The sequence below is a fragment of the Vicia villosa genome, linkage group LG5, assembly GCF_029867415.1.
Source record: "Vicia villosa cultivar HV-30 ecotype Madison, WI linkage group LG5, Vvil1.0, whole genome shotgun sequence".
Classification (NCBI taxonomy): domain Eukaryota; kingdom Viridiplantae; phylum Streptophyta; class Magnoliopsida; order Fabales; family Fabaceae; genus Vicia; species Vicia villosa.
Genome location: NC_081184.1, coordinates 157,000,623 through 157,065,627, shown reverse-complemented (window position 1 = coordinate 157,065,627; position 65,005 = coordinate 157,000,623). Strand labels below are relative to the sequence as shown.

The window sequence follows — 65,005 nt, the reverse complement described above, 5'->3', positions numbered from 1 at the left end:
AACATCTTTCATGCTCAAATAAAGAGCACCAGCAATTCGGTCCATTTTCGGTTTCTCAGGTACACATACAAAAGGAATCCTGTGTTGAACCTTAATCTTGAGGATATCAGCATATTCTTCAAGGGTTGGTGCCAGTTGGTAATCAGGAAAGGTGAAACACCGTAACTCAGGATCGTAGAACTGGAGAAGTGTGTATAGAGTCCATTCATCAACCCGAGAAGTTAACATGTGTAGGATATGACCATATGTTTTCCTGAACTCATCCAAGTTTTGCCCAGTAACTGAGGTACTCAAACGAATCAGAGGCGTTATATCCTCACGGAAGAAACTGCAGGTGAAGGTGCGCCTAGTAACCTCTTTGGTAACTGTCACGTTGTTAGCCATTTCAAGTGAAGAAGATAATAACCTTGGATACCCTGAAAAAAATGGCATGCACATGAGAAATAATAATACTTCTTTTCTTTCTTTTTCTCTTTTTTTTTTTTTTTTTTTTTTTTTTTACATATCTTTTCTTTTCTTTTCTTTTTCTTCTTTTTTTTTTGAAAGGTAAACATGCCATGATGTAAATGATGCAATGGAGATTTCCCCACATAGGAGAAGTGTGTGTAGCCTCTGGATGAGATCGGACGTTGCAGGATCAAAGGTCCGGCATAGGCACAGTGAAACCATAAGAACACAAGTCACCAACAGAACGGTCACCAACGGTACCTGTCATGTATATCCCACCCCACTCACAGGTGTAGTCTAGGTCAGGGTAGGTCAATGGCTTCCAGCGTTATCAGTTCTCCTGAAACACCATCATTGTCGCAAATACATGCCAACAACGGTATCTCATTTGAACCTCGACTGGTCGTGGGTCTCATGATCGCAATCAACAGAACCTGACATTCTGTTGGCGTCATGACTATCCACTCTATCCTAGGTATCCTATGTGTCACTCTGGCCTGGGTATTGGGCCTTTTACCTCATAAAACATCCCACCCAACCTGCAAAACAGAACAGAAGACCCCAAGGAACACAGAATATAATCCATATGCATGATGTGCAAACAGAAATAAACATGATATGCAAGCAGAAAAGTAAACATGCAAACATATATACAAGGTATAGACATAAAAACAAATAAACACCCAGTAAATAAACAAACAAACGCAGGCTAGGATCGACTCACTAAGGATGGACCAGCAACAGGTCTAGCAACATCCCCAGCAGAGTCGCCAGCTGTCGCACGCTCGCGAAAAATGAACAGAGTCGCCACCAATATATTTATCCCATAAGGGAAAGGAATATCAGACAACCTGGCAAAGGATAAGAACGAGGTCTTGCGACCAGAGAATCAAGGTACGGGAGTCGGTTACGCAAGGGGAAGGTATTAGCACCCCTCGCGCCCATCGTACTCGATGGTATCCACCTATGTTTGTTTCTATCTAAAGGGTGTATAACTATGTCTATATCTAAATGCAAAATGAATGCAAAATGTAGGGAAAATAAAGAATTGTACTCGCACGGGCCCTACCCCGCTGCCTACGTATCATTTTCAGGAATCAGAGTTACCGTAGCTCGGCTAAAGATTTTCTGTTTGTTTTTGTGTTTTTTAGTTGGGCGGCGTTAACGCTCGCGCTCTTGCATAAGGGATCGCCTAGGATGCAATGGAGCGGAGATAACTTGCCCTTAAGAAAAGAGGGAAGAGAGAGAGAGAGAATTGGTTTGTATCTTTTAGGGTAGATGAGTGATGAACAGTACCCAATACCGGGCCACTCACCACTTACTCTACTTTGCTTTAGTCTGAGCCATTGTTAGATGTTTTAAGTGTTTTTGGTTGTGTATTTTTTAAGGGGGATTTGTTTGCGATTCGAATCACATAAAATGTATAATGATCGAGAAGCAGATTAGGGAATGAATCCCACTCACTTCCATCCCATTATGTAATGTTTGAGAAACAGATTAGAGAATGAATCTCACTCATTTCTCTCCCATTAATTAATGTTTGAGAAACAGATTAGGGAATGAATCCCACTCATTTCTCTCCCATTAGGTAGTGACCGAGAAAAAGATTAGGGAATAAATCCCACTCGTTTCTATGCCACTAAGTGAGTGAGAAACAGATTAGGGAATGGATCCCACTCATTTCTCTATCACTTTCTTAATATGATTCGCATCTTCCTTTTATTAATGTTTTAAATGTTGAAAAGAAAAAAGAATGAAATAGGGAACTAATCCTAAATTCTAATCTAAGTTGTCTACACAAGTCTAAATCCTAATGGTCCTAAGGTCGAGGATAACTAACCTATCTCGATTCCTCTTAACAAAGGAGGAAGAGTCTAAGGGAACATGGCAAGCAGTAGCAAGATGTAATCAAAATCAAAGTAAGAAATGAGAGGCTAAGCATGGAAACAAGAGAAAGAAGCTCCAAGTCAGTAGCAAAACAAGGGATTGAATGTCCCAAATCAAATGCAAAAGCATCACGGTACCCTACAAAAACATCCACAAGAAGTCGTCAAAGCATCGCATGCATCGTTACTCACCAATTAGCGGACAAACATCAATTAATCAAAGCAAAAGCAAGTGAACACATGGTCTAATCTTGAAGTCAGTATCAAACTTATTCATTTAGTTCTAATATCCTATGTTAATCTATATTAGTCAATTAGCATGAAGCGATACAAAACTCTAACCAAAACTAGACAGCACTAGGTTAATACTAGCTAAACGGTTTCAAATTGTGAATGAAGTTAGGAACGTGCAATCAAATGGTACAAGTCAGTAGCAAATAGCCTATACTAGATGCCTAAACAACCACAAAGTCATGCCAAGAAGTTCCACACAAAACTACGGGTCATTTGTACAAGTTACGGTGCAATCGTCAACCAAAAACAAGGTATTTACATGTGAGAAAGAAAAATCAAGTAAAATAAGAAAACATGAGTTAAAATTTTCAATTCCAGGTCTTAGAACCTCTAAACATCCCTAATCATATGTACAAAAAGGAACCAACATTATTGCATGAATGTATTTTAATTCGAGAGCACAAACGTCACAAACATCTATTAAAAACGCATGTTAATCGAGTCAAACAACACTAACCAAATACCAATCAAAACAAAGAATTAGGAATTCATTTTTTATACACATTATCATGGATTAGTCTATAGTAACCATACAAAAAATGGTGATTAAATTCTAATCCTAAGGTACTAAGCGAAATCACTTTACGAAATCTATCAAAACCGAAAGAAACATGAACATACCAAAGTAAATGATTTATTAAAAATAACAACTAATTTCTAAAAATATACAAAAAGATATCACAATTATGTACACACATAAAGCTATCTAAAACATTTTTTATTTATTTTTTATTGCATGGAAAAAGATTTATTGAGCGAAAATTGGAGAAACAAAGCAATTGAAAACAAAACTAAAAATCTGTCAGCCAGGGGTGCATTAGCAAAAAGGATTTGAACTGAATTCAGTGTTATTGGCGCATTTGGGGCCCAACGAAAGGGGGTGCAAAAAACGGAGATGCTGAGGCCCAGTTCCATCAAGTCCATTCCTCATTATTCTCATTTTATTGCAATATCATGCAGCATGTTGTTTATTTTTTATCATATGGTTCTTGCATTAAAACGTGACATAACATGCAGCACACCACACCTCAATTGGTCATAAGTAATTTAAAGTCATAAAAGACAAAAGCAAAGTCTTAAACCAATCACAGCACCCCACATCACTTGCCAATGATATTAATGAGACAAAAATGGAACAACAGGCCAATAGTAACGCGCCACGTAAGCCGATCAGGGTTAAAATGCATGGGAACTAAGTGGCGGCCGGAGATGACTTTCAGTCGTCTTCTCCGGCGAAAACCCTACCGGAGCTTAGCGAAAAAATGCAGAAAATCACGTGGCCGGCACCAATCGACTTGTTTTCGCGCGCTGATTACAGATATGCTATTAGTTTCCCTCGATTCAGCCTCTAACTCACTAATCAAACACGGATCTAAAAGCCTTAGCGTAACCACAATCACCAGGATGCTGCTGTTCTACGTTCATAATCTTTCACGGATTTCAAACAACGATAGTCCTAAGAAAAACTGAACTCAGATCAAGAACATAGAGTATATGAGAGGACATTACCAACGCTACATGACTTATTGCGTATCACTAGCATGCTGAGGCATTCGAGGTACTTACTTGTTCAAATCTTGCGTTTGAGGCAGAAGAGAATCCTACGACTGCGAGCTTCCTTTGATGACGATGCGTATGCGTGAGTTAGATCCTTCAACGTGAGTCTTCAACCGAGAAATAAACTCGGTTTGGTTGAAGATCCAGAACTTGCGAATGATGATGATGATGCCGGAGTTAAACAAAGAATTGAAGCCGAGACGGTGATGGTGAATTCTTGGATCTGAAGCGTGGGAGGTGTGACAACGGTGGTGGTGTAGGTTGACGAAGATCAATGAAGGTAGTTACGGTGGTTGAGATGATCGGAAGATGGTTGGTGGTGTTGATGGTGGTTGAAGAAGTTTGTTGTGGTGTTTGGCGGTGGAGAGAAGAATGATGAGAGGGAGAGAACCGTGAGAGTGAAGAGAATGGGGGAGTGGAGTATGAAAGAAAAAATGAGTCTGTGTTGTGTGAATTGTGAAGGGTTTTGATACTTATATGCTGGTGTATATGGTTTATGGTGAGGATGAGTGTAGTGTATTATTTTCACAACTTAATGCACAAGTTTCATGTTTGTAGTAAGCTTTCAACATGCTTTCTCATTTCCAGATTCGTGCATGGCTAAATGAGGCAACCATTCTCTTCATGCATGCTACTGGCTTTAAGTATGATGCCTCAGGCTAGCTACCATGACCAGGGAGTCCACTTTGCGCACACATATCTATAACTTTATGTGATAATTTGTCTCGTTTTTTTGGATCAATATGGAAAGGACATGGAGGAGAATAGAATCATATCACTACTGCATTTCATGGACCCTCGTGCTTCTCTATAATCACCTTCAAAGTTGGCACGCCACGTGCTTGATTAATTGCTCGCGTGTGCCCTGGATTCATGCCCAGCCAGATGCATAACTTGGGCCGGTGTGAACATGTGACTTTGGAGCTTTGTAAATGATTCATCCTTTGTCCAAATGGCTTGATTCTTGTAGCAATGTGTAGAGGACATGGCAAAGAATAGGAGCATACCAAGTTTTAACTCATAACATCTTTGTAGGGCTCAATAATTGGCTTGACATTTGGCATACCGAGTGCTTGATGAAATGCTTGGGCATGACTTGGCTCATGACTTGCATGGTGGCCTAGATCAAATGAATTTTCAGCAACTTCAAACCTCAATAACTCTTCATACAAGCTTCAAATGAAAAAGTGTTCAACTACAAAGTTGTTCTCCTCCATGAGAGGAACAACTTTGATGTTGGACATTTCTCCAAAAAATGTCATTTGCCACGTGTAATTCAGTGCTGAAGTGGACTGTTCATCAAGCTTTTAAGAGCCAAAAATTTTCTAAGTACAAAAACTTTCCTTTTTTGATTATTTTGCTATTTTTGGCAACTTTTTGTCGAACTCCCGATTTTATCCCTTCTTCGACTTTTCTTGATTAATTCTCCCCCAAAAGTCGATATTTGAATAATTTTCCGATTTTGGCCCAAAAGTCAACCGTCCCGATTTTTCCGGCTATTGATGAAATTCCCGATTAAATCTCTTCCACTCACATCTAGTCAAACAAACACGTCCACACAGTCAGTATGAGAAGTTTTCCACACATAGAAGCCACTTCTGATCAGATGTTAACCAGAAGGTCAACTGGTTGACTTCGGTCAAAGAAACCCTGATTTAAAGAACCAGATGATTTGCAAGCTTGTACCCTCTAACCAATGCCCTGATTTGAAGCAGAGAGACACCCCAATCCAGGAGGACTTCAATGAACATAGGGCCACATGATTATACCTCTGTTTTCTCATTCTTTGATCAAACTTCTTTGCAATGGGGCTTTTTCTTGCTAGCCCTTGAATAACACCTATGATATGAATGCATGGATATGGATTATGACCTAAGTGATGTATGTACATGAATGCAAAGCCTAAGCCAGTTAGAAGTAAAGGGGTAGGACAAATTTGGGGTATGACACCTTTGAGTGACTTCCTGGGGATTTTTAGGGTTTCCCAAATGTGATCCCTGATTTCAGTCCCTGATAGTTCAAAACCCTAATCTGATGATTTGAAATTTCACTGTTGATCAATCTTGGTGTAGGAGATGTCTTGAGTCAATAGATTAGGTCAAAATGATGTACTTGGGGTATTGAGGTCATGTCCCAAGTCATTAGGTCAAATCCTGAGCAAAAGCCAGGAGTATACTGTCTTCAGTCAAAACCCTAATCTGGTTGATTTAGAGCTTTTGAGCTTGTTGAAATGAAACTTTGAGGACCAAATGTTGATTGTTGATGAAGATGGTTCTTTTGAGATGAAGGGAAAACAAAACCCTAATTGTTACTTGTACTGATGAGTGATTTCTTGTTTAAACCCTGCTGAGTCACAAATAGCAAACACAAACTATGCAATTTGTTAGAGATGCAAATGATGCATATGCAAATGATATGAGGTGGTATCTTAGGTCAAAAATTGGGTTATGACAATCGTTTTCATAGTTCCGTGAGGTTTCAGCGCAAAAAAACACCATATTCGGAATCAGGGGACATTTTTAAGGTAATCTGGGCGTTTCTTTTGATCCGTTAACGCGTTTCCTTTGAGTTTCACAGTGTGCAGGTTCAGCTACAAAATTTCCAGCAAATTTCGTGACTAGTTCGAGGCAAGATCGTAGCTAATTTAATGAAGATGATGATGAATAGTGCTCTGGACACTGGACCACATGCGCGCCGTCTCCATTGGCTGGTCAAAACGTTTACTCCCTCTCTCCACTTCTCATTGGTTAGTCAAACAAGTCAAATTTCTCTCTCATTCTTATTGGTCGGTGTGTTGGATACGTGGGGCCCGATCTGAATCTTTTGACTTTTTCAAATTACGTTTGAATTTTTATATTTAACCATGCTTAATCATTATTCATATGACTCATTAACGTAGCTTGATTGGCAAATGGAGAAAGGTTGCAGATTTGATGACCTGGGTTCGAATCCGACCCAGGGTGTTTTATTTTTAACTAAACTTGTTTGCAGATCCAGCGCTATCACCTCAGGAAGGATCACGGTGCACCACTAGTTGCTAATCGTTGATTTCTCATCAGAACCAGATCCAAGGTCCAGGAAACGAGCTCTATGATACACTCTCAGGAACTCAGTGTATTTGATTCCAGCGCCTCTTTTTTCAATTCTCTCTATTTTATTTTGTTTCTTTGGGTTTTTTAACTGACCTTTTTATTTTCCCATTAAGTTTGTTTCTTAATCAACTACCAACACATAATTAACCTACTAATTTAGAATTAGATTTTTTTAATATATCAAATTAATTTTCACAATTATTTTAATTAATTATTTTAATCATAAAAACAACAAGAATAGTTTTTTTCTTTGTTTAGATTTTTTGGTTAAAAATAATTAGACGTAGGTTTAGTTAATTAATTCTTGCTTTGTATATATTTAACTTAATTAGATATTTAATTCATTAGGGGATTAATTTCGAATTTGGTTGATTTCGAATTTAATAATTAATTTATGTTTCACTTAAATCTTATTAACCTTAATTTTTTCCAATTCCAAATTTCTTCCGATTCTCTTCTCATCTCAAAAACTCTTGAATGTCGCATGATCGTTTAAATTCCGCCTTTGATTTAATTATTTGTTTATTATTTATTTAAATTCTAGAGGTTGTATAGGTTGTAAATTATCTTTTATGTAATAGTTTTAATTAGGACTTTAATTTTTCGCACTCCCCCGATTTTGGTTATGTATCTCCCTAATCCCGAAGCCTTGTAATAGAGTAGGATTTAATTTCCGCACTTTATCTTTTTTGCATGATATTAACTGCATGGTTAGTAAATAGGGAGTGATAACAAGTAATTGAACTTAGTTCACTAATCCAAGATTAAATATATCTGAATTAATCACATGATTGCTACACACACTCACCTCTAAGGTAACATCCTCTTATGCTGCCTTCTCGATAAAATAGTCAAGTCCCTCCGAATATTGGGGTACCTTCGCTTGCTGCCTTCGATTCAAAATCACCACGTCCCTCCGATAAAAGATCACGGTCCATTCGAGTTGCCTACGATAAATATGATCTCGTCCCTCGATAAAATGGTGATAGTCCCTTCGAATGCTAAGGTATCCTTACTGTTGCCTTAATGACTATTATATCCTTCCCCGAGACTACCTGCCCTTTTTATGGTAGGGACAGTCTTGTGGCGAACGATTATTCTCGATGACCCGCACATCCAATTGAAAGACTTCCTGCCCTCTCATGGTATGGATAGACCCTTTCGCCCGAAAGACTTAAAGAACATGAAAGACAAACTTAGGGTAGGTAGTTCTCAATTGCTTGCTCACATTTAAACTTTCAAAAATGCTTTTCACACCTCTTTTTCAAATACTTTCAAACAAGGCTACGCTTATTTACAAGCTAAAGTCCTTAACAAAGTTTTATTATTCACACACTGTTTTTCAAACAAACGATTCAAACAAAGTGAGCTAAGCAATTAAGAGCCCATGGATAACCATGGATGCAAAGGGTGCCTTACACCTTCTCTTTGTATAACCTACCCCCCGAACTCAAAGTCTTTTCAAAGGTCTTTCCTGTTCTTTTAGCCTTTCCAATTGGATAAAATAAAAGTCGGTGGCGACTCTTGTTTAACCGCGACATTTTGAATAAAGTCAGTTCACCGTATTACACCTGCACAACATGGAATGGTGCAACTTAACTGGAAACGACTGTATCACATATACCAGAAACTCCTTCATTGAGAGTTGTTAGATAAAGAGAATGACGTGCTTTCTTTATCTTGCTAGAAGATTTTAAAAGGTATTGGAGTGAGGCTGTACAAATATCTAACATAGTAAAATCTTTGATGAAATATGAAAGGATTAGACGTATTTAACCCTAATTTAATTTAAATCAGATGTCAATTTAATATAGATTTGTACAAACTATTAAATACCCCTACTAGTAACTAGTAGTCTGCTACATCAACAAATACTAGACCACACTCTTTAATTGATTAAGGTTTAAATAAATCTCACTAAATTATATATGTCATGCACATACATAGTTAAACTCATTTTAATTTTAATCAATTACAGGTGTGCCGATGGCATAATTATTTACTAGTTGTATTAGAAAAAGTTGATGGTGCAAATAGCCACCTAACATTTTATAACACACCGCTTCTTTATACGATTTGGCCCAACCAAAAAAACCCTAGAATAGGCGCAGCGCATTGCGAAATTCGCGTTCCTTCCGTTACTACTAACCCTAGACACAAACCTTATATATACTCTCACACTTCCCTCACTTCTCATCAGCCAGCAGCCTTCCTCGGTACCAACGCCTGAGCAGCCTTCCTGGTATAGTTTCTTCAATTTTGTAATCATGTTTGTTGAATTTGTTTTTTTTAAGGATGTGATGATAATATTGTCGCCCCAGTCTTAATTTGCACTATAGGTGTAACATGGTGACTGACTCTTTATCTGATCCTGATATTTCATCTTCAATTTATTTATTCCCAAATTGCTTTTAATAATTTTCGATTTTCACTTTGAATCATTGATTTTATGGGATATGAGGATAAAACCTTTTAATGTGACATCCAGTCTTACTGTGACACATACATGGTGATAGATCGACTATCTGATCCCAAAATATGAAAATATATATTTTTTATTTTTAATTCTTTATTTTTGAATTTGTTTATGAATTGCAAGAAGAAATGATGATATTTATCCAACGGTTCTGTTATAGATGATGAAACAAACATGCACTACCATCTGATCTCTTGCAATTCATTTTAATTTATTAATTTAATAATTATTGTATTATTTGGTTAATTTTTTGTTAATTGCCTATGGTATCTGATGTCCAGAATATAGACATATGTCTTGTAGCTGAACATTTCGTTTTTACGGGCATATACTAAACTCTTACAGGACAAGCGACACAGGGGTGTTCGGGTTTTCCGAAATACAAGCCTACTGTTACTAATTTCCTGTTTACATTTCTATTAGTCAAATGTTTAATTTGTATTTTATGTTTCTGCAATCCATGATGCAAAAATTTCCGAATAATTATGATTTCTGTGATTAATTAAAGAAAAATCACCATCTTTCGGCTGAGATTGCATTTCAATTCATTCTTTCATGTCTAACTTGTAATGAATACGATATCTTCATATTTGTAACCAAATTTTGTTTAGTGCCTTGAATCTAATGTCTTTTTATTTCTCTAGCAAATTTTGTTATTTTTCACAGGAAATTTATGTAAAGTGATGTTGTGGATTCTCGATTTTGGATGATGTCAAGAATAGTTTTTGATTTCAAGTTGATAATAGTCTCCAAATTTTATGAAGATTTCGGTTCCTTTTGTTGGCACATGTAAATCATATTATGTAAATTGTAATTTCTTGATACATGATTTAATTATTTGTTTGTATATGTTCTAAATCTATACAAACAATAAATTGATATGTAAATTCTTTTTATTATGTTAATATTTGTGTTTATAAAAATTCATAATGAGTTGTGAGATATTGATTTTTTTTAAATAACCATGTATTAGGAGGAGGAGCCATCTAATATGGCTTCTTTTTGTATATTTTTTTCTATAAATGCACCAAGGTGCCATTTGAAATAGCTTATTGCAGAAAAGCTGCACGTAGGAGCCAAAATGTGCCTCCCTTTACATGTAATAATTTTGCTTCTACCTTTATAAGTAAAAACATTACAAGATTGTGAGTTTGTGATTTTACACCATAATAACTTTCCACCATAATCCAACTAGAAATATAAATAAATTATAAGTGTAAAAATTAAAAAAAGTTTTCGTCCAAATATATTATTCTAACAAACTTCTTAATTTATTTAATTCAGATATTATAATACTGGGGCATATAAATAATCTCCTACTTGGCCCCGTTTTTTTAGTTTTGATAATTTTGTTATTGATTTACACTTTTTTACCTTACATTATTAAGTTTATTAAAATTATTATTTAATTATTTTTAAAAATACAATTAAAATTAAAAATGATTTAGCATTATAATAATTTAGTTAATTGATAAAAATGAGATTTTTTTTTTAAAATAATCATGTATTAAAGGAGATGTAAAGAGAGAAAACGAGATAGGCATCAAGAAAGGGAATAAGCCATATGAGATGTAAAGGAGATGTAAAGAATATTTGTGATACACTATAGTAATTATTAAATAGAAGATATATATTTTAAAAAATGCAATTTATGTGAGTGAGGTAGGTTGCCATGCTTACTTAAAAAAAAGTTTTTTTTTTTAAAATGTTTAAATGTGTTTGTTTTTTTCCGTTGTATTTGATTATTTTTTAATATAATTTACTATATTTTAGAATAGAATTTAGCTCGGTATGTTATAACTTTTTAGTCTAAATATAATAGTAGCCCTTAAGCAATTTTACATTCAATTCATTTATAAAATCTGTTTATGGCTGCAAAACCAGAACGTCTACTTTACTCTAGTGAAAGAAAGCAACAAAAAATTGCATCAGCTAATGGTTGCCAACATTTGGTGATTCGTTGATAGCCAATTTCTCAGATGACTATTTTGCACCTGCTATTGGTACATGAAATTAGGGGTGCTCAAAACCAAACCAACCCAATAGAAAACCGCAAACCAAACCAAACCAAACCGAAACCGCAAAAAACCGCATTTAGTTCGGATTAGTTTGGGTCATATTTTAATAAAACCGCACGGTTCGGTTCGGTTTGCGGTTTGTATTTTGTAAACCGAACCAAACCGAATCAAACCGCATTATGTTACAACCTAACTTTTACTTAACTCACATCCAACCCAAACTTATATGTATTATACCTTAGCCTTATGATTAAGAACAATTTTCTCGTCCTTACACATATGATTTTAGTCCCGATCTTTTCAAATCTCTAATAGTATTATCACGCCTTCTTTGCCACATACATCTTCCCTCTTTTTCTATAATCTCTACTCTCTTATATTCTTTCTTTTTTACCTTCTTATTTTTATGCAAATGTTCCCTATTTCAGATTCATTTTAATCGCACATCTTCTTCTCTAATCTCTCAACTCTTTTGTTTTTTCTTTTTCATTTCTAATAATTTTTATATTGTTTTATAATATTATTTTATGTTTATTATTTAACTTTTGTCTAATTTAACTTTTACATATTAAATAGAAAGTTGTTGTCAAAACATGACGAGTTTTGTTGTTATTTGATAGTGTATGAATGTCTAAATACAAAGTTATGTTGTCATCTATATGTATGTATTGTTCAATAAAATATTTGTAAAAAACCGAACCAACCGAACCGAACCAAACCGCATTAGTTTGGTTTGGTTCGGATTTTTTTTAAAAGCCAACCGAACCAAACCAAACCGCACGATTTTTTCTCTTGCGGTTCGGATGATTTTTTTCGTCAAAACCGCCCAAACCGCACCGCGATCACCCCTACATGAAATGATGTAATTTTGGCAGTTGTTCAATCCTTTTTGCATTGCAATTGTCAAAGACTATATTCTAACTGCAGTAAAACTCAAATTAGAGGCAATTTCGGTATAAAGTAGTTATATATTGAGCGAAACCTAATGACTGATAACAAGGTGGTGTATCTCTATCCAATTTATTTTCTAATAATGCATAGCTGTGCCTCTAATATAAACTTAACCTCAATATAAGTATTAATAACAGCTCTTTTCTTTGTTAAATGTTTAGGTCAATTTCTGTTTCTACATGAACACAAACTGATGAGCATCAAATTAGCGATGCCTTTTAATTTGTATGATCAATTAAACAGATATAGGTTAAGGTCTTGACAAGCTGTGTTAGCAATGCAAGAAAATGACAGAAATGTTGTAAACTAAATACATAAATAAATGGTGTTAGATACCTGCGGCATACAGAAATGATGCAAAAAATACATAAATAGACGGTGTTAGACACTTCCTTGTGGCATACAAATTAGTTCAAAGTAGAAATGATGTATAAGATCAGTTATTCTTATACAGTGATGTAAACTAAATAAAAATTGCCGGTGTTAGATTTGTTTTGAGGAGTGACGGATGGGATGGGGAATGGGAAAAGCAGTTTACGAGGAAGTGCATAACTTAAGAAAAAGAGAGAGCGATTCTATGATATGCTGTATACAAAATCATGATAATCAACACAAGAAATAAATCATCAATCAATACAATAAAAGAACAAGCAAGTACAACTGTGAGCTTAAATGTAACCTCTTTCTGTGAATCTGAAACTGAATCCAGAACAAAGATCTGATTGTACAACGAATACGTTTCAAAATAAGCAGTTCCAACCTGATCAACATGTATTAACTCCATCTTTGCAATCACTAGTTAAATTATAGAATGTTTCGACCCGAGTCTTTCCACGGTAAAAGACTTCCGTATCTACCGCAACTCTCATGTACCCATCAAACTCAACAGGCTTTCCATTGTTGAGAAGACTGGTTTCATTGTACCATTCACTCGAATTCCCCCACAGTTCCTTATAATCATCAAGCAAATGGACTTTGAAACTCGATCTCAACTTATCAAAGTAATTATAATACGGCTCATTAGTAGCAACATACAAATTCCTCCAAGGCTGAACCATCCCTTTGAGCTTGTCAAGAAGAATATCCGGCGAAGTATCGGAATCCAAATGAGGCCATAGCTCCTTATTTTGAGCTTTCTCCCCGCGAACCACATGAACTGCATCGAAATCCCAGTCCATTCTTCCACTAATCTCGGTAACAATGTTCATCAACCTCTTAGATTTCCACAAAGCATGCCAAGGTCTCTGAATATACTTCGCAGCTTGACCTTCACAAACCCTATACCAATAATTCTCAGGCTCAGGCGAATCGAATTGCCTCCAAATGACAGTGCTCTTATCTTTCTGAAGCTGCATAGGAGTAACCTTATGAGTAACAACTTTCCTAACAGGAACCTTCCTTTTCTTAAGATGAGTCTTATCCCATCTCTTCCAATCTCTCAAAAACTCACCTTCTTCCACAATAGAAGCAACCTCCTTCAAATGCTCGAAATCAAAGTAATACCTAAAATCCTTCCCTTCCTCATCTTTATTACTAGGGTTATACATTGAACCTAAACAAACACTCAAATCCATAACAAAAGTTCTATTCAAAAACATAGCTTCCCCCAAACCACACAAGAAACTCCACATATAATGATTCATCCCCTTGCAATAATCACCACCGCGCGAATAATACAAATACTTACCACTCCTGAAATTACTCTCCGATCCCAACGTCGGAATCGTGTCATTAATCTCATCATCTCTCGTCGAAATTGGCGGTGTCATTTTCCCCTTACTACCTCCTGTTCTTGACCGGAGCACCGGATTTCGACGCGCGTTAACGCCAGAATGAAATCGGCCAGCGTGAATAACCTTATAGTGACAGTCATCAGTTACAGTAATCTTAAATCTCCGAAAATCACGGTACTTCCGCCATGATTTCTCTCTCTTGTTACGGAAGCGCCAGGATACATCGCACTCGCCGGGAACTGTTCCGTTTACAGGAGTTCGATACTCGAAGAATGAGATTGATTTGAAAGCGCGGAGGTTGAATCTCTGGATAGTGATAAGAACTCTCGGATCGGAACAGTTTACGGTTTCAGGGAGGTCTTCACAGGTAATCGAGGAGTTAGCGATTTTCTCCTCGGATTTCTCGATTATAGCTTCGGTGACGGCGGGGGTGGAATTAGCGGCGACGGCGGAGGAGGGAAGAGGGAGAGGCGAGTCCTGAGGGGAAAGAGCGATGTCTTCGCCGGTTTTGATGACGGAGGTGTCGATTTGGAAGGTGGAGTTTTGGGTTTGGGTGAAGAGGTTTGTGAGAGCTGGGGAAGATTGGAGCCATGGATCGGGTGGTTGGTATGTGATGGCGATGACGGTGAAGATGAGAACGGAGAAGACGAAGATTGAGAAACAGAGGTTGCTTATGAGTTTGATTACGTTTTGGGCTATGGGTTCGGTTCTGGTGGTGGTTGTGGTTGAGTTTGAGTTAGAGTTAGAATCTTTCATTTTTTTGGGGTTAGTTTTGAGATCTGAAATTGGTAATGTAATGCGTGTGAGTGGAGAAAGAGCGTGGTTGGAGATTAGAGAGGTTAGTGTGGTGGTGAATGGTGATAGTGACGGTGGATCTGATGCTGAGTTTGGTGAGCAGCTGTATTCACTGAAGGTGTCATTTGGCTTACTTGGGTTTACTGTCGCGGCTCGCGACTTCCCAGTTGTAAGAAAAGCAGAGGAAGCCTTCACTTTTACTTCATCATCATCTTCACTTCGCCATTTTCTTTCTTTTTAAAAAACTAGCGGGATACCCGTGCGTTCGCACGGGTACTGGTGTGGTATGCTCATTTATTTTAGATTATTTATTTTGTATAAAAAATTATATGAAAAAAGAAAGATTGATACACGTACTTGTTCCCAAAATATAATAAAAATAAAATGAAATATTTTTAAAACATTATTTTTGATTTAAAATTATTGTCAAAAATATTTAAACCAATAATAAAGTTGTTTTATTACTATTTAATATTAGACGTACACCCGTGCGGTGCACTGATAAATTTTATAAATTATAATTTTATCTGGTAATTTAAAATATATTATTATAAATATTTGAGATTAAAATATTAATTGTGAATTTACAATATTAAAAAAATAAAATATGTAGAAAAAGAATTTCAAACCCTTCTAATAGAGTCGAATATGAAATATATAATAAAAAAAATTAATATTTTATATGTTAGGTATCTATTATTTTTATATGTAATAACAAATATATAAATTAAATTTGTAGAATTTATATAAGCTGCCATCATTTTGCATATAAATTATTTTTATTTAAAAAATAGAAGAATTTAATAGATATAAAAATATATTAAAAAAATTAAGAATAACAATAATCAAACTGAAGTTCAAACATAATGTGAAACCAAACAAAATTATCCATCTTACGATTTCTAAATGTCACGAGGACTACGTACGCATCAGAAAATAAACCAAACAAAAAATAACCAGAGGCTGATTATGCTTTTTTATAGGAAGCCAAATGTGAAAAACTAATAAAAGGGTTTTTCCTTCCTTTTGAAATTCCTGAAAGGTTCAAAGAAAAAAAAACCAAAAAGGATGATAAATAAACAAAAAAATATACTAACCATATGCAAATTATCCCTCATTATAAAATGGGTTGATGACTACATGGAGACCTAAAATAGTACTTCTAAAATTAATTGGTGTTGAGTTCACCTCTTCAGTGTAAGGATAACAACTTTCAAACTATTCAAGGACTGATCAATTTCTAAGACTACTGTAAGTTGTCTACTCTGATTTTTGCTTTGACCTTCTTGCAGACCCGCTTGTACATCTCCCAACGAATTTCAGAACCGCGTCAATTAGAATAACCGGCAACGCAACCGCCAAAACCAAAAGCCACTCATTGAAGCTCAGGGGCACAATGCTAAATACTTGAGCTAATAATGACACATACAAGATCAAAAAATGCAGCCCAAATGAAATAGACATTGCCAAAAGAAGCCAAAGATTCACCCACGGGGCATTGTCAAAAGGCTTCCATCTTTAGACAGATCATTGAGAGAATTAAACATTTCACTGGCTACCAACACGGAGAGGGATAATGTCATAGCTTTGACTTTACCGATATGGAAGTAGTCACATGGGTTGTCGTCAAAAGAGATGACTCTAGAACCAACGGTTAAGGGAGCTGCACTGAAGTTATTCCAAGAGGAGCATTGACTCCAGTTGGCCAGCTGAGAGTAAGTCACAAGAGTATGTCCATCCCCACCGAGGTCAATTCCCAACAGGGAACCATGTGTATACCATATAGTGAAGACGCCAACAGTAGCTAATCCCAACATAAATTCCAATAACTTGTGAAGTATAACAAAATGAGTTCCCAACATGTTCCTTAAATCAATTGCTAATCATTTACTCTGTAAGCTAATACTTATTTGAGAAATGAAAACCATAACCTTTGGCGGTGGATCCCATTTGTAGTGTTTAGAAGGTTAATAGTCAATTGATAGTATCAGATTCATAGAACTTATTCAATCAGAAACATCACTAAATTAGTTTTGGCTTGCATAAAGAAACATCTAGAATTCTATAATCAAGATTGCAATTATTCACTATTTATATTCTTTATTCCTAAGAGTTCCACATTGGATATTAATATGGCCTAAATAATGGTTATCAGTGGTGGGCATCCCTTAACTTAACCCAAATTCTAGGAGTTTTTTTATGATTCTTCTCCAAGGCCTTCAAGCTCACAGAATCTGATTGCAAATATTATAACACAAGCTTTATATCCAAGTAATAAACGATAATGTGTTCTGGTCATTAAAAGGAATTAAATTTAACTGATCTGACATTAGATATAATTTTCTAAGTAACATAGTAGATATCATTATGTAGTCATTTGAATCATCAGGCCAAAACCATCCAGTAGTAAGAAAAGGCATTGATTGTTCATGACCTAAGCATGCCTTAGGATTTAAACACCACATTACCAACAATCACACTTCTGCATGAGAAAACAAACACCTTGCTGCACCAAACTGAAGGCTCCCTGCTGCACCTGACTAAAACTACAAACAGCAGCGCTGTCGCTATGACAAGACTAAGACAACCTCCCCTCAACAAAATCAGCAGATCAATCCTCAGTGAAACCCAAACATGCTCTAGGATGCGAGAACCATTGCGTAATATTATTTGCTATCGATCCACATTTTATATGTAACCATTTCCAAGATAAAATCTTCACCTCTTCCACCATTTTTCCAAGATTTATATCCTTACTTTGAAAACCAAATAACTGTCAACTTCGACGATGTTGTTCTGTCTCGACAAAACAATCCTTTGAATAGAACCAAATGATACCACCTGTCGGATTACAATGCTGACTTTACTCCTAGCCACCTAATGTGTGGTGTTGTAAGATTTTTATTTTCTAATCACAGGGCTAGAAAAATAGGATTTACCCTCTGTAGAGGTCCAAAGCAAGTTGAACCATAATCTTATACGCAAGTTTCTTTTGCCTATTTTTTGATCAAGTATAGTTTCAGCGTTCCACCGGTAAGAAACTCGACGATAACACAACATGCCCCGGAAGGAAGGGTTTCCTGATTGTCGGTAGAGTTTTTTTGAAGGAATCTTAAGATTCGAAGTTTCCATTGAAGCTCCGACAAACTGTTGCATAAATAATTACAAAACAATCACTAATCCGAAAAGTTATTCATGATTTATCGATGCGAAATATTGTATGATGTAGCAGACATTAATTTCAATAAATGAGATTCAAAAGACGAAGTCATTACCTACCTTTGTGACCTTTGGTTGGTCAAGTTTGTGCCAGATGACAACTTACTGCCTAAAAGATGTGCGTAAAATAGAAGTTTCAGCAGCAGCGGCGACACCATCATCACCCCAATCCAACACTTTCACTCTAAAGATTAAAATACAAACGTTATAAAAGAATACATCTCGATACAAATGGGAGAGAAAAAATGTCTTTATTCTGCACTGCTTTTACTGATTAGAAAGGATAACAAAATTGGCATACTGCTATATTCTTCATAGACCACTACTTTTTCTTTTCTTTATAATTTTTCTTTGAGTCAAAGGGTTTATTTTTGCAGTGATACTATTAAAGTGAGATTGAATAATTGACTGTGTATGGTAAAACTGATACACATTGACACAGAAGATAAAATTTGTTGCTTCCATAAAAATCGATCACAAACATAATGCAAATAAATATATATCTGCAACATCTTGGAATTGCACAGAAAGGCCCAAGGCCTTCACAAGCTAGACCTGCAGCAAATGTAACGGCATGTTGTTCCAATATCCCAACATCAAAGCATCTTGTAGGGAATCAGCGATGGAAGAGATTCATGCCAGTTCCACCTCCCATCGCAGTATGGATTGTGATAATGTCTCTGTCTGCTTTAGCTTCTGCGATTAAAGCCTCTGCAAAGTATGTTGTGTAAGACTGTGTAGTAGCCTTGACTTTGAATTGCTTTCCAGTTGGTGGATCCAACTTGGCAACTCCTACAAAATAAAACCAACTTGCATATCTGCTAGGAATATTAGATATAAGTTATATATTAATATTAAAAGAATAAGTTTCTTTTAATATATAACTTATAAACGATAACAGTATGTATATTAAAAGATTAAGTCTTTTTTAACTCATCAAAATTTAATATATAACTTATACATTGCTAACTAATATCTAACAATTTAAATGTATTAACATGTTAAGTTAGTTCAACTATCAATAGTTGCAGATAGCAGTGTAACACAAACTTGAAAATACAAATATCAAGTAGTTCACAATAATATCTAACTGCCAAAATAAATACGAATTCATAATACATTCTAATATTATGCTACATTCTGATGTTGTATTTCTCCAAGGAAAAATAACAGAAATGTCAAAAACTTAAACATCCCACATTACTCGTTCACGTTCACACAGCCAACATATCTGCAAAATAGATGATATCCATTAATTATCAATTACCACTACTATACAAAAAATACTATGACATAATATTGATATTTGTAGTTAATCTCAAAGAATAGCTTATTCTGCTTTAGATTGGATAAGAGTCTAGTTGTGTCATTTTCAATTCAATTCATGGACAACATAGTTACAGTCATATTGTAGGAGTCATACTCACTTCATACAGGGGCAGTAAAGTTGTAGGATAACGGGAGCAGCAACTCTTCTAAGACGGATAAAAATGCAGCCTGTTTCAGAACAATTATCATCCTTCAGTAGCAATGAAAATATCAAGAAGTCACAAAAAAGTATTAACACAATAGCAAAAATATATAATGGGTTACCGTAATTAAGTTTATCTCATATGTTATTGAAAACCTCTTTGTAAACGACGTTTGTAGTGGTTCCTTTGAACTTGCCCTTATCATCATGTACCAATATTTTGATTCCTTGTTTGGTTGTGACCCTTGATAGAGCGACATATATTTGACCGTGGGTGAATACATCTCTTGGCAAGTAAAGTCCTACCGTATCCAAAGACTGGCCCTGGGATTTGTTAATAGTCATTGCATATGAGACTATTATTGGAAATTGTCGTCTATTTAGTTTGAACGGCCAAGGGGATTGTGAGGGTGACATATCCATCCGAGGGATGTAAACTAAATTTCCAAAACCCTTTCCAGCCATTATTTTAGCTTCAACGACATGGGTTGCCATCTTTGTTATAATTAGCCTTGTGCCGTTACACAAACCTTCTGACTGATCAATGTTTCGCATTAGCATAACAGGTGTTCCAACCTTTAACTTTATGTGATGGTTAGGCAAACCAGATGTTCGTAGAGAACTAAGAAACTCAGGCGCAAGGATGTCAACTACGGTCGGATCATGAATTTCAGATTTATCAACTGAATTACAACTATAGTAATCGCGTATCTCTCCTATATATCAAACATAAATATATCAGAAAAAAGAACTAAACATATAAAATTTAAAATTGGAAGGGGATTAGGCAAACAACCTGGCATTAAGGCAAGAAGGTGATCGTTTATCTCATCAACAACTTCTAACGTGGAAGCGAGTATTGCTCGACTTTTGAGGTAATCGTTAGATTTGTAATTTTGAATGAAATCAGGGTATGTACTACTGACAATGCCAACAATAGGATCGTCGAAGTCCGTTATTAAAAGTTCAGGGGGTATTTCAATTTCAGCAACACCGTCGTTTGGTTCTGAAACTTTGCCTTCACCAATTCTCAGAAGCCAATTAGAAAAGTCTGCAATCTCTCTCCTATCTTGTTCAGTTGGCCCAGAATGCAGCCGCATGTTCTGTGTTAACGTTAAGACCTGAACTGAATGCCATATATAAGAAGCATTTATCGTAGAGTGTACGATATCAGAACGACTCCCTCTTGGAACAACAGGCAAAATCTGTCTAAAATCACCACCAAATACAACAACCTTGCCACCGAACACATCCTTGGAGTTACTATAGGTACTCATTACATCCTTCAAAGTTCTGTCAAGTGCTTCTAAAGCATGCTTGTGTGCCATGGGTGCTTCATCCCATATAATAAGTTTTGTTTGCCTAAGAAGCTCTCCAACATCATCGTTATATTCTACGTTGCAAGTAGAATTATCCAATGTTGGTACAGGTATCTTGAACTTAGAATGAGCGGTTCTACCTCCAGGCAATAAAAGAGAAGCTATTCCACTGGTTGCAACGGTTAAACAAATATCATGTTTGGACCTCAATTTGCTTGCAAGTGTCCTCCACATGTAGGTTTTACCAGTGCCGCCATAACCATGTAGGAAGAACACGCCACCCTTTTGCGCCTGGACAGACTCCATAATTCTTTCATAGATACCCCTCTGTTCATCTAATAAAGAGTTGATAACATAAACATTTATGATTATTGATGATAAGTAGGCCACGAAATAAGACGTAACAATGACAATGGAAAGGTAAAAAGTAAGGTACTAATCATGAATACAAACCTGTAAGAGCATTAAAGAGATTTGTGAATTCGGATCTCATTGTCGACGCATCGTAATTACGTTCATCATATATGAGTCTATTGCCTAACTGTTGCAGAACATACCCATCCGGATATGGAATTGGCTTAAAATCTGTGAGACTCCTTCGGTTTGCCTGAAGGAGTTTTTCAATTTCTATTAACGTCAAATTCTGTAATTCGGCTTCCGTCAATAGCAACTCTGGACACATTGATATGAGAAAACGAAGTTCGAAAGTAGTTAGAATACTTGGTAGTTAAGTAAGAAAACACATACATATGTCGGGTTAATAAGTCGAAGGCATGGAATAATATGTATGTTTAATCTATAAGATTAGAGTCATCAATGATGAAAGACCAAACACTTATTCACCACAGCAGGTCAAAAAATAGCATGTACATTAGTTATACAATACTTTCGGCAATGATACTGAGTCTATATGTGGTTACAATACTTTTTAGGTGAAGATTATATATGTTGTTGGATGCTGGCATATAAAAGGTATATCATTAATTCATTTGCAATACGGATGGTAAGTTACAGAAACATAATTGTTAGAAATATATAAGGTAGTACGTAAACAAATAATACTAAACAAAATCTATGATATTGAGATGTGTTAAACCTGGATTTTGAGCCAGTTGTCTTTGGGCATGCAACACACCATCCGCTAATAGCACCCATGATTCTTTCCAAACATGAGCAGGGCGATTAACAGCACCTGACAAAAGCATAACGACGAAAAGTTTGCGAAGAAAATGACCTGAACCCCATTCACTCGCCTCTTTGATAGCTCCAATGTATTCTCTATCATCTTCAAGAAAGCCCATTGCAAAGCATGCATCCCTAAATGTATCATATTGGTTGTCACCAATTTTCCGAATTTCCTCATAAGTCGTCGGTCCCTTGATTACCGTTAACATCATCCGCAGGTAAAACAATTCTCCAGTGGTTGGTGGAACCCATATCAAACGACCGATGGTGAACCCCTTTTTGCGAGGTTTCCACATTCTTTTTCTCTTATCATAAACAAATTTTGATACAAATTGGCCGTATGTTAGTGTTCGGGCTTCTTCGTATTTCCCATTTGCAACCAGCCAAGCAGTAAACATGGATTCGGTGACACTTGCATTTTCCAATATATTTTCCATTCGATCGTGATCGGTGTAGTAAATAGCTTTCTCACCTATTAAATGATAGAACATACGTTCGACTGCAGGTTTTCTGCCATGAATATTGTAAGAGTAAATTCGCCAAGACGCTTCACTCGGGGATACATACCTGCAGTCCAGATATTGTTTGATTTCATCAACTGGCTCCTTGTCATTCCTTGAAACTGTTGCCGTGATTCTATCAAAGCCTTTGTGTATATATTTGAAAAGATATTTGATGGATGTACTTTGGTTACACCATTCCATGTTTATATGTGCATGGTATTTCAAAAGTAGTCTTGTATTGAAAGGTACAACATGTCGATTGTCCAGCTCGATACCATTTTTTTGAATAACATGGGAGATTGACCTTCTTCTATAAAGGGGATAACCTTCAGCATCAACGATTGTGTCTTCAATGAACTTCTTCGGGAAGTACTTCGAGCACTTTCTATTTTTCATACATGGTGAGTTCATCCGTGATAGACCACAAGGTCCATGCATCATGTGTGCCTTAACTAAATTGTATAAAGTTGGATGAAGATTAGGGTCTGGGATTTCTGCACAAATGATGTTATCTATGTCCGAAGGTGTTGGATATTTGCTTTGAGGGTGCAAGAAGATCAAAATGTGTGCATGCGGCAATCCCCGCTTTTGAAATTCAATCGTGTACATAACTGTAAACGTAATAGTTAGTTAAGGATTGCTGTCCATGGAACAAAAATGATTGAAAAATTGCATTATTAATTTAAGAACACCACTTACATGCCAAGACTTTTCCGAGAACATGGTGTTTTGTAATATCATTCATGAGTTCATCAAACTTGATTTTGAAAACTTTTGTAATAATATCTGGTCGATCGTGCGGCTTTAACCCAGTTCCAGACAATGCACGGGTGATTTCTGGCCAATTGGGATTGCAAGTAAATGTAACAAATAAGTCAGGGAATCCCAACCTACTTGAAATGGCCATCCCATCAAAATACAATTGATCCATGTATCTCTTGCTACCAACAAAAGTAGATGGTAATACTACACGTTTTCCTCGCTTTGATCGTCGACTTGGCTCGCCACCACCACATTGATCATTCAACTTATTGTATTTACCAACTCTTAACTTTGATTGATTGTCCCTCAACCAATTAAGTCGTTCAGACTCCATCATTGCATAACCGTCAACTAAGAACTGTTGAAATAGCCGTCTTGAGTGAAGTAATGTTTTAGCCTCGTTGTGGCGTTCCTGCAATCGGAATGATAGCCAATCTTTGATGGACTGACGATTTCTCCTATTAACTTCAGTTTGATGTTCATATTTCTTCAATATATTTTTCCTGTATCCATCTTCTCCATACACAAAAATGAGAGGGTATTGATATGCTAAGTACGCAGCATGAAACTCATCAATGCGTTGCAAATGACCATCGCGTGGTTGAATGATTATGTCTCTTTTAGAGGCAGAATCAATATCTCCAACAATCAGAGCAGCAACTTCTGACACAGTGGGTCTATTGTACACCCGTCCGTCCTCGGGTCTATCACTAATGAGCCTCAGCTTTAAGTCTAAGAAATTATTAGACTTCAAAAGATCCCTTGCCATCCTAAAAGCCTTTGCATGAACATTGAACTCGTCTAACATAAGCTTCAGCTTAGTGACAATCTCCCTTTGGACCACTTTATTTTCCCTGTAAATTTGGAATGAATAATATGTGAAAAATTGAAACATAAAATGTGCCGACACATGCAGTATATATTCCTAACTAATTACAAATACCTGAAACACTTCATTCTGTTATCAACTTCGTTGTCGGTGTCATAAATATATAGTTGAGCATATTGCGGAGGATGTCCAATTTCCGGTAGTAGAGTACCTATGCGATGACATGTTTGACCGTGCAGTCTTAAAGTAGGTGGGCCTCCTGTTTTCGAGTAGGTTGTGTCGAATTTCATTCCAGAAGAAGTGAAAGAAAACATGGCGTTGTAAGTTCGAATATTGTTCTGATAGTTTTTACTCTGTGGACAAGTGCTGTTATACAGAAGATGTTGCAACAGTTGTGGTGGGTCTTGTAGGAGGGGGAGTACAATTTTTCCACCCTTGCAGCAACGATGGAACTTAGGAACTGTTGTATGGCGCGATTTTTTTATGCGTTCTTGATACCACATACAAGATTGACAACATGGACATTCCCATACTTGGTCTCCTATATCAGAGTATTCTGCAGAGCTCAAAACACATTAATCAAATAAAATAGTCAATGTATAGTTATAAAGGCATTGCAATATGGAACTTACCCTGCAAATGAGAATCTGTTAAGGGTTCAGGATCCATGCTGCCATCAGAGTCAGAACTACCATTCAAACTGAATTCGTCGTCAGAATTAGACAATGCAGCGTCCGAATGATGCCATTCTGTTGCAATATCAGGATTTACATATTGACTGTAGGTTGGGGCATTAGACGTAGACGCGTGACTCGTGTTACAACTCGGTTGAATAGTCTTGGTGCAACGGTCGAGCGGGTTTTGTGTACTTCTAAGCAATCTAATTTTTTTAGGCACAGGTTGTTGTTGGAGATGTCTCTGAAATGGTCCAGTGTTTATCAAATTAGAATTGCTTGGCGAAAGAGGTATACGCGTGCCAGAGAATAAGGCCTGATTAGGGACAGCAAAGTGTTGATGGCCCCCGGTGCAATTTTCCTTGTTTGCGATATCACGAAACTTTTTCTTGTTACTTAAAATTAGCTTTCTTCTCCTTCTAGCAATAGTAGGATCGGAAGTATTTTCTAAGTTTTCATAGTTAGTAGAAGAAACGGTATCAATTAGTGTATTAGATGAAGGACTTGAAAGAGAAGCCGGTAAAGTAGATACATAATTACGGGTCTGTACATCAGTAGATTGTCGGGTATGCACAGCGTAACGTGCGTTTCTCTTTGCTGTCAAAATAAACCTCCTCCTACGTCTAGCAATTGCACATTGAGTGACGTTGTTTTGAATAAAGTTTGGTTCCATCGTTGGAAGATGAAATCGTTAATTGTTCTGACTCTGGACAGGAAGACATGAGTCTCAATAAATCACATATTAAGAGGGAAAATCATTATAACATGGAAAACCAAATATAGCAGATAAAAGCAATTAATTTTATCAATTGAAGGAGGTGTGTGCTCTTGCTTTCAACATACCTTGAAGCAGAGGGAAACATCCATAGTCACGAAGTCCGCTAAGGTGTAGATGTCGACAAAAGCTGTAGCAGAACAATAAAGATGTGAAGTTAATGTGTTCCCACTCACTTTGCAAATGTTATTAAAAATTACAAACTGAAACATATGGATAAGACTTAATCTTTCCTTCGATAACTTGCTACTTATTTTTACAAAATTAATACTCATCATGATTAGTGAAGTGGGCCATGTAAAAGTAACCAACCATTATAAAATACAACTTCCAGTATTATAAAGAATTATAAAAAATGGATATAACACTAAATAAAATACATTTACATTAAAGCTAATTTATTTAGTAATTGAATGAGTTTAAGTATTAAATTAATTTAGATATACATAATTGAATGAGTTCATACATCCACGTTATATCCATTATTTAGCAGAATATTCTATTTAGTATATACATTCATAGTTAAATTACTAAATAGAATATTAACTTATGTGTTCAACTAATATTTAAAATTATTCAAAATTTTGATTTTTAATGGAATTTTTTATCTTGAAGGTACTGAGCTTGGTTTATATCCGATTCCGTCGTTAATATTTGTTCAACTAATGGAATTTTTTTAAAGCATGGTATATAAAATTAAAAACGATTATAAATTATTTATTTAAAGCACCTATTTAGTATATTTAAGTTAATTTTTTTATAAAAAATATTTGAAATTTGAAAAATATATAATTTGTTAGCGATAAAATTATGATTATGCTTTATTTGTGATTTGTAACACATATAGAAATAATACAATAAATCCTAAGTCATTAAATATGGTGGATTCAATTGAATTTATTCTTACTCTCCTATTTCCTTTTTTTTCTTCTTTAAATTATACTTAATTCTATTAAAAAATAAAGAAAAAAATGCATTTTTTAATTCTATTAAAAATAATGAAAAAACACATTTAATAAATAATTAGTTCAATAATATAAATATTTAAAATAATAAAGATATTAAAGATCATGTTAAATACAATTAACCATTATTTGTACTGATCATAATTAAATTTAACTTTTAATTAAAAATTAAGTCTTTTATGATAATAAGGTAATTAATTAATTAATTTTAAAATCTATAAATAAGATGAAAAATTGACATATACTACTATAAATAAAGTGTAATAACGAATGTTATAATAAGTAAAGATGGTATGGAAGAGAAAAAACTGATAAATATTAAATTTAAAATTTAATATGATTGATTATATCTTAATACATATTAATATCTGTAATAAATGATAAAATTAAAAAAAATGTTAAAAGTTTAAAGATTACTTTCCATATAAGGAATGTTAAAAGTTAAAATACATACAAACATTAATAACTTTTATCCGAAAAATTTTAAAAAGAATATTTCATCCAATATTGAAAGATTAAATGAAAATATTTGGTCAAATATAAAAAAAAAATTAAAATTCATAGTAAAAATATGGCTTAATAGAAATTTGGTCCCTATTATCTTTTTTTTTTTATTCAATTTTGGTCCCCATTTTTAAAACTACTACGATCTATTTTGGTCCTCTTTTGAGTTTTTTTTTAAAAGAGGACCAATATAGAGATTAATTTTGCAAAAGAAAAAACAAAAATAAAGGAACGAATATTGTATAAAAAACTTATAAAAGGAACAAAAATAATATCTGTCATTATGTCATTATTAGGACGGGTGGAATCTCAGCAACAAATCTCCCCTTCCAAAGCACCAATTAAGAATCTGCATATTTATGATGATTCAGAATCACTATAAGAATCTCCTATATTGATGATGAAGAAAAAAAAAAAAAACCTTCTCACTAAATATAATTTACATAAACCACTTACTACTAAACTCATAAACCACAACATGAAAACTCTGCAATCATAACATTCTTTCCGTATAAAAGTTTGGGTTCAATATGCAGTGTTGACATCGACGAATCAGTGTTGTATCAAATTTTACTTTAAAAGTTACAATAATTAGATAAAGAAGTAAGTGCTAATTTTGAATAACAATACCAAAATTCAAATTGCATATGCGCTTCATACACTCCAGCAGCAGCCTTAGCCAAAGTTGAGCAGTAGTGCCATATTCTGTTTTTTCAACTATAGGTTTCCAAACCTTAATATTTGTCCAACTGATTACACAAACAGAATGGAATTCAAATCAACTACACAACTATAAAACGATAAAAGCTCTTTCATATACACATAATGCAAATGATGGATAAACAAAGAAAAATAATGCAAATCTTACCTATAGAGATTCAGACAACAAAGAGACATTTGCTTTCTTGTTTTAGTTGAAAGACTTTTTATCTTGTTTTAACATATTTGTTCAACTAAACTGTTTGGAGATTTTATCTTAAAAATATGTTAGATTTTCCAAATTAATCAATAACCATTTCAACCCCAGGTATCAGCACCCATCTCAGAATCCTTCTCCTTCATCAGCTGTAGGAAACAAATGATCAACCACACTTAATATCAATGGAGTTCCATGCCACTGCAGGTTATGATATTATTACCTCGACCGAAGGTACATGTTCTGATTCGGGTGCAATCTTAATAGCATCACCACAATCTCCTATTGCGAATGAGGTATCACACCAGTAGCTGTTATACAAACCGGAATGGGAGATAGCAAAAATGAGATTGAAAATCATATTGTTGATTCATTTGTGAAGCAAAGTTCGATCTCAGTGGAGTTGCACGATGTCACCGGTTCCATGACAAACAATAGAACTAAGATTAGACTAAATGCCACAAAAATTTAGCATAAAATTGAAGAAAGTAAAAATTGAGAAATTAAAGTAACCTACCTGGCTGTATCTTGCAGACACACTCCGTTTAATTCGAAGCATTTCTCTAAATGTATACTGGTTTCCATGCTGAACCTGAAATTCATGCCAGTTATTCCAAAAGTCTGGATCAGACAGTGGATCAGCAAACTTTGAAGCAAAAACATATATTCCACGAGCACGCATAATTTATCCCAAGCTTTTTTCAAGCTCAGCATATATTTGGAAGACCGCATTGAATTGCTTGCTCATAGATCTCTCGTGTACCGATGTGGCACGGGAGACAGCAACGGATAACATAATTATAATCCCACAATTGAACATTATGATATGATTCTATCAGTAATTAATTGATTTTAACTGCAAAAACAATCCTACACCCTATAAACATCATGATATAATTCTAATAGTAATTAACTGATCTTAACATCATGATATGATTCCAGTGGTAAAATTAAACTAACTGGACAAACTTTACAGTTACAAAACTTCTAATTAATCATCAACCACATAAAAAAAATAAGCAGAATTTGTCAATAACTTCGGTGGCATGTAACCAAATGGACCTGCCACATGAATAATGTTATCCGTTGAACTTGCAACATCACTAAGCCTAGTCAATCCAAAATCTGCAACCTATATCGGTTGACCAGTTATTATAGATAAAGAAATTCTTCAAAAAACAAAGAAGAACATACTCATAAGGCGGTCTACATCAGTCAGATTTAATTGGCCTGAATTTAGGTAATTTATATAGTTTCGGAATCTACATAACATGAAGATTAAAAATGGGGTAAATAACAGTTGTATGGAAAAGGTCAAGCCAAACTAAATTGATTAGTTAAGAAGTGTTTAAACTTCTGAGCAAACCTCCTCATTTGAGATTGAAGAGTCCGGTGTCACAGAAACTAACTTGTGATTTTTGACTAATTATGTGTACACCATCAGCACAAAACCAAAATATATATTTGCAAGTCAGTCACTAACTCAGGTTTATGATCAACCAAAACCAAAACATAGATGCATGTGACTATTAGGCCATACACAATAATAATTCGATTAAATATGTAAAATATTAAGAATGTTGTTGTTCCAGCACATGCCAGTATTCGGTGGAACTTTCCTGTTGCCGTTTTTAATTTATTTGTCATGTGCCAAATGGTATTGTTCCAGTTCTAGCACATCCCAGTATTCCGTTCTTTGTTGCTTTTGTTTAGTAGCATGTATGCCGATGTTTGTATTAGCATGTATTGTAATATAAAGTTGGCTTTAGCATTAAAAAAACATAATCCATTATGAATAAATAATGCATATTGATAAACTTCAACCGCAAATGCTAAAGTAGTTATAGTCGATTAAAAAGTAAAATGCAACAATGAAACAAACAGATTAGGATTCAAGACGATAAACAAAGTATAGCTACAACTAATCTTTCTTCTCCATTTTGATGATCTTCTTAAGCTTGTTCGATGAGAGTTCTCCTTCAGACAATCCTTCAAAAGTTGTTGATTCACTTGATCCATCTGGAAGCTGTCTTTTAGACGTGGGTGTTATCGGATCAGGGTTATGCTTCGACGTAATCTCAAGATCCTGTTACATAATCAAGTATAGTCAAGTTTAACAATACATGCAACATTATTTATTGTTACAGTAACTCATTAAATTCATACGGTGCAAGGGCATCGAAGGTTACCGTAACCAAATCACATTCTTCAGGGGCTTCAGTCCTCGCCTCATCAACACTCTCTTTAATCTAAAGATAATTAACAAAATTTTCATTGTGCAATTTATACCCTTACAAAACAACCGAATAAAAGTAAAAGACTATGTAAATTGTGGAGCGAGGAAAAAACCTGCAGCAACTCCGATGTTTTAGACGGGACATTTCCAGCTGCCTTCTTGTTGTGATCAAAGTAGGATCAGTACAATCTTCGTAACAAAAAATTAAGAAATAATAAAATACTAAGTGTGTACTTATGAATTACACCTGCAGGGGAAGTTCCCAAGGGGCCTTAAGTTGTTTGATGAAGGGGTCATCTCTTAGGATCATGACAACAGAGCAATTTTTCCAACGCGGATGCCACTTAACTTTAAATGCCATCTCCAAATTCAACATCGCATCGAGTGCCAGTGGAAATTCTAATGGATCATGAATTCCAGCCTAAAGAAGGAAACAACACAATTAATATGAGGGTACTGTTCGACGTTGTTAATATGTTGATGTTGAAATAAATAACAAACCTGAATCATGGTGTCGCGCATCTGAGCAGCAGATAAATCCAAAATCTGTGCACATTCTCTGTCCCAGAAAACAAAGTTACAACTTTTCCCTGAGTAGCAAACTTCAATTTCTATCTTATACCTACGATATAGGGAATAATGGTCGTAAGAAATAGGATGGGTCGTAAATATAAAAAATATACTTTTCAGAGACGTTTTTGGACAACAAATCATAACCAACCATACCTAAATATCTCAGCTTCGGTGGAATGACCAGCTTCACAAAGAAATGGAGGTTTGTCACCGCGTGCAACCCTTGGGCATAAATGACAGGCTCGATAATACCAGCCAAATGGAGATGCTACTAAAATTTTAGTTTCGGCAACAGTAGCGCAAAATGTGATCTGCATCAACCGAAAATAGCATAAAATGTAAATGATGTAAAAACCACAGGCAACACAATTAGGAAATAGAAAGTAAAAGTTATAGGTAAAAGTAGTCCATACGTCAGTAAGTTTGGTAATCTCAGTGAGAGGCATAACAACGGCCTTAGATAGTAACTTCTGAACAGGAGTTTGTTGAGTATTTTCGGAGCCTTGTGAGGTAAGCTGAGAATTACAACTTAGTTGTCCAGACACACTAACCACCAAATCTTTAGGGATGCTGCACAATTTTGATTCTATTAATAAACGTATACATGAAACAATCATATAACTACCAGAGAAATGTAAACAATACTTATAAAATAGCATAACATACTTGTCTATAAACTCTTTGATTGGAAGAAAATCAGCATCCAGGTAGAGCATCGTAACGTTGTAAGTGTTTGTGACGGACAGTGGAAACTTCCCTACATTAATCAAGCGACAGATACGTGTGAGTAGTTAAAAGTGTCGCACTATTAAATACAACACAAACCAACTAACCCTCTTCCTTGACTTTTGCATATTGAAGCAGGACCACAGTTGGTGCAGACGCATTCACCCGATCCTGATTGAACTTGATGAATTGGTCAGCATAGGACTCCCAAAGAGTGCAGTTCAAGGTGTTGTTGCTAGAAAAAGAGTACATGATATTAAGTTATGAAACATGAAGTAAATTTACAATCAAATCAGATTTTTATTGGGAAAGTATATGCACCTGTGGTCACGTAGCACTAAATTAACTTGTTGTTTTTTAGCCCCTGATTGTGCCACCGAAAATCCAATGCTATCCACCATTCCTATGATGTCTGCCAAAAAGAAAAAAAGGGATTGAATAATAAAATAACACATCAGCCACAGTTATTTACATAAGCAAAACAGAAACAAAATACTAACATAGATCTGTTACCTATCAGTACATCTTTTTTAAACCTGCCAGTGATGATATCAGAAAAACTTGTAAATTTCAGTGGTTTGGGTGGTATTTCGTGTTTATCGTCATCACCAACGGATGTTCCTCCGGTAAACTTCACCATAAACTTGTGCGACGATGGTTTGAAAGTCGACACATTTGGCTGAACTTTGAAGTTCGACACCGTGTAAGTATGGTCCTGTGCTATTTTGTCATAGAACGCAGCCATATGGGTTGTTGTCACCACAGCATGTATATCATCCCCCTGCGAGGCATAGAAATGTCAAATGACAAAATTATAAAAACCAATGTTAATAAAACGGTTTTCAAACAGTCTGCAATCGAGAACTCCTTATAACATAAAGAAGCACAAGTCGCAAATCAAACAAACATAAGCAAATTGAGTTACGAAATCTACCTCTTTGTCTATGAATATCATCTCAAAGTGCTCTTTGTTGTTGGAGACAACCATCCATTTGTGGTGCACCCTGACAGCAACCTTCCATAGCTCCTTCTTGTCGTTGATATCGGCGATTCTCTCTAAAGGTCTGGCCATGACGGAAAAATAGATGTGCCTAAGAAAGAGTTTACCCGGAAGATTTCTTCAGTGTATTTATAGTGTCTAAGAATTTGGAAGTTGTAATATCTCAAAACATACATGGTAGAACATAGATGGGAAACTGACAAGTAGTGAGGATCGTGGTAGTGATGGTGAGAGACGGTTTTAGGTTGAATGAGGAATGAAGGAGCAGACCAATTTTATATTAATTATTAGGTTTTAAATAATGGCAATTTATTATTTGGAAATAATTGTAATTTATTAATAGGAAGTTATCACTTTTAAAACAATCAAATGGAATGGTTAATGGTAAAGTATGCCACGTGGGTGATTAAGAATTAAAAAGGGTAATTAGGGGTTTTTAAGAACACCTAATTTTCTTATATGATAGATAAGAAAAATAATGTTATCTTCTTTTTAAATTTTAAGATTTTTCCACAAGGATAAAAGAACATAATAATATTACTCCAACACATTGTAATTTTATTAATATTAATTTTATTAATATATTGAAAAAAAGAGTGTCCAGAATAATAAGTAAATAGTTAAATTAAAAAAATAACTATTATTTTTATTTATATTTTAAAATATTTATTCATATATTTTTCATGCTTTCATCAATCTATTTGTTATTATTTTGTTTCTTATCGGTATTATCAACCATGAAGAAATAAGTAAAGATTGCGTAGCATTAATGATATTATCATTTTATCGGTATTATCAACCATGAAGAAATAAGTAAAGATTGCGTAGCATTAATGATATTATCATTATTAGTCTTACATTGATTTATTGATTTTAAATAAAATATGATCATGATTTTGTAATCGTTATTGATGATAATTTTTTTTTAGTTTATGCATTAGTTGTTGATTATGTTCGTGTATTTTAGATATAATTATGTCCAACATTAAATATCAATTCAAAATCTTAGACATAACTAGGGACAACTACACCCTCCGGTCACTATTATAAGCAAAAAAAAATGGTCTAATTATTGGTCACTATTATAAGCAAAAATGAATTATTACTAAATCATTTAATGCTGTAATTCCTAAGATACCCCTATATTTCATTTTCCAATACTTCATTAAATTTAATAAAGAGGATATTATAGTAAATTTAATCAATGTTTTCTCCAAAATCTAAAAAGTTAACTACACTTAATTGAATTTCTTAATAATCGTAAAAATCATTTTTTTTGCTTATAAATGTGACCGGAGGGTGTACATAATTTGGATCAACTTAATTGAGTATCTTGCAAATGAGGGACGACAAAATTCTTGAAGGAAAAAATTCAGGAAAGTCAACAATTGATATAAAAGAAATGACAATGAATAAGTCAAGTAAATCGGATAATCAAACATCACTTTGAGGATGGATCACAAATAGAATACTCAAATGCAAAAGATCCCAAGATATTTGAAATTCTGTTCTTTAGGGGATAGATGCCTGAGACAACTTGTCCAACTAGTTAAACCAAATTTAGCACAGTATGACAACAACGCATAATTATAGACAAGATAATAAAGAACACAAGAAAATTGGTAACTCAGTTCAGTGCAATCCACACTTACATTTGGAGGGCATCTATAATCAAGAAAGAAAATCCACTATTCTATATAATTAGTACAAAGTGTCTTAGATGAACAAATCCCTTGTTCAATGCCCCTTTTCTTAATTCTATCCAAGTGTCTTTCTATTTACGACTCCCTATAAATATGAGAATCCCCTCTCACGTTCTCTCAATCTCAAATCTCAAGTGAACAACATCAATAAACACAATGATAAATGTTGAATTACAACTCGACTAAATAAATCAACTACTATGCCTTATGAATGAAGCAATATTTGGTGTACAATCAATCCAAGCAAAGACTCGTCATAAAAATCAAATAAACACTAAAGCTCGTCATCTTCAAGGCATGGAAAAAGTCTCTATACATAGCAATTCATAGCTAGGATTTTCTCCTTGGATATTTGATCTGATCTCGTCCATAAATAGTGGAGATTTAGTTAGAATTTATTTCTCCAAAACAACTTCACTTAAAAGATTTTATTTGATTTGAATTCAAATTTAAATCTCCATGATTTAAATTTAAACTGATTAAATAATTATTCAAATTAAATTGCTAAAAGATAGCAATGATATTTATTGCATACAATAGTAGAAGAATATGCTCCAATCAACTGAAAAACGCGCGCTTACTGCAATATACTTGTCCTGCAGACAAGGGACAAATGTTTCACACATGATGGGACATTTGTTCCCACAAACGCCCTTCTTCACAAAAACAACTTGAACAAACATTGTTGTTTTGCATAACGCAACCAATATCTCTCTTGGATGACATAGCCTTTTACTCAAGATAGTTGCTTGTGGGTCACGTATGATGTATCCACATCTGCTTGAGCGAGTCATGTGTCAGCTCGAATACATGCAGGTTGTCCCAAGAGAACCCTTCGTGTCTGCTTCTCCCGTTATGCTCTGCATAGATGTATATGTCATGTATGATGATTTTCTTAATCATCTAGTGCTGAAACAATATGAGCGATAGTAATGCAGATGCAACACTATTGGAAACTGGATCAAAGTTGAATAAGGTTACAAATGATGAGTTTCTAAGTGCAACACTATACAAAAAACATTGGATCCTTGAGGTATCTTCGCAACATCACACCACATATCTGTCAAAGTGTTGAATTGTTAAGCAAATTCGTGGAAAACCCCCAAAATGACATCATAGTAGTTAAAAATATTCTGAGATACATAAAGGGTACGATTGATTATGGTGTGCTGATGACGAGACAAAAGTAGACCAACACAGATGCAGAGATGAATGGCTACATCAATTTAGATTTTAATGGAGATTAAGACGAGAAGAAGAGTACCGCAGACTACATATTCATGATCAAAGGCGCTCCAATCTCTTGGATCCCAAGGAAGCAAAGCATTATGGCTTTGTCATTGTGTGAAGCTGAGTACGTGGCTGCATCACATGCAGCATATCAAGCAGCATGGATAAAGATGTTGCCCGAAAAACTCAATATCATAGAACCTAAGAAAATGAAGTTGTTTGTAGATAACAAATCATTTATCGATTTAGCCAATCATTCTATGTGTCATGGTTGAACTAAACACATAAAAGAGGTATCATTTTCTTAGGGATCAAGTGAATAAATGAAAGCTTCAACTTGAGCATTGCAAGTGAGAATGGCAGCTAGTTGATATACTCACCAAACCCCTAAAGAAAGTCGGTTCGACGAGTTGAAAAAAAGCATTGGGATGAGAAGTCTCAAAAACATGAATTAGGTAGTGCGATAGAAGTTATAATTCGATGTTTTGTGAAATGTTAGTATTCGACTGTGTGGTTAACATTCATTTTGGTAATATATTTGTATCCTTTAGTGTTTCAAAACCATTCTCAAAACACTTGTGCTCTGTCGTTACTAATAATTCATCTATACCATTTTCAGGCATGGATCCTCCAGCAATTCTCACGCATCTTTGGTTGGTCATATGTTGACGACTACACTAAGGATATGCCACATGCTTGTGCATTCGTCCCACTCAGAGGGAATCGCTCGACCGAGCCCTTTAGAGTGTATCTTGACCGCACAACTGTAGACGATATACGCTTCAGATTGTACGACAATCACCATCAGACGCGTCTCTTGAATGACATAGCCTTTTACTCTAGATAGTTGGCTTGTGGGTCACGTATGATGTATTCACATCTTCTCGAGCGAGTCATGCGTCAGCTCTGATATATGCATGTTATCCCAAGAGAACCTTCCGTGTCTGTTTCTCCCGTTATGCCCCGCGGAGATGTAAATGTCATGTATGATGATTTTCTTAATCATCTAGTCCCGACTGAAACATGAGGTGTCGTAGCTCCCAACGAATGAAGTTATGCATTCAACTATATCCAGTGGTATTTTATAGTGTCACATCCTTACATAACACTAGATGGCGAGGAAGAGCCACCTAGGTTAGCTCATCAGGAGATATTAGAAGATGAGCAGGCTAGAGTAGATCATGTCGTTGATGTGTTACTTACATGTCGTCGTACTATGGATCTTGCGCGAGTGAGTATAGACAAAAGAGACTTTCCTTAAGGCACTTTTGGGAGGATCGCTGTAGATGTCATTCTATCCAAGGCACAAACGAAATTGCAGTACATAAGGAAGCGAAGGAACATGAGGTCGATATACAAAATAGTATAGTATTTGTATTATGAATTATGGATAGTATTATAGTTTGTAATTTTTTTTTACTATATTATGGATTCATGATTGATTCGTTTATATATATATATATATATATATATATATATATATATATATATATATATATATATATATGACATTTTCATCTCATTAGATCATTGTATGGTTAAATTGATATACAATTTATTATGATAGTATAGTTATAATACATGGTTTATTTCATGAGTGTATTTATATATAAAATGTCAAAATTTACTACTTAAAGGGTGATTACTAAAGTGTACATACATATTTGTTACAAAGATGCATCTCCGAACTAAATTATGACAAAATGAGGGACTCAATTACGAACGGATGTGCATATAAGGCTATTCCGGAGATGCATCTTGAGACTAAATTATGAGAAAAATGAGAGTGTTACTCAATTAGGCATTGATTTGGTGTAAATGGGTGCGTCTAGAGATATACTTCCGAAATCGGAAGGGCATTTTTTAGATTTCTATAGGATGATTCTTTACCACTAAAGGTGAGAGAAGTAATCCCGTTATTGAAATTATCTTATTCCATTGCACACCACAAAATTGAATGGAACAAAAAATGAAGGATTTGATAGAATGAGATGAATTCCGTTATGTTCTATTTCATCCATTATTTACAAATTGAAACAATAAAATCTCATTATTTATCATTTCATCCCACTCTATTTCATCACATGCTATGCTATCATTCTAAACATACTCTAGGACTTAAAAGGATAGAACTCAATATCTAGCTAATTATAATTTTAAATATCATTAACCATGTGCTTTGAAGTGTTTAATTTTTGAAGTGTACATAGATCACTTTTGTTATTTGAAAGACATACCAGACTCTCCAGGTAAAATTTGTTAGAGAGGTTCACAATCCATTAAAAGGTAGTACTAATTTTAAGTATAAACATCAAAATTTCTAGAAAGATAATTGTGCCCTCATTTTCATTCATCCAACCAAGAATATAGCAATTCAGGTCACTAAATCACTATGAAAGTGTCATCTGCATGAATTCTTTTAGAAAGCAACATACATCCCTTCCCAGTATTACCACATACAAGAGTGGAATCAAACATATATGCATCTTCAATCGATGTGCCTGTTATGTTATGAACTTAATATGTATCACATACATGTAGGAACATGCTCCAAAACTCCTCTTAAGTACCAACAATTACAGGCTTTGTTTTTGCAGAAATTCACTATATATATACCGGTAACAAAGTTATTGGACAACAATAACTAAGGAAACACATTTCAGCGAAAGGCGTGGTTGTAGTCATGATAACGGAAGTTTTTGTATATGAAGTGAGCTAACAACCGCGACAGCGCGAATGAAAGTACTGCCAGCACAACCATTGAATTTCTTGTTACAGCTGAAGCCACGCCCTGCTTCATTGTAGCAACAATCCCAATTGAAGCAACCGATATAATCTGCAGCATCACTTCCACCACGTTGAGACTCTTATACGCCAAATTGCAACTCTTGCAATTCACCACATGACTCCAGTACCTGTCCATAAGCTGTTCTCTAGGAGGTGTAGGAGGAAGAGCACCGCTATATTTTCCTTTCCAATCAACTTCACCACCTGCATACTTCTTTAACCACTTTCTAAAACCGATCACAAGCGCATCTGCCTTTGTTGGCACAAAACAGGCCTTATGCCAATTAGCTTGACCAACATCCATTATTTTCTTTTCCTGTCAAAAGAATTTAGCAACATTATTTGAAGAATCAAACAACTAAATTGTTTTCTAGGGGTATGTTAATGCTACTTTCGCTTAGTTGAATCTTACAAAAGAAATTACCTCAACATGCAGAAGATATAAATCTGAATCTAGAATCAAGTTTTGTCCAACATGAAACATCCATCGCGGTACAATTTTGTCAATCCACAGTCCAAAGTTTCTTGGGAAGCACCAAATGAGTCTGCTATTACCAGGACTAACAGGGATACAAATAAAGATCAAAGAAAACTTCCTCTGAACCGATGATTTCTGCATAGAAACATATTATGTAACACCTATATAAAAGTGAATACACATTTTTCGTGATATAAGGATCATAATAGCTACTCAGTTTGTTACCTTAGATTCATCAGAAGATGCCGGTTTATTTGGATCACTATATGCATAAAAAATGCTAGGTGGCATAAATTTACTTTTGCTCCAACCCTGATTTGCAGTGAAACCATTGATATCTAACTTTTCAATTGACAATTCAAGTGGTCTTCCTCCTTCTCTATCAGCTTTCTCTGTTAAGTTAATCAAGGCCTAAGTATATGATTGTCAAATATAAAACAAATAGGAACTTGCTGAAGTTAAAAGATTTATCATATAACCTTTTGGTTGTGGAGTTTTCATTAATCCATAATGAGCATATGGAACATGTGAAGGGTCCATGAGGTTTTCAATCAATACTTCATACCTGAAGTTGCGTATCCAATTTATTAGAAGAATATACTAAGCCGATAATATGTTTTTTTCATCTTCCAAAATCAGATCAAATAATGCTAGGCCAAAATATCATACTTTTATCAGTCTTAAAGTCTTACCCGTAAGCAATATCTCGGTTTCCCATTAAGCTAGTAAAAGATGGATCATCAATTTCTGGTATGAATGGTGGTTTTTTTCTTGTAATAATATCTTTGTATTGAGGATCAGTATTTGGCCAAAACCACAAGATATCATTCTGCACAATGCTTGGGTACGCAGCAACACACGCTTTTTTGGATGTATGAATCTGCAATTTTGTTTATGCAAATGTAAATGAGGATGACAAGATAACAAAAACAAACAATGGACGAACAAATTTCCTGCAACACATTCATATTCCATAGTTCTGGTTGATTATGAAACTCTAAACCACTTCTGTTCAATGTACTTGATAGTAGTCAAGTTTGTTCAACTTACTTTTTCAGATATACGGTATCTAAACATAAATCATTTATGTTCAACTCACTTTAACTAAAATCAACTTCACAAAATCCAATATTAGTCGCTCAAAATCAAGGACACTCATTTCATGTAAAAATCACGTTTAGACTCAAAATCAATTTTATAGGAACCAAACATGCACTGCAAATCATAATAATGATGAAGATTGAGTAACAGTTACCGGAGGTCCATCAGAAGGTGCCTGAGGAATGAACTTACAATCACCTGATCCATTAAAACACCAACCATGATACACACACTGCAGCCTACCCCATTGATCAATCCTCCCTTCAGACAAAGGTGCCAATCTATGAGGACAAGCATCATCAAACACTTGCCATGCATCTTCATTCCTGTCCCACCATATAACCACATCAATCCCCATAACCTTCTTGCCATGAGGTGCCCTTTTGTCAAGATCACAAATTGGCATCAAAGGGTACCACTGTGAGTACCAATCAAATTTCTCCGAACCTGTTTCATCTTCTAGCTCATCATCCACTGGAAGGTTAGTGCTAGTATTGGTTAATGGAGAAGGTGATAAGGCAGTAAAAAGCTTGAATTTTGAAGTGTTTCTAGTAAAGAATGGAAGTGTTGAATGGGATTGTGAGTTGAGGAAGATAGATTTTTTGAATAGGGTTGGAGTTTCTAGAGGTGTTGGGATGTGAAGTGAAGTGACAGAGAAAGCTAACATAGCTTCCATTGTTGTGTTGTGCGAAGATTAAGGAAGAAAGTGGTAACACATGAATGCTACTATATGATTTGGTTTAAGAGATGATGAAACTAGAGGCTCACGTTTAGTGTGGTCGTTTATACTATGAAATGAAACACGAGGCTCAGTTTCATCAACACAATTGTCAAGGAAAAATCCATGTTTTGATATTTTAATAGATTCATTATTAATTTTGCGTTTGTATATTGGATCGATTATTAATTAATACTCTCTCTGTTCCTTTTTAAGTGTCGTTTTAGCAAAAAGCTCTTCAACCAAGATAGTGGATTATTAGAGTTAATTTTTCTATTATACTCTTATTTATTTTTCTCTTTCTAAATAAATTAAATCATACACTCTCTTTTTCCAATAACTAATTGAAAAATTTGAGGTGGAGTTCTTGAGAAAATAAGGGTATAAATGACAAATTATAACATTAAATTATAAAAAAACACTTAAATAGGAACAAAAAAATTCTTCTAAAACGACACTTAAAAAGGAACGGAGGGAGTATTACTTACTTTATATACTTTAAATTAGATTTTTTTTTGTGTGTATAAATTTATTATTTTTTATGTGAAAAATATTTTTAAATAAATTGATTTTAGATTAAGGAGAATTATAATGTAAAGAATTACATTTAAATTTAAAAATCAGAAATTTAAATTTTAAATAGAATTAACTTTTGCGACTTAATTAATTTTATTTTAGAAGTATCAAATATATTAAAATTAATTATATACTTTTAAAAATATTTATAAACTTTTTAAAATGAAAGTTAAACTGGGGGTGTTCGCGGTGTGATTTGAGCATTTTTAACGTTAAATGTCATCTGAACTGTAAAAGAACAAATATGTGTTTGGTTTGGTTCGATTGACTTTTAAAAATAAAACCAAATCAAACTAATGTGGTTTCAATTGATTCAGTTGATACCGTTTTTTACAAAAAAAATTATTGAGTCATACATATACTAATACATACAGAGGACAACATAAATTTGAGTTTAGTCATTCATCCCTTATCAAATATTAACAAAATCCATCATATTTAGACAACAACTTCCCATTTAATAAACAAAAATTATATTAGACAAAAGTGGAATAAATAACATTGAACTCTAGAATTTTGTTTTATCATTTATCTGCCCTGCATTGGGGACTATAGTGTGGTTTAACATCTTTAGGGACCGTGCTCGGCCAAAGGTTGGTTCCCTTTTCCTATCCCCAGGTGTAGATCTGGTTTGAGGTTAACGTATCTTGAGCTTCACTACGTGCACTATGGAGTAGCTAACTATCATGAGGAGGTGTACCAACTGTGACTATTTGTGCCTGATTCTTCTTTGATAATGCTTTTGTAACAGAGGATGTCATAAAAAAATTTCAACAAAAAGGCTATTTAATTATTTCTCTCAAAGTATTACATGAAACATTAATTGTCACTCTGAATTCAAACAACTTGAGCGGTATTAAGCTAAAGTACTGTTTGAGCTTGGTTATGTTCTGCATCTCGGGGGTGGTTCCTCGATCAAGGTTTCCAAAGTGTAGGATCTGTTTCACGTGCTAGTTTTGATCCTGTATGGTCTCTCCCAATTGGCTACAAGCTTTCCATCTTCGTCATTCTTTTGTCTGATGTTGGCACACCTTAGTACTAGGTCTCCGGTTTAGAACTCTCTAGGTTAGACTTGTCTATTGTACCTGGCTACGGTCGTTTGCTTCACCATGACGCTCGTGAGGGCAGAAAATTTTCTTATTTATTTGAAAAGATCAACTTCCTCCCTGATTTCTTAGGTGTTGTTTTCTTTTGGAAAAGGGTGTGTCGTTCTCCAGCTAAGCTCCCATATTCCAATAGCAATTACAATTTTATTTCCATCAATGAGTTGAAAGGGCATTTCATCTGCCATCGAGTGAGGTGTGGTCCTATGTGTCCAAAAGACATGTGGGAGTTACTATGTCTAATTTCCATTTCCACCTCTAGTTTTTGTTTCAACTCTCTCAACAAAATTGAGGTTCGTCGTTTCTGAGGATGTTCCACTGATGTAAAATGTTGATTAACCTTTAAATCTTCCAGCATTTTCTTTAAGTTCTTATCCAAGAAATGTGTCTCGTTATTCGTCATTATGGGTTTAAGGATTACATACTTGACCAAGATGTTTTTTTAAAGATCTTTAGGATGTTGGCAACAGTAATCTTTGCTAAAGCCTCTACTTCGACCCACTCCATGAAATAATCTTATGTGGAGCAACGATGTAAATATGACTATTTGTAATTCTAATAATAACTTCATTGATAACTACTTTATTTATGTTGATCATACTCATACTTGTAGGTTCACTCATATATATGGTCATTCTAACCATAAAAACAAACATTTAACTTGTTTGTTTATGGTGATTTTAACATGGTTAAAGACTCTACTGAAAAACAAGGTGGCAACCCAATTTATTTTCAAAGTATCAATCTTTTCAATGACACTATAAATAAGTGTAACCTCAAAGATATTAGTTATGCTGGGGATAAATACCCATGGGCTAACAACCAACTAAATGATAATTTTATTTAAGCTAAGCTTAATAAATTTCTTGTTTCCTAGAATTGGTTGGATAACTTTAGCAACTATTCTAATGCTCATATTCTTAGATATTCTTTTGATCATAACCCTATTATGCGACCAAATACACTTATAGAACAAACATACAAAGCCCTAAAACATCAAAAGCCATAAATTTTAGCACTCAGAATGAATACGTGCAAAAATTACTAACCTGTATTCAATAACGCATTCAATCCTTCACTCCACCTTTGATTTCTCCTTCAGTCACACATTCAATCTTGCAAAATGTTGAAGCTCCCTTCATTTTCGCCTTCACAGCTTGAGTTATAGGGTTTCCTTTTGCGCTTTCTGAAGATTTCTTTTCATTTTACATAACTTATTGATGTTATATCCACATCAACATAGATCAATGCCACGTGTCGCTACCGCGAAAATTAACAGAGTCGCCACTAACATATTTATCCTGAAAAGGAAGGGAATGCCAGCAAACCACAAAAACAAAACAACGGTCTCACGACCAGAGAAGAGGGTAAGGGAGTCGGTTACGCGAGGGGAAGGTACTAGCACCCCTCGCGCCCATCGTACTCGATGGTATCCACGCATGTGTCTAAATCTATGGGTGTGTAAACAAACTACGCTAATCTGGACTAAAATGAATGCAAAATGTAGGGAAAAGAAAGAATTATGCTCGCACGGGCCCTACCCCGCTGCCTACGTATCTGTTTTGCAGAATCAGAGCTACCGTAGCTCGGCTAACTAATTTCTGTTTGTTTTGTGTTTTTTAGGTGAACAAGTTACATTCACACTCCGCTGCTCGACCTTTGGAGACTTATGCTTGGGAATGGAGCGGAAATAACAAGCTCTTAAGAAAAGAAAATCAAAGAGTGTGGTTTGTGTTTTAAAAGAATGCATGAGGAAGACCTAAGCTAAGGGGGAAAGCTTGCTACTTAATGTTATCATACAAAGGGTATCAGTCTAAACTAAACTAATCAACCTACGAGAAAAAGGGGAAGAAAGGAAAACAAACAATATAGCACACAAACGAGCATCCACTCGTGAAGCAAACAAACCAAAGGCACTGGCCAAGTGGTAGAAAGGCGGTCCCGCCATAGCCAAGGGGAGCAGCTCAACCCAAGTCAACCAAGCATCAGACCTCGCGAAAATGATCGGGCCATAGACAAGAAGGCGGACCCTTCTCAGCAACCAAGCCGTCACGGATCATAAAGGAAAACGGTGCGTGCGTACACCGAGCATCAACGTCGAGTGACATGAGCTATAGGAAAGGCGGGGGTCCGACTGCATGAACCCTTTACCTGACATACTCGATAACAAGATCTTTTGCACGTTCGGAAGCAAACAACGCGAGGCGTGCGCATACCAAACAGACTCGATGAGACTAGGCGGGGGTTGATTACGAACCCTTGACCGCATGCCTTCCATGAGGACTTAACGGAGTGCCATATAGGACTTATTACACCGTGACTCCCTGCCGCAAAGCACAAATATAAACACACCAACAAAAACAGAGCCTCTTTCGAGGGCTTGGCCAGATGCATGTCTAGGTCCTACTTCTCATGTTAAAGGATGATGCGGAAAGCGGTAAAAGGGACCAGGAGACAATACCGAACGGATAGCAAATCCGCAGTGAGCTAACAACGCAAGCAGAACTAAGAAACTTCACGTAATCTAACATCCAGCAAAGCCAGGAGTCCAGCATAAGCATCAAAGCGATGCGGTGTGAAAATAAATCACAACCGCTATGTGATGCGTATCAAACACAACCACACAAGCAACCTGCAAGAGAAACACAAGCCAGACGATACAGGAATATACATCTCAATGAATGAGAGATCAGATGACTGGCATCGGAAATAGGTTCGTGTTCCACAAATAAAGTGGAACACGACGCAAGTCGAATCGCAATCGAAAGCTCTCTTGAAGTATCTCGCACATCTCAGCAAACAAATCAGTAATAACAAGGAGGCATGCACCCGCCATAGAAAATAATAGAAATTAAATTCTAAGTAAATTCTAAAGCGAAATCTAACAAGATTAAATTGTTTTTTATGGCATTTTTATCTAAGAAGCAACGGAACAAAACTATGTACAAAACAATTAAATCTAACAAAGAAAATATTACATGTTTTTGTTCATTTTATTATGTCAAAAAAAACAAAACTCAATGACTTTATATTCTATTATCATGTCAAAATATAACAAAAATATCAAGTATTTATCATACTAAAAGAGATAGGAAATAAACTAGTAAAAAAAACTAATCTAAAATAGAAAACTTATGTACACAGGGGGGTTTAACACTGAGATCAGGGGTGCAGTCTAGGTGGAGGGCGCAGGGCCCAGCCAGAATTGGCCCAATGTGATGATTTTTGCTTTTGTTACAACCAAACAATGGAGGTGTATGGGCCAAGAGATGGTGTAAACTTAGCAAATTCGTGTAGAACCCAACAGCAATATTGATCCAATTTTCAGATTTTATTAACCAATTTATCATTATCATCAAATTAAGACTAAACAAATCAGATTAAAGTTCAATTAATGACAATAAACCAAATTAAAACCAAGTGGAAATTAAAAAGGGATTAGGGTTATGTACTGAATTGAAGCCATTCACGTTATGAAGCTTCTTTTCCCGAGCAAATATGGCGGCGGCGGTATTCAAGTTCTTTTCTCCGCTCTCTCACCGATTCAAAGTTCGGCCACCATACTCAAAAGATCTCTCTCACTCGCCTTCCTCTTATCTCAATGAGCAACAAAACGAGCATAGATCGGAGTAGAAGGTAGGTCGAAAAGTGGACTCCCTTGCCGGAGCAATTCCGGTGGTTCTTCGAGTCCGATGAAGGTGATAAGAGAGCCAGCGAAGATCTTCTCGAACGGTAATTCTCACTCTCGTTTTTATTCTTCCTTTCCCTCTTCTTCTTCTACTCGCGATCTAAATCCTTGCGCGGTGGTATTGTTGCAATTGATGATGAATATTGAGTGAAGGTTGAATCGATTGTTAATGATTTGGTGTTGTTGCAGTTGATGATGAATATTGAGGATTAGAGTTATCGCCCCTGCGCTGAATTGCAGATGGATGAACGAAGGTTATTGGCGATGCGAAGTCGAAGTGGATGATGAAGATGATTGAAGCGACCGTGATTATTGAAGTGGAGCAGATTGTTGAATTTAGTCGAAGATTGCTGCAAATCGATGAAGATGGTGAGAGCATTCAAGATAGGCTCGATGATGAACTCCGATTGAAAATGGCGAGGATCAAGATTTAGAGCAAGAGATTTCTGTTATGAGATGATGAATTGATGAAGAGTGGTTCTGCGATGATGAAGACTCCAGAAGAAGATTGAGCAAGAGCAAAAGTTTGTTACGGATTCGGTTACACTCTCTTCTCCAATTCTGTTTTCTGTTATCAATCTTTGTTGATTTTCTTGTTGTGAGGTTTCTAAGATTTTCTGCAGATTTTTGGATGAAGAGGTATGGAGATGATCGAGAATTGAGATTCAAGAGAGAGTGAAGGTCCTCTGCAAAAGTTTGTTACCGATTCAGTTACAGGTTTTTTCTCTGTTAGAGTTTTTTCTCTTCTTTTCCAATTTTCTGATTCTTTTTCCGAATCAGTTTGGTTTAGTTTCTCCATTCTGCAGCAAGTTCAGTTCGGTTTTTTTTGTGTAGGTTCAGTTCCGGTTTTCTCTCGGTTTTGGACGTTCATCACCAAATTGGATCAGTAATGGAGGAAGCCTTTTGTTGAATGCACACAAAGCCTTCTTTTTGTTTAGTTTTTGCTGAAGTTTTGCATTCAATACCCGTATTTGGACTTTGAGTATTTTGTAATGAATGGACTTTAGATTTTGGATATAAAGTCTTTTTTGTAATGAGTATTGAATGTATTGGGACAATAACGTTCCGTAACCTTGTAGACTTTTAACTTCAATGAACAAAACCCCTCCATTATTCAAAACAATCTTCTCTTTTAAATTGAATTTTGAAGTCCCCAACTCCTTTGGCAAATGGCTTGCATACCGTTCCATAGTTAAGGCGTGAACCCAACGAAACGTTTGCCAACACAACATTTGAACTAATGACATGAGTCTTGAAACTTGTGTACCGAAAGACCATATAAATGAACCTTCCATTTTGGCAAGCTTGAACTAATTCTCGACAAATCAGATGCTTAAGAACAAACCGATTAATCCTGAACACAAATCTAAATTCATGTGAATCTCAGTTGAATTAACGATTGCGCACACCATGTACAATGGAACTCTTTATTATTTTTTCCTTTGATTTTTGAACGACGAAATAAACGCCATTTATAACTTATAGCACAAGAAAAGAGGGCAAATTTTGGGGTGCAACAGCTGCCCCTATTCAAACTTCTTGAACCAGACGAGTGAGAAATAAAAGTTTCGAACCGTCGAGGTGGAAGGAGATTGAATACCAGAATGAACTCGAAAATTTGCGCTCTTGATCAATAGAAGATTCCGTCTTGTAATAAGAAGGAATGTACCACCCCGCGAGCAGGGAGAAAAAACTTCAATTGACCTGGATAATTAAATATGCTCCAACTTGTGATAAGAAGGAACGAGCACCCACAGGCAGGGGAAACACTTCAATTGATCTGGGCATCAAGAGAAGGAACATCTCGAATGATCTGAGTATCAGACGTAGCAGATGTCTCCGAACATGCATCGGGATAGATGTCTTAGGTCGATCTGGGAATCGAAGGAGATACATCGGTTGATCTGAATATCAACGGGTAATAAGTATCTCTGATCTGGGAATCATGATCTGGGAATCTGGGCAGACATCTCTTCTGATGCAATTAAATCATCAGGTAGATATTCCTACTAATCTGGGAATTAGTGGCTAGCTCCTTCGTAAGACCACGGGGATCCGGAGGCGGTTCCTTCAACTGAACTGGAAATCAGGATAGGAACAATATCTCTTCCGAACTGTGTACGCCGGGGAAAGAATGCCTTTAAACTGATCTGGACATGATGCCAGAAAATAAGTAGGACAATCTTCATCTGAATGAAAAAGTCAATCAGGCAAACATCTCCATCTGATATGATGATATCAGTGGCTTGCTCCTTCGTAAGACCACGGGGATCCGGAGGCGGCTCCTTCAACTAATCTGAATCTGAATATTAGGATAGGAACAGATGTTTCTTCCGAACTGTGTACGCCGGGTAAAGAAAACGTCCTCAACTGATAGTAAGGTATCAGGACTGGGCAAACGAATTTCTTCTTCTGAACGAACTAAATCGTCAGGGAGTAGATATTTCCAACTGATCTGATGCATCAGAGGGCTTGCTCCTTCGGAAGATCTATAGAGATCCGGAGGCGGTTCCTTCAACTAATCTGAATATCAGGATAGGAACAAATATCTTCCACCGATCTGGGGGCATCGGGAATAAGAATGTCTTTGAACTGATCTGAGCTATGCCAGAAAATAAGTAGAACAATCCTCTTCTGATTCAAAACATCAGGATAAGCGCCTGTAATGACTAGGCGAATATTGCTCTCTAGGGAGCATTTGAATCTGGATAACTTTCCTGTAGAAAGAAACAGATATGATATGATTTATGCATGATGCATGTATGAATGTGTACGGAATAACGTTTCCGAGAAGGAAGACGCTATATGCTTTTTAGAATGCAATGCAAATGATGCATGATTCGAACGTTGCTTGGGGAGACAACGGAGGAGCACTGAATTGCTGAAGAAATCCTTGAGAGATTATGGAACTCTGCGGGGAGGACAAGATGAGTGACCAAGGGTCACAACTACGAGCTGGCAAAGATGGATCAGAAATCTGCTGGAGACGATCAAATCTGGATGCGAGCTCTGTTTGGGGAATAAATCCTGCTTGAGGATATGAACATTCCACTTAACTGCTTGGGGAATACCCTGGCAAACTTCATTAGAGAAGCAAATTCTCGACATTCAGGGATGTGGAGATAAGAGCAAGTCATGGAGATAACTCTAATGGGGAGTAACCGACTTGCTTGTATAGAACGCATTCCGCTGGGGAAATCCTTGAAGGACACAGATTCTGCTGAGGATGCATGTGAAACTCTGCTGAGGAGAGAATTCAGTGGGGAAGATGAATACTTCTACATAACGATCCACTGGGGAGATGAGAGATCCGCTGGGGATAAGGAACTTAACATAAGAACCTTTCATTAAGGCAACTCCACTGGGGAATAAGATGACTCTCTTGGGGAAAACAGGTCAATCTGTTGGAGAGAGAAGCGCTCTACTGGGGAAAATGAGGCATTCGGGCAAGGAACCTCATTAAGAGCTTGTTGGGGAATCAGATACCATTCAATCATGATTCAACTGGGGAAAAGACATCCCACCGAGGAATAAGGCTTCTGAAGCACAGAGATTGCATTGAGCTGTGCTTTGCTGAGGAGATGAGAATCTTGGAACAAAGAAAACCTCATCTGGAAGCACCCAGCTGGGGAATGAGAATCTCTCGCTTGGCTAGATCCTCCAACGCATCGACATGATGCACTCGAAAGGGTGTACCCACAATGGAAAAATGCAAGAGCGAACAGAATTGTCAGACAACTGAGCTTTGAAACTTTCCCTACAAGCAATGGATTCAATGAGTTGACAAGCAAGCATTGATTAGAACACCAAACAAGTATCGGCCGGAGCATCAAACATGCATTGGTTCTACAAGAGAATGCCACCAAGAAGTGGGCTTAATGGGTCAAGCAAGTGTTGACTTCAAAGGGACCAAACAGGCATTGGCTTTCATAGTGTTCTGCATATTCGTATTGATTGTGAGGATGCCAACAAGTATTGAACTTCCAAACACATTGAGGTGTATATGACAACCATCCGTAATCGTTGGAAACTCACGACACGAGGGTCGAAAATGAAACAAACTCACGACTCGAGGGTCGGAAAGAAGGTAAACTCACGACACGAAGGTCGGAAAGGAATCAAACTCACGACACGAGGGTCGGAAAGGAGATAAACTCACGACACGAGCGTCGGAAAGGAATCAAACTCACGACTCGAGGGTTGGAAACTCACGACTCGAGGGTCGGAAAGGACTCAAACTCACGACTCGAGGGTCGGAAAGGAATCAAACTCACGACGCGAGGGTCGGAAAGGAGTCAAACTCAAGACACGAGGGTCGGAAACTCACGACTCGAGGGTCGGAAAGGACTCAAACTCACGACTCGAGGGTCGGAAAGCAAAGGACTTCGATGTCCACATGACATGAATCTGATTAAGGGACACCAATAACCAACGGTTGCAACCTCTGGAAGAGATTTGAAAATTGCACTGAAATGCACAGAGATGCTACCAAAAATTGGACTTTCAGTCTCTGATTGCTGAGGATGACGACCCTGATGGTTCTCAAGTTCATAAGTTGTTTAGCTCACACCTGAACTTTAAACCTAACACCTCCTGATGAGGATAAAATGCCAATGCATAGTGTCTTGCCCCAGCCAATAGGGAATTTGGAGAGATTCCTCTTATAAGGATCATCTTCTGATATCTGTTCATATCAAACTGACTTGCCCCAGTATCAAGAATGTTGGCACCATGCCCCTGATTGACCTGTATTGGAAGTGGTTTCGACTGTGCTTGGGTGAATGCCCCTGATTACTTAACACTTTGAGAGATTCTTCGAATCTTGACCTGATTGCCTCAGATTGAGTGAAAACTTGCTCGACAAAGTATTCAAACGCTTTTGTGCCCCTTAGGGTGATCAAACTTTGAAATATTGCTGCCTCTACTCAACGGAGTTCGGAAGACAACCTGTCCTTTGGGAGGAATAAACTTTTCATCTGAAGTTCATGATGGAAACTTTCTTGATGTCAAGCACTTGTTCATATGCAAAGAAATGTTTATTATGAGAAATATAATTCTAATGCAAAGAGTATGTTTGTCTCGAAGTTTAAAGAAACTTTTTGAAAGGATGTCGTAACACCGTTTTTTTTTTTGAAAGAAAGATGGTGTGATACCAACTCAAGCGTTTAGCGGACCTCCTAGGAGTCAGTTTACCGTATTCTCGTGTATAGTCTGCTTTTGAATTAACCCTGCTTCAATTAGGACTTTCAAGGGTTGTAACGTGGTCAGGTTCACGGTTTGAGAAAAAAGATTTTTAGGCTCAAAATTATTTGGTGCCCACCCCCTTCATGATGTTCTCCAGTCCTAAGTTCAGTTAACTTGACATGAGCATTCATCTTTCAAGAGGAGTTTGAGATGGTTGAGGAATCAATGAGGTATTTGGACACGACAGCCACTTTACCTTTTGTTTTTGGTGTCTGATCACACGACTTTGTTCTTTGCTAAGGATTTTTATTTTGTAATCCTTGTCTTTTCGCTTTAGCCTTGCTTTTCTTTTTTTTTTGTTTCCCTAACTTTTGCCTGGACAAATTCTTTTGAATTTTGATTTGGATGTCCAGCGGGATGCCCTAACTTTTGCCTAAGTCACTTACTTTCAAGTTGTCGACTTAGCGGGCTTTTTCTCTTTTTTTTTTTCATTCTTTTTTCCTTTTTTTCTTTTTTCTTCTTCTTCTTTTTTTTGATTCATTCTTTTTTTTGAACAAGTCGTGTGATCCTGAATCTCAGATTTGTTGGAAGTGATTGTGACTGCCTGAGTCATTGATTGATAAAGAATTACCATTGTGGTATCCTCATATTTTGACCTCCTGGTGTGAGGGATAAACCACAGCGGCTTTGATGTTGGTCTCGACCTCCTGATGTGAGGGATAATAATGATGTCTCAACCTTCTGAGGTGAGGGATAATCGTTGTGGATTTGACTTTCCTCAATCTGTTGAAAGATAGCCATTGTTGTATCCTTAGATGTGCGCTCCTGATGAATTTTGAATGCTCGATCAGGTTAACTGAACACTACCCGCCCCTGGGTAAATGTGAGGGTTTTTTCACATAGAAAAGAAACTCCTACTTCAAGGCTCAAAGGGGTTAACGAAGGTTTCACTCCCTTATATCTCCAGTGTTTGGGGATTTGAAGCAATGCCTGTACATCATCAACAGGGTTCTACTCAAAAGCATACCAATTGAGGTTCTTGGTATTATGTTCATCATCCTCCCTACAGAGTTATCATGCTTTATTGACAAGAGTTGAGTATCACAAAAAGCATAGAAAACATATAAGAGCAAAAGCGAATGGATTTTTTAAGACAAACATATCCAATGCATTATGATTATAGTTCAAAAATAAACAAGTTTTGCATGCAACAGTATTGAACAAAGCAAGAAAGCTTAAACATGAACATGCATGATGAATTAGGAATTGCCAATGTTGAGGAGATTCTCTCCGTATGGACTTATTGCTTCAGAAGATCCACTGAGTCGGAGGAAAACTTCAATTCTGGACTTCAGGAGTGCATGTGATAGCCTCAGTGTCAATCAGGTCTTGTACCTTGTCTCAGAATGACTGACAGCCTTCAATCAGATAACCAAGTGCCCCCAGAGCGGAAAGTACACCAAGCACTACTTTAGAACACTTTAGATCACTTCCTGGAAGAAGATTTTAGCGAGGCCATATGAAAGTTTTAAGTGCTCAGCTTTAGGGATTTGAGATGTGCCAGTGGTGCACAAACTCAAGATACAAGGCGTCTTGCTTATCCCTCGGTCGGGAGCCCCAAATATCGCGACTGGAGTTTGTAGAATGCTTTAGGAATTTGAGCGGCCAATGATGCAAACTCAAGAACACGGAGTCTTGCTTATCCCTCGGTCGGGAGCCCTAAATATAGCTGCTGAAACAGAAAACACCATCATGAATGGAGGAAACTTGTATTACTATCAGCGAACAACAATAACCTCTGACGCTTGGCTATCAAAGTCATTACTTGGAACACACAATAGCTGTTGTGAAGGAAACCTCTGGCAGTACCAATTGCAAGTGATTCTCATGAGTTACTTCCTCGAGGAAGAACAAACATTCTACTTGCAGCAAATGAAATGGGATTGACCAGTAGAAACCAATATGAATAAACTCAAACACCTCTGCATCAATCATGTCTGGATTCCTTGTACCTCAACACCTTGTAAAGCTTGACATTATGATAAGGTTCCCCGAGAATGGAAAACACCGAGTATTGTCATCGAAATCAGGAGAGTTATCTGTGGTGGGAAAGATCCAAAGCAATGAACCTTAACCAACTGAAATTCCATCAAGCAGGGAAGCCATTGGACATAAGGCATTACGATTCTCATCAGATTGTTTCTCTTACTCTTTCCGTCTCTGTTGACAAGCAAAGGATACTGAATAGGAAACTCCAGGAGGAGGTGACCTAGGATATGAAACAGAACCTTGAGAATGAGAGGTGTCTCTGCAGAACTCTTTTGATTATTATCTTGCAGAAGATTCTGGCGAAGTCACACGGAATTTGTAATGCTTTAGGGATTCGAGCAATGCAAATGGTGCAATACTCAAGATAGACAATGTCTTGCTTATCCCTCGTGCGGGAGCCCCAAGCAACTTCAGAGACTTGTAGATACTAACATCATAACCAGGTGCCCCAGAATAGAACTCACACCTAATGTCATCATCATCAAGCATAGAATCTGTAAACAACCACATAGTACAAAGCTTAACCAATTGCAAATAAAGCAAGCTTGGAAGCAAGTGAGCATAAGACAAGTCTTCAACAAGAACCTCAACTGAGCTTTCCTCTTGATCACCCCACAAAGTTGTTTCATGACTCATCTTTGAACACACAATAAGAACAAATCAAGTCTCTGAGTATGGTGAGAGTACCAAGTCTGAATAAGAAATCCTCAATCCTGAACACCTGTTATGCATGAAATATATGAGATGCATGATATGCGTGAAATGCCATGTTCATTCGATTTCCAAGGAATCCTCATGTTTTGATTTTTAGCAAGAGATGAAAGAGCTTGACACGAGGCTTAAAGATATGATTCCTTGAAAATGGAAGGAACATGTATGCTAGTTATTTTTTTGTACATCATTTTTTGGAAAGTAAATATGCAATGATGCAAAGTGGTGGGAACCACAATACTGGATATATCTGGGATGCCGAGAGATCACACGGCACAAGATCAAAGGTTCGGCATAGGTTCGGACCACCACACGAACCACAAGTCACCAACGGAACAAGTTTCTATCGGAACCAGAACATATAGTCACCAACACACTGAAGTAGAACATAGATTACCACTCGAACAAGAACCATAGTACCCCACGAACAGGAACCAATAGTACACTCGAACAAGAACAGCGGTAACCCACGAACAAGAACATCGGTAACCCACGAACAAGAACAGCGGTCACCAACAATGTACCTGTTAAATGATCATTGATTCCCGCCCCACTCACGGGTGAATCTAGGCCAAGGTAGGTCAAAAAAGCCAACAGAGGATCGAATGTAGGCGTTATCATACGATATTGCCTCATTCCACCAAGCTCTGCCCGTGGATACGTGATCAGATCAATCAGGCATACGCCTTCTGTCCGTCACGGCCACTCTATTCCTAATTCCTATGGTATCACTCATAGCCTGGGTATTGGGCCTTTTACCTCTTGAAACACCCACCCACAGATAGAAATCCAGACAGTCCAGAATATGATGCAGAAAAGTAAAAGCGCACATAGAATGCAATGCAAACAGATAAATATGCAAAGCAATAAAAACACCCAATGATAAACACACAAGCGCTAGGATCGACTCGCTAGGTCCGGACCAGCAACAGGTCGAGACGTCCCCAGCAGAGTCGCCAGCTGTCGCTACCGCGAAAATTAACAGAGTCGCCACTAACATATTTATCCTGAAAAGGAAGGGAATGCCAGCAAACCACAAAAACAAAACAACGGTCTCACGACCAGAGAAGAGGGTAAGGGAGTCGGTTACGCGAGGGGAAGGTACTAGCACCCCTCGCGCCCATCGTACTCGATGGTATCCACGCATGTGTCTAAATCTATGGGTGTGTAAACAAACTACGCTAATCTGGACTAAAATGAATGCAAAATGTAGGGAAAAGAAAGAATTATGCTCGCACGGGCCCTACCCCGCTGCCTACGTATCTGTTTTGCAGAATCAGAGCTACCGTAGCTCGGCTAACTAATTTCTGTTTGTTTTGTGTTTTTTAGGTGAACAAGTTACATTCACACTCCGCTGCTCGACCTTTGGAGACTTATGCTTGGGAATGGAGCGGAAATAACAAGCTCTTAAGAAAAGAAAATCAAAGAGTGTGGTTTGTGTTTTAAAAGAATGCATGAGGAAGACCTAAGCTAAGGGGGAAAGCTTGCTACTTAATGTTATCATACAAAGGGTATCAGTCTAAACTAAACTAATCAACCTACGAGAAAAAGGGGAAGAAAGGAAAACAAACAATATAGCACACAAACGAGCATCCACTCGTGAAGCAAACAAACCAAAGGCACTGGCCAAGTGGTAGAAAGGCGGTCCCGCCATAGCCAAGGGGAGCAGCTCAACCCAAGTCAACCAAGCATCAGACCTCGCGAAAATGATCGGGCCATAGACAAGAAGGCGGACCCTTCTCAGCAACCAAGCCGTCACGGATCATAAAGGAAAACGGTGCGTGCGTACACCGAGCATCAACGTCGAGTGACATGAGCTATAGGAAAGGCGGGGGTCCGACTGCATGAACCCTTTACCTGACATACTCGATAACAAGATCTTTTGCACGTTCGGAAGCAAACAACGCGAGGCGTGCGCATACCAAACAGACTCGATGAGACTAGGCGGGGGTTGATTACGAACCCTTGACCGCATGCCTTCCATGAGGACTTAACGGAGTGCCATATAGGACTTATTACACCGTGACTCCCTGCCGCAAAGCACAAATATAAACACACCAACAAAAACAGAGCCTCTTTCGAGGGCTTGGCCAGATGCATGTCTAGGTCCTACTTCTCATGTTAAAGGATGATGCGGAAAGCGGTAAAAGGGACCAGGAGACAATACCGAACGGATAGCAAATCCGCAGTGAGCTAACAACGCAAGCAGAACTAAGAAACTTCACGTAATCTAACATCCAGCAAAGCCAGGAGTCCAGCATAAGCATCAAAGCGATGCGGTGTGAAAATAAATCACAACCGCTATGTGATGCGTATCAAACACAACCACACAAGCAACCTGCAAGAGAAACACAAGCCAGACGATACAGGAATATACATCTCAATGAATGAGAGATCAGATGACTGGCATCGGAAATAGGTTCGTGTTCCACAAATAAAGTGGAACACGACGCAAGTCGAATCGCAATCGAAAGCTCTCTTGAAGTATCTCGCACATCTCAGCAAACAAATCAGTAATAACAAGGAGGCATGCACCCGCCATAGAAAATAATAGAAATTAAATTCTAAGTAAATTCTAAAGCGAAATCTAACAAGATTAAATTGTTTTTTATGGCATTTTTATCTAAGAAGCAACGGAACAAAACTATGTACAAAACAATTAAATCTAACAAAGAAAATATTACATGTTTTTGTTCATTTTATTATGTCAAAAAAAACAAAACTCAATGACTTTATATTCTATTATCATGTCAAAATATAACAAAAATATCAAGTATTTATCATACTAAAAGAGATAGGAAATAAACTAGTAAAAAAAACTAATCTAAAATAGAAAACTTATGTACACAGGGGGGTTTAACACTGAGATCAGGGGTGCAGTCTAGGTGGAGGGCGCAGGGCCCAGCCAGAATTGGCCCAATGTGATGATTTTTGCTTTTGTTACAACCAAACAATGGAGGTGTATGGGCCAAGAGATGGTGTAAGCTTAGCAAATTCGTGTAGAACCCAACAGCAATATTGATCCAATTTTCAGATTTTATTAACCAATTTATCATTATCATCAAATTAAGACTAAACAAATCAGATTAAAGTTCAATTAATGACAATAAACCAAATTAAAACCAAGTGGAAATTAAAAAGGGATTAGGGTTATGTACTGAATTGAAGCCATTCACGTTATGAAGCTTCTTTTCCCGAGCAAATATGGCGGCGGCGGTATTCAAGTTCTTTTCTCCGCTCTCTCACCGATTCAAAGTTCGGCCACCATACTCAAAAGATCTCTCTCACTCGCCTTCCTCTTATCTCAATGAGCAACAAAACGAGCATAGATCGGAGTAGAAGGTAGGTCGAAAAGTGGACTCCCTTGCCGGAGCAATTCCGGTGGTTCTTCGAGTCCGATGAAGGTGATAAGAGAGCCAGCGAAGATCTTCTCGAACGGTAATTCTCACTCTCGTTTTTATTCTTCCTTTCCCTCTTCTTCTTCTACTCGCGATCTAAATCCTTGCGCGGTGGTATTGTTGCAATTGATGATGAATATTGAGTGAAGGTTGAATCGATTGTTAATGATTTGGTGTTGTTGCAGTTGATGATGAATATTGAGGATTAGAGTTATCGCCCCTGCGCTGAATTGCAGATGGATGAACGAAGGTTATTGGCGATGCGAAGTCGAAGTGGATGATGAAGATGATTGAAGCGACCGTGATTATTGAAGTGGAGCAGATTGTTGAATTTAGTCGAAGATTGCTGCAAATCGATGAAGATGGTGAGAGCATTCAAGATAGGCTCGATGATGAACTCCGATTGAAAATGGCGAGGATCAAGATTTAGAGCAAGAGATTTCTGTTATGAGATGATGAATTGATGAAGAGTGGTTCTGCGATGATGAAGACTCCAGAAGAAGATTGAGCAAGAGCAAAAGTTTGTTACGGATTCGGTTACACTCTCTTCTCCAATTCTGTTTTCTGTTATCAATCTTTGTTGATTTTCTTGTTGTGAGGTTTCTAAGATTTTCTGCAGATTTTTGGATGAAGAGGTATGGAGATGATCGAGAATTGAGATTCAAGAGAGAGTGAAGGTCCTCTGCAAAAGTTTGTTACCGATTCAGTTACAGGTTTTTTCTCTGTTAGAGTTTTTTCTCTTCTTTTCCAATTTTCTGATTCTTTTTCCGAATCAGTTTGGTTTAGTTTCTCCATTCTGCAGCAAGTTCAGTTCGGTTTTTTTTGTGTAGGTTCAGTTCCGGTTTTCTCTCGGTTTTGGACGTTCATCACCAAATTGGATCAGTAATGGAGGAAGCCTTTTGTTGAATGCACACAAAGCCTTCTTTTTGTTTAGTTTTTGCTGAAGTTTTGCATTCAATACCCGTATTTGGACTTTGAGTATTTTGTAATGAATGGACTTTAGATTTTGGATATAAAGTCTTTTTTGTAATGAGTATTGAATGTATTGGGACAATAACGTTCCGTAACCTTGTAGACTTTTAACTTCAATGAACAAAACCCCTCCATTATTCAAAACAATCTTCTCTTTTAAATTGAATTTTGAAGTCCCCAACTCCTTTGGCAAATGGCTTGCATACCGTTCCATAGTTAAGGCGTGAACCCAACGAAACGTTTGCCAACACAACATTTGAACTAATGACATGAGTCTTGAAACTTGTGTACCGAAAGACCATATAAATGAACCTTCCATTTTGGCAAGCTTGAACTAATTCTCGACAAATCAGATGCTTAAGAACAAACCGATTAATCCTGAACACAAATCTAAATTCATGTGAATCTCAGTTGAATTAACGATTGCGCACACCATGTACAATGGAACTCTTTATTATTTTTTCCTTTGATTTTTGAACGACGAAATAAACGCCATTTATAACTTATAGCACAAGAAAAGAGGGCAAATTTTGGGGTGCAACACCACGTGAACACTTTATTTTGATTTTGACTAACGAAATCAACCAAAAGGACCAATGGGGCGCTATTTTAATAATTAAATGATCAATTTGACCATTTAAAAAATTAAGAAAGCAAATTAGACCTCGAGGTAAATATAGAGGAGAGACATTCTTACTCAAATAATAAGTGTAGAAGAGTTACTCAAAATCTTAACCATTGATTTTTATTAATTTAACGTTTTAATTGATCATTTAATCTAATCATTTTTGAAAATATTTTTCTATATAAAAAATCAATTAAAGCACTTAGATTAATGAAAATTAAGGGTTAAGAATATTCCTCCCATGAGATAGGATTTGTAATAACTCTTTTATATTAATGATTCAAAATTATTTTAAATATTTAAAAAAATCATAAATTATTTTAAAAAATAGAAGATTTTTTTTTTTTAAAAGTTAAAACAAAGTATCAGTATTAGTAATCTCCTTTCTCTCGTTATCTCTCTCTCTTCCCCTTTTTTCATCATTAACATTAATGATTCAAAATTTCTTCCATTCTGAAAAAAAAAGATTATAATCCACTCAAGACTCGATCTAACGACTATCAATTGACACAACCTTTTCTCCTTCTTATTCTTAAACGCCTCTTCCAACGCAACGACTCTTCAACTCCGACAACCCTCATCTTTAACATATCGCCACTGTATCATCCACAAGCGAAGCCACTCTAGTTCGTACGTTGTTGTTTCATAGATCTCGACACGCCCCAACGCGGGATCTGAATCGGAGAACGTGTTTCGTCGTAGGAGACGGAGAAAGAAGAACCTCCGGCGGCGAGACTGTCCGGTGGAGAAGACAAAAGGTGATTTTTAAAGGAGTCATTGATAAAGTTTTAATTTTTAATTGAATCCCTTTCAAGGAATTAATGGGGTTATTAGTTGCTAATATAGATTAACCTATTTTATTGTTTTCTCTCTTAATTATGCCAAAAAATTATACTTTTTTCTTACATTTCCTGCACTATGACAGTGATGATAATGATGGTGATGATAGCTTGAAGAAAGAATCGAATATGGAGGGTGATCTTCAAAAGTCTAAATCTTTGCGCCTTAATCGAAGAGGAGACAGAAGCAATCAAAATCTTCAAGCCAAAGGTGATGTAGATTTTGAAGTGGGAATCTTTTCTTCAGGGAGGGTACCCCAAGATTACCCTATGAAGATTGTTTGGAAGAAAGGGTTTATTCGATTGATTCTTGTTGGAGGGATCTTGTGGATGTTGTTAATTCTTATTGCATTGTTGTTCCATATCTGGTCTTGTCAAACTTCTGTCTCCTTTTTATCAGGTTAGCAAAATTTTTTCAACATAGTCGTCACTAGTTATTGGTTAACCCTTCTTAGGTCAATATTTGTCATAGTAATATATAGACTCTTCATCTAATTGTCTCATAATGTGATATATTGGGAATTAGGTATAAGAAGGGGATTTGTCTGTGTACTTTTCTTATACTTTATCTAAATTTACTTGTTTGAGACTAGCTTTCAAGTATAAATCTGATCTGTCGATTTAGATGCAAATTTGATATGCACAGGAATATAGGATAATGACTTTGTTGGTGGGAGGTTCTGTTAGATTATTAAATGGCATGCTTTAAGGAAGGGTTGTTAAACAAAAAAACATTCATTGTCTTTTTATTTGGATAGTGCCTATAGTGAAGAAGATGGTGGAAAATAGACTTAGGTGGTTTGAGCATGTAGAGAGAAGACTGGTAGATTCTGTAGTAATGAGGGTAGACCATATTGAGATAAGGCAAACAGTTAGAGGAAGAGGAAGATCTAGAAAGACTATAAGAGAAATTATTAAGAAAGATTTCGAGATTAATTATTTGGATAGAAACATGGTCCTTGATAGAACATTATGGCGAAAGCTGATCCATGTAGCCGACCCCACTTAGTGGCATAAGATTTGGTTGTTGTTGTGTCTTTTTATTTTCTGTATCAAGACTACAATATTATGTCTTATTTCTAAAAACATAGCTATTTTTGCTTGACCTGCAGCCATGTGTAACAAAAATAGCAAGGTTTACACCATGTTAGACACTATGGGACTTGTAACAAAACCTCACAGTAAGATTTTGGAATTTTTTTGTCCATTCATTTTTTTAGACTTCATCAATTAAAAACTGATGTTTGATGTTGATGCTGCATGTTACTTTTAGGATGTCCGATTCCTGTTTCCAATGACCCTGATAAAATAGTTATCCCTACTGGAAGAACTTCTGATAAAATTGTCAAAGATTTATCGTATGTTACCGAAGATGAGGTTCCAAATGATAGTTCCGAGTCGTCTCCTCTATTTGGAGGCCATATTAGTTGGAAACAGAGGGAGTATAGTTTCAAACTAAAGTCAAATATGAAGGTAAATCAATGGTAATGATTTTATAATTGTTATTAAGCTTAATCTAATTGCAATTGCTTCACAATTCTGTAAGATTTTCTTGTGATTGCATTCCTTAATGCCCTATGTTTCACATGTTCTCCACCCCTTAGGTGCACTGTGGATTTATCAAAGGTGGCGGTGCTGAAATGGATCCCGTAGACATAAATTATGTTAAGAAATGTAAATTTGTTGTTGCATCTGGCATTTTTGACGGCTATGATATACCTCATCAGCCGTCAAATATAAGCCTTCGCTCAGAGAAACTTTTTTGCTTTCTTATGGTTGTGGATGAGGTATCTCTGAAATTCATGAGGGAAAATAGTACTGTGAAAGAAGACAATGCAGGTGGAAAATGGGTGGGCATTTGGCGACTTATTCTTCTTAAGAATCAGCCCTATGATGAACCAAGAAGGAATGGGAAGGTTCCGAAAATAATAACACACAGGTTATTTCCTCAAGCACAATATAGTATATGGATTGATGGTAAAATGGAGCTGGTAGTTGATCCGTTGCTTATCCTCGAGAGGTAATGATTTCTGCTACCTTAGTTTATCTTTGTTGGATTGGATATCTTTTGCGCTATCATCTGTCTCTTATATTTTCAACTATGAAGTTGATGCATTTTTTTGGATAGGTTACATACAGTAGTCGAATCCCTGTCTTTTAATACCTTCAAGGCTTCAACCCTTTGCTCAAACTAGTTGAGCTATCTAATGCCCCCGTGGAGACGTATATTAAGAAAATTATTTTGTTGCTGAGGATTTACTTGTCAATTGTGTTTGTAGATTTCTTTTGGGAAAAGTATTGCTTGACTTTTGATAATAGACTTTCTAAGTTTCCCCATATGATTTAGTTTCGAAGATGATTTCGAGGAAAAATAAAGCTCACCTTATTATACGGAGTGCAAATGGAATTTCAATAATTAATACACTTAAAAAGTGCACTATGTTTCTTATATTTAGGACCCAAAGAATAGCCTAAATGTCTTATATATAGGATCGGACGGAGTAAAAAATTGTTATTTGGAACTGATAAATATTGCTTTCTAGTAGAACAGAATACTGCTAGTTTCTTAAAATTCATGGAGCTGTGATTCTCTGCTATCCTGCTATTTACCCTATAGCGGCTGCTATAGTGTTCTCACTGCTAAGGCTCTTCCCGTAGCGGTCGGCCTCCGCTCCACTATAGAGGGATAGCGCTGCTATTGGCCGCTATTGACTACTTTGGTTGACACTTAGATTCCTTGTGTAGTATAGTCGCATATCTAATTCCTCTGGGAAACACTAGTACATTCAAATTGTACTGCCTGGAGGGATCATTGTTTCCAAAATATAAAGCGGGATAACCTTGAAAAACGTTTATATTTTAGCCAACAGGAGAAGCAGCACTTAAGCTATTGGCTTAATGTTGCACATTGATTTTTCTTCTCCAGAGATTACAAGCATAGCTGTAAAACCTACCCACCACCATGTCTGTGCAAGACTTTTTGTTTCTCATACAGTGTTGTATAGGATTTTCCATTTTGAAGACAACACCACAGGCGGTCTAAATAGTATATTATAGTGTAATTTTAACAATGTTAGATTCTTTAGAGAGTAAATAGTAACATATACTTGCTGGGATGAAAGGAAGACATTCTTGTTGGAAGTAGCATAAGTAAAGAGAGGAGATCAAATGGAGGGTAGTCAAACTGCTAGAGGTAGAGGGAGACCTAGTAAAACTATGAGAGAAACTATTTAGAAAGATTTCAAGTTAAATGAGTTGGATATAAACATGATTTTTGATAGAACATAATTGTGTATAGTTTGATTCATGTATGTAGCCAATCCTATTTAGTGGGAAAAAGTTTAGTTGTTGTTGTTGTAGGTTTTATGGATGACTCACTTTGTATGACAATCTTTACTTTGCAGATACCTATGGCGAGGGAAAAATACATTTGCCATTGCTCAACATAAGCATCATCGTAGTATATACGAGGAGGCTGATGCAAACAAGAGGCGAAAGCGATACGCGCGGCCCCTTATTGATCTCCACATGAAAATATATTATTACGAGGGGATGCAACCATGGAGTTCAAGTAAAAAGACTATTAGTGGTAAGACAGGAAATGCGCATTTTATTTATTTATTGTATTTCGACAATTTTGGCATGTCATTCTGTGTCTGACTTCTAAGATGACAAATCTTTCTTACATTTTTGCTCGAGCCACGGAAATCTGTCAAAAAAGTATCACGAAAAGTAAGCACATGTACTTAACAGTAGTTTCTAATGTTTCAGATGTACCAGAGGGAGCAATTATAATTCGAGAACATACTGCGGTGAATAACTTGTTTAGCTGCTTGTGGTTTAACGAGGTTCACCTCTTCACGCCGAGAGATCAACTGAGTTTTGGCTATGTTGCGTACAGATTAGGGGACGCGTTTGATTTCTTCATGTTTCCAAACTGTGAATACAACTCGATATTTGTGTTGCATCCTCACACAAGAGAGCACTCTTCTCCCATAGAATGGGTTAAAGAGCTGGATCAACTTAAAAAGAATAGCAATTTAAAAGAAAGTAGGGGAGGATTAGGCTTGTTTACACCTTATCCTGGGGATCTTAGTTCAGTTGTTCTGCCACAAATAACAAGAACATCAAAAGCTGGATGACATTTTTGTTTATTTTGTAGTAACATATTTGTTATATGTATTTTTTTATTTTGAAGAATTTTTTGATCATAATTAATGGAAGTAAAGCTTATTTTGAGAGTTTAGAAACATACTATCTGCTATTTCATCCTTCCGCTGTTACTCATAACTGGAAATAATCCTTTTGCAGTCTTAACACATAACGATATAACATGTGAGATGTTTTATAGTGTTACTAATAATAAAATGGTAGAATGCTCAATACATTTTCTCTATCTGGTAATACAGTTGAAATACATCTTACTTTAAAGCTTAGTTCTCAAATCGGGCTGGTTCAAAATTTATATTATCACCTGTCGAAAATTTTAAAACAATGATTTAGATGTATTGTTTTTACTCAATATACAAACATTAAAAAAAAACAATTTTATTTAGTGTGAACCTAGCTAGTTTGAGTATTTTTTTGTGTGTCAATTTTTCTTTGAGGAAACAAAAGATTATCAAAACTATAGATGTTGTGTATGCCAGGCTTTGGATCTGCTACCTTTACTATTTGGTACTTTGGCGTGTTTGCCAAGAGTTTTGTCTAGAGTTTTTCGTAGAAATGCCTCAGAAGTGATCTGGTATTTGACAAGACAAAGGATTAGATGAAATTAAAGAATGCATAATTATCCATCCATGTCAAACAATTCTATTATAAAGAATGCATTGCTAACTAAAACTCACTAGTGCTTATTATAGGCTTAGGATATGGTTGAATTGATGAAATGTCAAGTAAAGAAATAATATTGAATGAACTTTTATTATCTGGATCAA

At 36.3% G+C, this 65,005-nt stretch overlaps 5 protein-coding genes, 3 long non-coding RNA genes and 3 other non-coding genes across 15 annotated transcripts; 7 read left to right on the top strand and 4 right to left on the bottom strand.

Moving 5' to 3' along the window:
- Nucleotides 1-9,341: 9,341 nt before the first annotated feature.
- LOC131603399 (uncharacterized) lies at nt 9,342-10,657 on the top strand. Its single transcript, XR_009284375.1, has 2 exons — nt 9,342-9,518; nt 10,397-10,657. It is a non-coding gene; the product is annotated as an uncharacterized LOC131603399 (long non-coding RNA).
- On the top strand, nt 9,570-9,648 carry LOC131608502 (small nucleolar RNA U31b). Its single transcript, XR_009285758.1, has one exon. It is a non-coding gene; the product is annotated as a small nucleolar RNA U31b (small nucleolar RNA).
- Nucleotides 9,874-9,948, top strand: LOC131608431 (small nucleolar RNA Z195/SNORD33/SNORD32 family). Its single transcript, XR_009285692.1, has one exon. It is a non-coding gene; the product is annotated as a small nucleolar RNA Z195/SNORD33/SNORD32 family (small nucleolar RNA).
- Nucleotides 10,205-10,290, top strand: LOC131608432 (small nucleolar RNA Z196/R39/R59 family). The gene has a single exon (XR_009285693.1). It is a non-coding gene; the product is annotated as a small nucleolar RNA Z196/R39/R59 family (small nucleolar RNA).
- Nucleotides 10,658-13,254: 2,597 nt separating the features above from the next.
- Nucleotides 13,255-15,469, bottom strand: LOC131603398 (uncharacterized). The gene has a single exon (XM_058875698.1). The coding sequence runs from the start codon at nt 15,208-15,210 to the stop codon at nt 13,486-13,488; it is 1,725 nt and encodes a 574-aa protein (XP_058731681.1). The 5' UTR covers nt 15,211-15,469; the 3' UTR covers nt 13,255-13,485.
- Nucleotides 15,470-19,835: 4,366 nt separating this feature from the next.
- LOC131607912 (uncharacterized) lies at nt 19,836-24,603 on the bottom strand. Its single transcript, XM_058879864.1, has 6 exons — nt 23,646-24,603; nt 22,355-23,557; nt 21,712-21,930; nt 20,736-21,593; nt 20,062-20,655; nt 19,836-19,965 (listed from the first exon to the last, which is right to left on the bottom strand). Exons 1-5 carry the CDS (start codon nt 24,601-24,603, stop codon nt 20,078-20,080), a joined length of 3,816 nt encoding a protein of 1,271 aa, XP_058735847.1. The 3' UTR covers nt 19,836-19,965; nt 20,062-20,077.
- A 5,557-nt stretch (nt 24,604-30,160) lies between these two features.
- LOC131603397 (uncharacterized) lies at nt 30,161-33,194 on the bottom strand. Of its 2 annotated transcripts, none has more exons than XM_058875695.1 (12): nt 32,841-33,194; nt 32,420-32,687; nt 32,228-32,318; nt 32,014-32,141; nt 31,847-31,937; nt 31,594-31,750; nt 31,334-31,491; nt 31,109-31,229; nt 30,855-31,028; nt 30,721-30,765; nt 30,561-30,620; nt 30,161-30,457 (listed from the first exon to the last, which is right to left on the bottom strand). In XM_058875695.1, the coding sequence occupies exons 1-12, from the start codon at nt 32,976-32,978 to the stop codon at nt 30,293-30,295; spliced, it is 1,596 nt and encodes a 531-aa protein (XP_058731678.1). In that variant the 5' UTR covers nt 32,979-33,194; the 3' UTR covers nt 30,161-30,292. The 2 variants fall into 2 exon arrangements, with proteins under 2 accessions (XP_058731678.1, XP_058731680.1); XM_058875697.1 differs by having other exon boundaries at nt 30,721-30,762; nt 32,841-33,193.
- A 4,962-nt stretch (nt 33,195-38,156) lies between these two features.
- On the bottom strand, nt 38,157-41,015 carry LOC131603396 (protochlorophyllide-dependent translocon component 52, chloroplastic). Its single transcript, XM_058875694.1, has 6 exons — nt 40,360-41,015; nt 39,797-39,984; nt 39,584-39,669; nt 39,330-39,496; nt 39,051-39,239; nt 38,157-38,942 (listed from the first exon to the last, which is right to left on the bottom strand). Exons 1-6 carry the CDS (start codon nt 40,879-40,881, stop codon nt 38,499-38,501), a joined length of 1,596 nt encoding a protein of 531 aa, XP_058731677.1. The 5' UTR covers nt 40,882-41,015; the 3' UTR covers nt 38,157-38,498.
- A 4,965-nt stretch (nt 41,016-45,980) lies between these two features.
- LOC131603395 (uncharacterized) lies at nt 45,981-47,324 on the top strand. 2 transcript variants are annotated; one of them, XR_009284374.1, is made up of 4 exons: nt 45,981-46,334; nt 46,480-46,830; nt 46,914-47,007; nt 47,125-47,324. It is a non-coding gene; the product is annotated as an uncharacterized LOC131603395 (long non-coding RNA). The 2 variants fall into 2 exon arrangements; XR_009284373.1 differs by having other exon boundaries at nt 45,983-46,334; nt 46,914-47,324.
- A 10,000-nt stretch (nt 47,325-57,324) lies between these two features.
- On the top strand, nt 57,325-58,662 carry LOC131603393 (uncharacterized). Of its 3 annotated transcripts, XR_009284372.1 has the most exons (4): nt 57,326-57,672; nt 57,818-58,168; nt 58,252-58,345; nt 58,463-58,662. It is a non-coding gene; the product is annotated as an uncharacterized LOC131603393 (long non-coding RNA). The 3 variants fall into 3 exon arrangements; XR_009284371.1 differs by having other exon boundaries at nt 57,325-57,672; nt 57,818-58,345; XR_009284370.1 differs by having other exon boundaries at nt 57,327-57,672; nt 58,252-58,662.
- A 961-nt stretch (nt 58,663-59,623) lies between these two features.
- Nucleotides 59,624-64,318, top strand: LOC131603392 (probable hexosyltransferase MUCI70). The gene is made up of 7 exons (XM_058875693.1): nt 59,624-59,987; nt 60,155-60,468; nt 61,181-61,249; nt 61,342-61,541; nt 61,673-62,088; nt 63,473-63,657; nt 63,840-64,318. Exons 2-7 carry the CDS (start codon nt 60,198-60,200, stop codon nt 64,208-64,210), a joined length of 1,512 nt encoding a protein of 503 aa, XP_058731676.1. The 5' UTR covers nt 59,624-59,987; nt 60,155-60,197; the 3' UTR covers nt 64,211-64,318.
- The last annotated feature ends 687 nt before the right edge of the window (nt 64,319-65,005 follow it).

Coding starts and splice junctions, on each gene's coding strand:
- LOC131603396 (XM_058875694.1), bottom strand. CDS start 40,881: ATGGAAGCTATGTTAGCTTTCTCTGTCACTTCACTTCACATCCCAACA. Junction 39,670..39,796: donor AACCGAGATATTGCTTACGG/GTAAGACTTTAA, acceptor ACGCAACTTCAG/GTATGAAGTATTGATTGAAA. Junction 39,497..39,583: donor GAAAACTCCACAACCAAAAG/GTTATATGATAA, acceptor TTAACTTAACAG/AGAAAGCTGATAGAGAAGGA.
- LOC131603398 (XM_058875698.1), bottom strand. CDS start 15,210: ATGAAAGATTCTAACTCTAACTCAAACTCAACCACAACCACCACCAGA.
- LOC131607912 (XM_058879864.1), bottom strand. CDS start 24,603: ATGTTTCAATTTTTCACATATTATTCATTCCAAATTTACAGGGAAAAT. Junction 21,931..22,354: donor ACAACTGGCTCAAAATCCAG/GTTTAACACATC, acceptor CAATGTGTCCAG/AGTTGCTATTGACGGAAGCC. Junction 21,594..21,711: donor TCTCTTTAATGCTCTTACAG/GTTTGTATTCAT, acceptor ACTCTTTATTAG/ATGAACAGAGGGGTATCTAT.
- LOC131603397 (XM_058875695.1), bottom strand. CDS start 32,978: ATGGCCAGACCTTTAGAGAGAATCGCCGATATCAACGACAAGAAGGAG. Junction 31,492..31,593: donor AGATTACCAAACTTACTGAC/GTATGGACTACT, acceptor CGGTTGATGCAG/ATCACATTTTGCGCTACTGT. Junction 30,621..30,720: donor AAACATCGGAGTTGCTGCAG/GTTTTTTCCTCG, acceptor AATTATCTTTAG/ATTAAAGAGAGTGTTGATGA.
- LOC131603392 (XM_058875693.1), top strand. CDS start 60,198: ATGGAGGGTGATCTTCAAAAGTCTAAATCTTTGCGCCTTAATCGAAGA. Junction 60,469..61,180: donor TTCTGTCTCCTTTTTATCAG/GTTAGCAAAATT, acceptor CTTGACCTGCAG/CCATGTGTAACAAAAATAGC. Junction 61,542..61,672: donor AACTAAAGTCAAATATGAAG/GTAAATCAATGG, acceptor TCCACCCCTTAG/GTGCACTGTGGATTTATCAA.